At 35.5% G+C, this 72089-nt stretch overlaps 9 protein-coding genes across 9 annotated transcripts; 8 read left to right on the plus strand and 1 right to left on the minus strand.

The window, feature by feature from the left end:
• Positions 1-2455: 2455 nt before the first annotated feature.
• On the plus strand, positions 2456-4105 carry EV154DRAFT_482187 (uncharacterized protein; the record flags this gene model as incomplete). The annotated part of the gene is made up of 7 exons (XM_051598478.1): positions 2456-2580; positions 2839-2907; positions 3125-3209; positions 3536-3671; positions 3693-3769; positions 3946-4041; positions 4091-4105. 7 exons carry the CDS (start codon positions 2456-2458, stop codon positions 4103-4105), a joined length of 603 nt encoding a protein of 200 aa, XP_051456876.1.
• A 5821-nt stretch (positions 4106-9926) lies between these two features.
• On the plus strand, positions 9927-11311 carry EV154DRAFT_482188 (uncharacterized protein; the record flags this gene model as incomplete). The annotated part of the gene is made up of 3 exons (XM_051598479.1): positions 9927-9943; positions 9967-10001; positions 10899-11311. The coding sequence occupies 3 exons, from the start codon at positions 9927-9929 to the stop codon at positions 11309-11311; spliced, it is 465 nt and encodes a 154-aa protein (XP_051456877.1).
• A 7491-nt stretch (positions 11312-18802) lies between these two features.
• EV154DRAFT_564341 (uncharacterized protein) lies at positions 18803-20617 on the plus strand (the record flags this gene model as incomplete). Its single annotated transcript, XM_051605835.1, has 3 exons — positions 18803-18828; positions 18894-20485; positions 20550-20617. 3 exons carry the CDS (start codon positions 18803-18805, stop codon positions 20615-20617), a joined length of 1686 nt encoding a protein of 561 aa, XP_051456878.1.
• A 1419-nt stretch (positions 20618-22036) lies between these two features.
• EV154DRAFT_482190 (uncharacterized protein) lies at positions 22037-22905 on the minus strand (the record flags this gene model as incomplete). The annotated part of the gene is made up of 3 exons (XM_051598480.1): positions 22037-22373; positions 22420-22462; positions 22887-22905. The coding sequence occupies 3 exons, from the start codon at positions 22903-22905 to the stop codon at positions 22037-22039; spliced, it is 399 nt and encodes a 132-aa protein (XP_051456879.1).
• A 5809-nt stretch (positions 22906-28714) lies between these two features.
• EV154DRAFT_482191 (uncharacterized protein) lies at positions 28715-30233 on the plus strand (the record flags this gene model as incomplete). The annotated part of the gene is made up of 6 exons (XM_051598481.1): positions 28715-28885; positions 28973-29176; positions 29499-29587; positions 29658-29692; position 29868; positions 30143-30233. 6 exons carry the CDS (start codon positions 28715-28717, stop codon positions 30231-30233), a joined length of 591 nt encoding a protein of 196 aa, XP_051456880.1.
• A 5035-nt stretch (positions 30234-35268) lies between these two features.
• Positions 35269-35810, plus strand: EV154DRAFT_564344 (uncharacterized protein; the record flags this gene model as incomplete). The annotated part of the gene is made up of 2 exons (XM_051605836.1): positions 35269-35442; positions 35661-35810. 2 exons carry the CDS (start codon positions 35269-35271, stop codon positions 35808-35810), a joined length of 324 nt encoding a protein of 107 aa, XP_051456881.1.
• An 8491-nt stretch (positions 35811-44301) lies between these two features.
• EV154DRAFT_564347 (uncharacterized protein) lies at positions 44302-45167 on the plus strand (the record flags this gene model as incomplete). Its single annotated transcript, XM_051605837.1, has 2 exons — positions 44302-44388; positions 44568-45167. The coding sequence occupies 2 exons, from the start codon at positions 44302-44304 to the stop codon at positions 45165-45167; spliced, it is 687 nt and encodes a 228-aa protein (XP_051456882.1).
• A 7429-nt stretch (positions 45168-52596) lies between these two features.
• EV154DRAFT_590279 (uncharacterized protein) lies at positions 52597-54438 on the plus strand (the record flags this gene model as incomplete). Its single annotated transcript, XM_051606868.1, has 3 exons — positions 52597-52622; positions 52688-54306; positions 54371-54438. 3 exons carry the CDS (start codon positions 52597-52599, stop codon positions 54436-54438), a joined length of 1713 nt encoding a protein of 570 aa, XP_051456883.1.
• A 16368-nt stretch (positions 54439-70806) lies between these two features.
• On the plus strand, positions 70807-71610 carry EV154DRAFT_482199 (uncharacterized protein; the record flags this gene model as incomplete). Its single annotated transcript, XM_051598482.1, has 3 exons — positions 70807-70918; positions 71384-71512; positions 71534-71610. The coding sequence occupies 3 exons, from the start codon at positions 70807-70809 to the stop codon at positions 71608-71610; spliced, it is 318 nt and encodes a 105-aa protein (XP_051456884.1).
• Positions 71611-72089: the final 479 nt, after the last annotated feature.

Below are 72089 nucleotides of genomic sequence, written 5' to 3' on the forward strand. Positions count from 1 at the left end.
ATTCAGGAAAAAACAAGCTTCGACACATAAGTCATTATTCATATAGAGTAATTCCAGCTTAGCCTTGGTATGATGTCACTATTACGAAAGCGAAAGGAATAAAAAAAAAGTTTTTTTTCTTGAGTGCGTACATAACGCCAGCAGTGCAGTGCAAACTTTCATCATCAATAGACATTATTCCAGACATATAAGATTATTCATAAACAGCGATTCCGAATGAGCCATGACTTGATGTCGCCATTAAGAGAGTAAGGCGAATAAAAGAATTTTTTTTCTTCTGCACATAAGAGATAAAAGCTGTCCAGCACATACTTCAGTCCGTAACAGGCAGGCTACGAAACATAAACCGTTTTTCTTAGAGAGTGATTCCAGCATAGCCTTGACCTGATGTCGTCATTAAGAAATGGGATCAAAGAAAAAAATTGGTTTTTTTTCTTAAGAACAAAACAAACACAGCAATGGTATCAGACACTCCAGTCAGGAGCAAGCAAGCTTCTATACCCACGTCGTTATTCATAGAATGATTCCTGCAGAGACTTCGCTTGATACCGTCATTAAGAAGTTGTATTGAATAAAAACAGAGATATATTTTTATTAAGCGTATAGGACCCGCGGCAAGTGCAGTATGTGATCCAGTTAACAGCGCGCAGACGTCAAGAAATAAACCGTTATTAATGAAGAGTGAGTCCCGCCAAACCATGAGTTGATGTCGCCTAGAGTAAACCGAAATGAATATAAAAAAAGGAAGATATTTTTTTTTCGGCGAATAAGAGTAACCACCAGTACTGTTGTTACTCCATTTTGCATAAAGCGGTTTTCCAGACATTAGCCGTTATTTACAAGCAGTACTCTCAACAGAACCTTGACCTAATGTCGCCATTAAAAGCGCACAGTTAAATTAAAACAACGCCCTTTTGATTCCTTAGTATCGCCCGTCATATTGGCTATCGAATCACGGATTCAAAGAAGCGCCTTTTTTTTTGCTTCAAAACGGTAGCTTTGCTATTACATTACCAATTACGATTTAATATAAATATAATGTACATCAAGGTTTCAATCATTTTACCTGTAGGTTTGGATAGATAGCGTGTTACACACCTATGGTGGTAAGTATGAAATAATTTCTTGGAGTATTTTCTTGTTTACGCACTTGACATGCACTATGTACTGGTTATCAAAACAGAGAACGAAAGAGAGCTATATTTTGATATTAACAAAATTAAGTGATGAAACTCTTGCATACTGGCTGATTTTATCTTTACCATCACCATGTGATCTAATACACGTGTTTGAAATCTTCCTATTTCCAACGTTTAAGCTATAACAGTTTTGTGAGTCAAATGAGCAAAACTTCAAAACATTACTAACTTACCAATTTTAGATCATGTTTATAAAAACAACTGGTGACTATCTCTGTACTCTCGAAAGAAAGAATTATCATGAAACGTCTTCCAGCTGAAAATATGTGTTGGCTAAAAACCTTCCCGATATGCTAATTCTGACAACAATATTTACTATGCCGATTCCGTGTCTGTCCAATACACAAAATTAATTAAATGCTCATTTGAATAGCCCACAGCATTCATATATTTGCAAATGGGACTCACTGGTATTCCTGAAATTCTCACCGCTGAACCAACATCTGCTCCTACACCAGCAACTGTTACTTCGTTGGAGCTAGCACTCAGTAATATTACTACAGGTAGAGGGATACTTTTTATACATTAACGATTGGCAAGACTTGAAAGAAATGCGGCTACTGCTACTACTGCTGGCCCGCTGATACAGCATTGAGATCATCAGTTCATTCCGACTTGTATGTCAGTTTTTGACGTAAATATTTATAAACCTATCAAACATAACTGCAATTTTTAGGTATTGATCCGTAAAATCTGTAGAGATTGCATAGCCAGCAAGATTTTGTTGGGGAGTTGTTAGAGTATAGCTCTTTATCCACTGCAAACATCATTTTGTCTGATTACCTTTAGGAGGATGTTTCACTGTACGATAATGTTGCTGCAAACGTGCATAAAGACACGCATTTTACTGTCGCAAAAACGCCATTTATCCTGAAAAAAGGGAGACATCACTATTAACACTCGGAGGATGTAGAGAAGAAGAGGTCTTGTGATATTGAGATACTTCGGGCTGGTTTAGCAGCAAATATACCCTAGATTTGCATTTAAAAGATCAGTAGTGTAATCATGCATAATGTTCGCCAATTTACGTACCCCTTACTAAATAAAAAATTACAAGTTGATAAGCAAAAAGCCTATATCACACTTTATTTACAAGTTCAGCATGCGCCGACTTAACCACATCACATTCCTTTAAAACAATGTTCTGCTCTTCGTCATGTCTCTGTCAAAAATATGTAAAGAGAGATTAGTTATTCGAATTATTTAAAGTTGTTTGATTGAACCTCTACATACTTTTACAGAAGCTTGCAACAAAAATGAGACAGAAATTCAATGGTGGTGAAGATACGAACACCATTATGGAACAAGCGACTTTTCTTCTTTTTTCGTGTGAGATACAAAGATCGTGTATGTTTATCCGACTTCTTGTAGCATCCTGTTGGTAATGTTGGTTTTGGTCAGATATTAGGGTCTTTTAGTCAAACTTTATATTGGATAGAAGTGCCGATGATGATTGTCGTATTGCTGAAGATCTCTTAACTATCAAATCTTTTGTTAGTGTCTTCGAATGAGACCAAAAACAATGTGATACTTTACGGGAGTCTACGCCACAAATCCATATAAAAGTGGAATATATTCGACTGCACGAACAAGCTTTCACAAAATTTACGCTTATAACCCACCATCTTCTTAAATAAAGGTTATCAAAGTCCATTGACAAACGTGGTAATGAGCACGTTCTGTTCCACTTGAACCACCAAACGATAAGGTAGGTTTTAGTGTTCTCCCCAAAGCCAAACTAGCAAAGTTATAGTAAGATGGGTTAAGATTTTACGAATGACTAACTGGTACATGGGTAGACTGAATTTACTTTTTAAATACGCATTCTATAAAATAACACGTTTCTACGCAGCACTTGAAGTCATAAAGAATTATGCGCATCCTTCGTGTAGCTCTTGAATTGTAACTGTTGTACCCTACGCAAGTAACGAAGAAAGAAAAGTTGTTACTAACATTGCCGTCATTGTTATAATTGTGGGATTGTTGAAAATGGCGAAACATTTAGCGAATGTAAAGAAGGTGACCTACCGAGAATATATTTCTTGTTTTGTTATTTCACCATCTATAAGCTATGATGAGGACTTCAAAAAAAAAAGCAAGAAAAATCTCTAATTAATAAACGCCACTTTCAAAATTTTAAACCACGCCAGCTTTTGTTTTTAGATGATGTCTTAACCATCCACAGACAAATATATAACCACATTGGTTCATGTGATGAACTACACTTGTGTTGGAAGCTCGGTTTATTTGTTTTGTAAACGCAAATGAGTGATTTAATAGTCATAGAGAAATGCTTATCTTGTTAGGATAAATTAGATGTGCGAAGCTATTTTTAGATTTTAGGGAACTCTGGTATTACTACTCCAGTAGGTAAGTGTACAATCATAGACGGATGGCTACCCACTACCGGTAAATGGAATGAAGGAGGTATATTTAAGGGTTCAGATTCCAATTTGTATTTCCACAATGTGGGTAAGTATTTCCCACAAATAGATCCTCGTCTTTCTCAGATAGATGCAATGAATCAGGGAATTATAGGTTTTAGATCTGGATTTTTATTATTCAATTGGGTAGGTCTTTCTCCACAGACAAATCCTCTATTGCTGTAGGTGAATGGATGAAGGTAAAGCGTTTATAGTTTTGTGCTAGGAAATAACTCAAAATGATTGGCACCTAAGGTTGTCTACCCTTTTAAGTAAATGACGTTAGTTTTTTTTCGCGGACCTTGTTTATTGATCAAAATTAGATGGATACTCGTACACGGGTATATCTACCCAGATTTGAATGGATAAATACTCCCAAACAACCATTGAACCTTTCGATTGCAACTATTCGGTTTACAGTAAGTAATTTTTTTGTACCCTAGGTCACTATACAAATATAATTTATAGTTCATCTCAATTTGAAAGTGTGCTAATGACTTATAGAGTCTTAACATTAAAAGTGCTTTTGAACCGCTTGCGACGGTAATTTTTTTTCCACTCCGTTATCTTACTGCAAATTAATAGACCCTGTCAATTATTTTGCTTACATAGTCCTACATGAAAAGGTTTATGTGGGATTTATTTTTTACTCAGGAATGAAATGAATCTGATTAAGAAGGAAATAATTTTTTGGGCATGAAAGGAACAAGCAGTATTGCTATTCCTAAGCAATGAAATGATCTGTTTTGCTTTACTTTTTTAGAATTTGACGTAAGGGTTTTTATCAAAATGTTGCTATGGAACAGAAAATTTTTAAAGAAAACCTTAAGTTGATTATCAGGTTTTAGAATCGTGACTTAATTTAAACCAAGAAAATTAATATAGTCGAATCATTATAAAATCATTAGACCTGAACTCTTACATAGCTAACTTGATTGCACAAAGTTATCCTAACTTAGATTCTTTGGAATGCTTTTCAAGGAGTTTATTCAATTATTTGATCGTGGTATGTACTTGGGGTAGTACAAAAATTACTAGTCGTGAGAACAGATATTATCTATAAACATCTCCGAAGCAATAACAGTCCTTTCACCCTTGTCTTCGTTTCTTTATTTACTTCTTTTTTTTTCCTGTTTTAACTTCCACTATCACTATTCTTTTCTTATTCTTTTCCCATTATTTCACCATTCCATCACCATTCCTTCTTATGTCCTTTCCCATTCCTTTTCTTGCCCATCTCCCTTTCTTAACTTTCCTTTTTTTTGCGAATCCTTCCCTTCCCCATTCCCTTATTCACCACCCCTTTTTTTCTTTCCCCCCCTTTTTTTTTCTTCCACATTGTTCCTAGGTAAATTCGCTCACTCGGGAAGTGGGCTGCAGGTTGTTGGCTTTTGTGAGGGTACTTGATCGTCTTGCTTGTTCTGAAATGAAGGATTAAAGTGACCGTTTTTATCTGGTGAAACTGTCTCTTGCGGAATGGGATTGGCGGTGTGAGGACGCACGTACGGTATCAATGGATACTTCTCAGACTTGGTCGACTGCATTGAGTGCTTTCTGAAGAATGCTGATGTCTGGTAAGCTATCTTTATAAAACGTATTTTATGCATTAGAGCCATATGCTGACATCTTATCTTCTTTTAGGGATAACCTGCTTGCTTCCTTGTAGACGAAACCTGTGGTACAATCACTTGTATGGGAGATCATACTGTATGGATACTTGTAGTCTTGTGGTGAAGCGGTCATGTACTGGAACACGTATTGTACGTGTGAGAGTGTTTATAGCTCCTCTCATAAGTAGATGCTGGCTAACTTTAGCCTGAAAGGTAAGATTGGTTGGGGCTGGTTTAACATGAGGATTTGTTTGTGTTTTCCTTTTCTATTAGATACTGCTTGAAGTGCTGGTTTCTCTTGTTCAAGGTATCTTACCGTCTTGTAATCTTCTGGAAACAACACAAGGTCTTGTCTGTCTTCTATCCAAGTTTCGGTCGAGTTCAAGTCTAGCACCACCATAAAAACTAGAAAAGAAAAAAAAACCAAAAAAAAAGGCCTGGTGCCACCCTTCCTTTGCTCCTTCCGCTCCCTCTTTCTTTCCTTTCCGCTTCTTTTTGGCCTGGTGCTATTCAAACTTTGTATATACTCCTTCTTTGTAAATATTTCTGCAAGCCTGGTGCCCAAGTCTTCTGTACATAAAAAATCCGCTGTAAATAGCCCGGGGGGACTGGTGCCCCCTACCTCATACTGTACATATGTCATTTACTGGTTAGGTGCCAAAACTGTAAATACCTGGAGGCCCCGTGCCTCCGCCCCATACTGTACATATTATATTTATCTGTACTTTTTCTCTCTCGGCCTGGTGCTGAGAAAATTTGTGAAATATTGGCGGCCTGGTGCTGTCCTCCGGAACCATTTGTATATACAAACCCCCTCCCACACTGTACATATTTTAAAAAATCTTAAAAAAAAAAAAAAAAAACAGAAAATCAAAAAAAGCACAAAAAAAAAAAAAAAAAAAAAAAAAAAAAGGAAAAAAAAAAAAAAACAAAAAAAAAAAGAAAAAAAAATTAAAAAAAAAAAAAAAAGGTGTTGGGCTTGGACAAGACTGGAACGAAGATGGAAGACTTTCAAGACTTTGTGTTGTTACCATGAAGAATACAAGAGGGCAAGATATCTTGAACAATTGAAACCAAATCTGAAGGCAATATCTGGTAGAAAAGGTTGTAATTCGCAAGCATTTCCGAGTGTTCGATCAGCTCCTTCCGATTTTATCTCTCTTGTTAAAGCGCCGGCATTTGCTTATGGGTTGATGCTATAAATACTCTCTTAAATTATGTGCAAACGTGTTCTTTTACATGTGCTGTGGATCTTCAAGGCTACTTGTTGAAGTACGGTATGGTTGAACATGCAAGTGGATGTATCATGGGGAGTAGTTTACTTGGCAGTAGGTAGGTATGAAAGGATGTTAGCATTTGGATGATTGCACTTGGTGTTAGGAGGCTGGGTCTGGGAGGTGTTCGTTGATATCTTGCGTGTTTCGCACCTTGCAGCGTCAGTTCTTTTCTGGTAAAAGCAGACAGCATTGGGTAATTACGTCGCGCCGTTCTTCCTTAATGGGTGTGAAGATTGGTCGGTATTCAAGCTAGGTTGATAATTCTAAGGTTCGCGGAACGGGTTTGTGGAGGAGCCTGGTAACGTTTTATTCCCCCGGTAAGTATAGCCCTTGAAAACTCCGCCACTATTTGTATTATCGTTGTAAGTATCACCCTTCCACTGACCACACTAATTCCTTTCTCGTCGTAAGTATCGCCCTTCCACTCTTTTCTTCTATGTTTTCGTTTTTGGGTCAGGATGTGCTTCCACCTTCTCGTGGTCTGACCTGTTAAGCCTATATTGGTACTGAGAGAAGCACACAGTTAATATTATTAATAAAAGAAATTTTTCATTAACCTAAAAATCTTGTTTACGCCTCACTTTTTTTAATACTGATTTCATGCAGCTTTGTTTACTTATGTGATTAGTAAAATTAGTTGGTTTGAAAGAGAAAATCCCCTGGGATCTATAAAATAGACTACAATTGGACAAACAAACAAAAATTAGTAAAATTATCAGCATTCTCTAATGCTTTTTATCAAGAATCTAATAAAAGCATATTTGTTCTCATTAGGGTATGTAACGTTAAAAACTGGTTTTCATGACATTGCATATATATGACAAACTTGGTGCTATCTTGTAACTGATACGTATACTTAGCGAACTCTATTTGAGGCATAAAAAAAAGAGCCGCAAAATTAAAATTCGATGTACAACAAGGAACTGTAACATTATATTAGATGTGTCGACAGGGATACGAAAAAATAATTAACTGACGAACTGAAGTAACAGCACCATATGTATGCCCTATTTCCTAACTCTTGATGTATATGAAACTTGCTTTAACTTTTTTAATCTTGGGTAGGACGTTGTTCTCCTATTGCTTTTTCTGTGGTGGATTAGGAAATTAGGTCACATTATTACATATATCTATCATAAATATGGATATGGTGAAACCAGAAAAGAGACATCAATTGGGTCCAGTATCTGTTCCGTAATATCAAAAAATAATATCTACAGATAATATTTTTAATCAGAATGATAATGAGGATTTGTATGCCCTATCATTTAAGACCTTTCTGAAAACTTTCCTGCTATTCGACAAGACAGCGAGCTTTTTTATACAGGGCGTGGTACCATTTTGCAATCTAATCCGTTTATTTCAACGCACGCATACGAGATCAGCCTTTGCAATATTTATAAGGGGAGAGAAAAATACTTATGAATGTAATACGCCGCTGATACCATTTCACCATAACATGCTCCATGATAATAACATTGGAGAATTTGAATACGTCCATAATGCTGGATATCATCTATCATCAGTACCCTAATATTTTAGAACAAACAAATAGAGCAAGTTATTTATCAACAAGCATAAAAAAGTGTGCTACTAAGAGATGCTACTTGATTGACGCAATAACTCACGTTGATCAGACTTCTTGCCCAATTGCTGATTGCTCTAGAGTTATCGGAAAAGCTAAATTTAAGAAATACTACATTCAAATTGTACAATAAATTAGGTGGTAATCATACAATGGAAAGACCAGCATTCCAATTTAAAAAATATCCTAACACATAAAACAAACAATCATTGCAAGAAACAATCTACAGGGATGTATTTGATTCTGAGCTTTATGCCAATTGTGTAGAGAACGGTTTACATAAAAATAAATATTACATTACTTCGAAAATTGACAGTGAAGGCTTCAGTGATACATTCTCCGGCACTTAAATGACGAAGATTCATTGTGTAGTTTTAAACTACAATGTTACCGAAAAGTAGAATGCAGTCGAGATAAATTTAGACATGGTTACATCATCGTATTGGTTTACTGGAAAACATACTTTCCAAGTAATTAGTGTTTTTAGAAAAGTCAATGAAACCTTAAATAGTATTTCGCCGTATCAACAACAAATCATCGAATTAGGGTCCAATCTTCTTTATCAAGCGAAATGAACAGAAAACTGCAACAAGCAGAGTATAAACTATTCATGATTTCGTTGATGGTGTCTACCATAACGAGTTAATGAAATTTGTTAGTCATTGTGCAACATATTTTTGCATATTTTGTTTGGAAAAAAGAAAGCAAGGAGATGATGTAAGAAAAAAAACCAAATAGTTGGCGAGAGGCTCCATGACTGTTGCTTAAAGATTGTAAAAACGTTGTTGAAATCAAAGTATAGTGTAAAAAAAAAGATGAAAGTACATTCAATGTAAGTATGATAGTACTTGCGTCTGTTATCTTCTTATTAATTATTTTATCATATTAGGCAATTAAAAATCATCACATTACGCTGCGACGTGTTTTTTTGGTGATCTTGTCTTTTTTAGGCCCATCGATGTTCACTCGATTCATGACATGCATCTTTATACTAATATTGTTAAAGCTGTCTTTTTATGCTTTTCTAAAGTACAACCATTACTCTAAGCTTTGATGGAACGAAACAAAAGTTGCGTTGGAATAATTTCACTACTCGTTTACTGCTTTCAAAAAGAGGAAAGAGAGATTTCGATAACTAAATTCGGCATCCTGGTTTAAAGGCAGTTGGTTGGCAACGGGGCCTAATATATATTATCTTTTTATTTAAGACCTTGAATTATTAGCTCTAATTTATTGAAAAGCTGATAAGCGAAAATCGTTTACAAAAAAGTATTGACAAAGTCAACATGAAACAACTTAACCACAGCACATTTATTACTTAACAATGTTTTTTTTTATTTTGCCTCTGTCAGATACAGGAAAAGAATTATAAGTTAATTGAATTTATAAAATTTCTAGATTGTACCCTTACAAGTGTTCTTAATCAGTACAGATTAAAACTGAGATCAAGAGTCAATGATGGTAAAAAATCATATAATATCATCAAAAGAACGGCTCTATCTTCTTTGCCGCGAAATACAAAAATGTTGATATTTGATCGAACTCCCCAAATTTGAAATCGACTTCCAGGAAAAGACTGCTAATAATATGAACTTCGGCCAAGTATAGGTTTCTATTTATTTCGAATTTGTATTGATTGGTAATGTAGATAATAATTGTTTTATTGCTGAAGATCGTTTGAGTACAAAAGTTTTTCTCAGTGCTTTTAAATAGAAAAAAGATCAATTTTATGCTTTACCAGACACTATCCATCAAACCTAAAAAATTGTGGCATCGATTCTTCTTGGGGGCAGTCTATGGCATAATTCACACTTACATTCCGCTACCATCTTATGCAAGGGTTACCAAAGTCAATTGAATTTTGTTGTTAAGCATATTTGGCGGGACTAGCATCATCAAGGGAGAAGGTAAGATTTAGCTTTCCTCTCAAGTCAAATTATCATTGTTATTATAAGACAAGGCAAAAATTTCTCTTGTGGGTTTCCGGTACGCGGGTAGACTGTAATTGTTATTGGAATACTCATTTGATAAAATATCCAGTTTCTAAAAAGCACTTGAAGTCAATAAGAAATAATGTGCTGTCCTGCATAAAGCATGAATTTCAACTATTGGACCCTACAGAGATCAGGGAATAAAAAAGATCTAATTAACATTGCAGGCATTGGGGAAAGGTTGAAAATGGTTACTCATTCTGCGAAAGGGACGAAATTAACATACCAATTTTCTAGTTCTCTTTTTATTTTTGTTATGAACTTGCTTTGATGAGGACTCCAAAAAAAACCAGTAAGAGTATCCAAATTTTGCTCTTAATAAATTCACCTGTCAAATGTTTTTAAACCACGCCAGCTGAACGTTTTTTTTTCGATGAGTTCTTAATTTACGCAGACGGATATGGTTCCACTATGGTTTGGGGAAAGGAAAACATTTTGTAAACGATAATCCGTATAATTTGTTTTTTCTAATGCAGATGAGTGGTTTAATAGTCATAGATAAATGCTTATCCGGCTAACATAAACGAGAAGGGTCCGATAATTTTTATGTTTCAGGGTGTTCTTGTTTTTTTAATTAAATCAGTATGTCCAAACTCTTAGCCAGGTGCTTGACTACAGCAGATTAGAGGAAAGGGTATAGATGTATATGTTTTGAGATAAGGTTATATTTTACTCAGAATTTGTAGACAATTTACCCTGTGTAGATAAATACTCATGGGGCATAACTAACAGACAGAAGAGGCCTGCCATTGAATAGATATATCTAATTCCGGTCGTATATTATCTGAACAAAACATATACGAACAAATACAGGAATATTCGACGACGCAAAGCCTATCCAACCTATCCAACCTATCCAACCTGAGGCTTTACGGTGCATAGGTTGTGCCCATCCAACCTATCCAGCCTCATGGTTTTGCGCTGAGCCAATCCAACGTATCCAAAATATCCAAACTATCCAACCTATCCGACCTATCCAACCTAACCAACCTATCCAACCTAACCAACCTATCCAACCTATCCAACCTATCCAACCTATCCAACCTATCCAACCTATCCAACCTATCCAACCTATCCAACCTATCCAACCAACCTCAGGCTTTACGCTGGAAAAGTTGGAGCCTCTTCAGCATATCCAGCCTATCCAATCTCAGGCTTTACGCTGGACAGGTTGGAGCCTATTCAGCATATCCAACGTATCCAACCGGGGGCTTTACGCTGGATAGGTTCGTGCTCATCTAGCCTATCAAACCTGTCCAGCCTATCCAACAACCTCAGGCTTTTCGCTGGATAGGCTCCCACCTATCCAGCCTATCCAACCTCAGGCTTTGCACTGAGTCAATCTAATCTATCCAGCCTACCCAGCCTATCCAGCCTATCCAGCCTATCCAGCCTATCCAATCTCAGTCTTTGAGCTGAGCCAATCCAACCTATCCAACCTATTCAATCTATCCAACCTATCCAATCTATCCAACATATCCGTTACGGAAATAATTCGCTATTTACTTGGAGATACGTCGTACCATGTGGAGAGTACATGCTTTTTTTCTGATAATGCGATAATATATGGTATAAACATAAAGCAGGTCTTGTTTTGTAAACCATGTTGCACATTACGTTGCTTTATTTTAAGGCACACATCTATAATGTTTTGTTTGGTATCGCCTGTGTCCTGTTTTGTTGCATATAGTTTTTTACCAATTACCTGAGCTATATGCCGTATATGGATGTTTCCAATGCTTTGATTCAATTTTCTTGTTAACACAAATTAATCTTTATTATGGGTCATTGAAATTTACAATTGGGTCCTAATAATTTAATCAATTTATGGTATTCATCTTGAAAGCACATTTAAATCAAGCATACTGGACAGATTATCATGAAAAAATGATTTATTTAAAACCAAAAAAAGAGAAACAAATCGGCTGCACATGCTTTGTATTAAGGAAAATATAAAAAGCTCGTTTGTATCACCATGCAACCGCTTGTATGACTGTAATTAATGTGTACCCATTAATTTAAAGTATGCATGCATTGGTCTTGAGTATTCATCCAGTGCTTTTAAGCATACATCCATTGATTTTATGCATACATCCATTGATTTTAAGCATTCATCCATTGATTTTAAACATTCATCCATTGATTTTAAGCATTCATCCATTGATTTTAAGTGTCCACGGATTGGTATGGTTATCCTGATCCTAACTATTTAACATTCAAACATCTTAAGTGAATCCATGATCGTTTCACTCGTTGTGGGAGTTGCTGTCTGAAAGCACTAACTGTTCTCCAACCATCATCAATCTTTCTCGTGGTCCATATGTGTATCAATTCATCCACTTTTAAATCCAAACTTACGAACTGCGTTACTAAAATATCGGTTATCCCTGAGATCTTTAATTCGGTTCATATCGGAATATGATCCTCATAGTCCCACGAAAGATACGTTACCGAATAAATATTTTTTAGGATTCCGGTACGATTGGTTTGGGTTACAATTATGGAATCATTGTCTCGACATTTATGTATCGTGTAGTCTTTCCTAAACAGTTATGGTTAGCAAATAAATAATCGAAAACCAGAAAAGGTTGCAATATTATACCTATTTGAGGCTACATGGGAAAGAGCAAATCGAATTCAGGCAGGTTGAAAAACGATAAAAACCTCTTTGCCTACAAGGTAATTGGGGTAATGTAAAGTGAAGACAGAATCATATGAAATGCACGACATTCTGTGAGTCATGGCTAAAAAGAAGACGCGAGGAGAAAATAGAATTCTGGATTACAATGCATTGAATTAGACTTGATTAGGTGCAAATATAAAAGTCTTACCGAATGCTTTTGCCTAAGAACTAGACGACTTATTTTCAAAATAGCTGGTACGGAATCTCACTCATTCGGATGAAGGGGTGAAAGATCATTAGAAGTGTACATGGCTTGTATAAGCGTGAATATGTTTGCTAGCATTGTCGTTCGACACATTGAACCGAGGAATTGACAATATTCTGAACAATAGACAAAAAAAAAAAAAAAAAAAGGAAATGACGAAGAAGAGCTATAAAAAAAGACAACAAACAAAAAAAAAATCATTCTTTAAAAATGGAAGGTCACGCCACATTTTTACTTTTAAAATTGATCCTCATCACTGAAGATAATACGCTGGTATTTTATATAAAACATAGATTTTGTGCAATTTCATCACTTCCTTTTGAAATTTTGAAGACCAATATATCGAACCCGTTTAATAGCTTTTTCTTTTATTTGGTATTTAAATGATTATAATTTTTCGGAACTTCGAATATTGGCTCCAGAGTAGCAGGCATGCAAAATCGTCAGTTTTAAAACTATCTGGATTATAGTAGTACTATTAGGATGGGATTTTTCATATATATACGGTGGGTATAGATGGTATCGAAAAGTAACATTAACTAACATGTTATCATTTCCATTTACAGGTACAACGAAATCAAAATCAAAATCAAATTATAACCCAGACACAGAGTAACACGCTCAACCATCAAAGGGTGTAAAAACATTAATTCTGAAGCTCTCTTTATGGAAGTAGCACCAACAGAAGAGGATTTTCTTGAAAGGTCTAGGTATGTTTAATCTAAAAATTGCTATTCGATATGCATTAATATTTTCAAGACTATGTCCACATAAACAAAGGCTTTTTGTTTGGCTTGACACACCGAACCCCCAATAAGATTAATTTTTTCCTGGCTTTATTTACCCTTTGTTTGTTTTTTGTTTTTTTTGCCTGACAATTTTTAGCTCATCCGCATAAATTACCTTACCGGTGTCAACAATCAAAAGCACACGGATTCAAAGCATGCAAGACTAACAACCAAAAGGTGATTCACCTTGGCATTGTCCTTGAAGAAGAAAGTACATTACACTCTATAATGTAGCTAATTAGAACAGTCATTTTAACAGCATTTTAAAAATGGCTGGAGGACGAAAAGGCTTTTTGTCTTTTTAGGAAGCTGTAGTTTTAAAAATGGTACAATAACAGACATTGTTCCTGACTCTTGCCAGGACTACAGGAATGTCTCTTTCGTCAAACGTTTAAATGATAGCTTTTGACGATCGCTACAGTTCGAGAGTTAATTTTGTGGCCAAATTTTCTGTATTTCTAGAAATTTAGCGGTTCTACAGTGCATCTATTTTATAATGAACCATTTTTGGCTCCGCTTTCTAAAAAAAAAGAAAAAAAATGCTATCTCTTCGATGAATTTAACATGTGCCACAAATCTGACTCAATTACATTCTTTATGAGAGAATTCTTCATGATCTCATAGAGCCCGATTTTTTTCGTTTCGCACATAATTTTTACAGAGGGCAAAACAAAATTTGCCTTTAACATTGGGGAGACCCAAAGATGTCCGGGTAGTGTTTTACAGTGCAAAAATTCATAAAGATCCTTCGGATTTATCCAGGTTAATCATTTTCCCACAATAAATTAGATTTCTCTTTCAAAAAATATGAAAATCTCCAGTGTAAAAATTCGACTTTTAAGCTCTGAAATTGTTGTTTTAACGACAATTGTTCTTTATAAAATAGATGCACTGTATATGAAATAAAGAGGATAAACAGATTAAACAGATAGCTAGTGTAGATGGGAAGCTTTGTGTATGTAGGAAAAATGATATTGCATAATTGCAACTTGAGGACACATTCAACTGAGGAGGAGTGTAATAATTGATAATTTATGATCAGACCTGCCAATATTTGATTCACTTCGATCTTATTGGATAAAACGAAGTGAAGGGCTAGCGTATAATGTATTCTTAGGTTGACGTGTGTTAATTATTTCAAATTTTAAATGCTACTTGATTTGAAAATCTGAAACGTTGAATTTGCTGCTGTGATGATATCAACAACATAGGATGAACGGTGATTTGTCCAATAATTATACCTGCTATGAAGATGAGCATTTAAATAATAATTGATGTTAATTGATAACAGCAAAGACAGTAAAATTATGTAGGAATGTTTTCCAACTATGACCAAAAATATTCATAAAAAGAGCACCTTCATAAGTGATTACCTTTTCGTTTTATTTTTATATTTTTGAATCCTCAGACATCCCCAGGTAAATTTTCAAGATTTTCCGATCATCAATTTGGTTTTTTAAAAATAACAATCCAAGTTTTTTTTTTTATATTATTATTTTTACCGTGTACCCTTGATTTCGTAAAGTATGTGAATGTATGCGTTATGAAATTTGTATTCATTACTGTATAAACATACATTACTATGGTGTAATATATGTAATTACTTAACCCTAATAGTGAATTATCATGGAGTGACACAGCCGCGGACTCGGTAGCGGAGATCCGCAACATGTTGCGTAATTCCACGACATGTTGCGGAAAGACGCAACATGGTGGATAAAACACGCAACCATCGGCATGTAATTTTTTATTTAAATTTATTTTTATTTTTCATTCCTTTCCTCTTTTTAAATTTTTTTCTGTTACAAGCACTGCCATTAGATCAATTGTCGAAAAGAATTTAATTATAATAAAAGTTGTCTACGCTACATGACATATTGACAACCAAAATACATACCGATAACGAGATCTAACTTTAAATTTTGCTTCTTTTAACTTCGGATTTCTTTTCATGGATTATCACTTAGTTTTGACAGATCAACCAGAATAGCCGTTTCAAGAAATTAAAAACAAGGTAACATCAAATACAAACAGTCCCTACTTTACCTAGGAAAACGAAAAAAAAGTAACACAGCCCACCTATAAACCTGTCATACTTGTAAACGATATAAAACATCCTGCTTAAAAGCGTAGTTTTTAACGAGATAGAAGTGTATTTGACCTTGTGTCTCGCCGCCAGAAGAATTTATTGAGCTCCGGTGATGAAGCACTGCTATTTATTAGAGAATTATCATTACGGTACTATGAAAAGCAGCGAAAAGATGTCAATATGACAGATGCTGAACTTCATGAAAAAATGGCAAAGCTGTAAAAACTATCGATGCAAGGAATACATCTAAAACTAGGTCCACGAATTAGTCAAAGTGACGGAAAGCTTTTTTTCTGTAGTACTTGCAACAGGCGTTTCTAAGCGCTGTAGTATCAACTAGAAAAGCAGCTAAAAATGTTTGCATTGGTAAGGATTGTCTAAGAAACTAAATTTAATCGCGATTTTGATATTTTTTAAAAAGACGATAGGATTATCAAAAAGGCGAGTTTGCCTTATGGAGACGTTAACGCTCATTTAATTTGTATTTTCATAACAACCCACTTGCCCGATTAATTGATGCACTCCAGGTAATGACGATAGTTTTGAAGACTTCACATTATTAAATTAGTATTTCGGAAATTTCATTTAAAGTGATTGCAATTGGGAGTATCAAAAAATCACTCTTAGTCCGGTTGTAAGGAATCAAAACGTTGAGAACATTAATCAAAGAGAGACATGAAAATGCCAAGAATTAGCCGTATGTTACTAGATACAATGACAGGTGTCTGTATACTTACAAGCCAAGGCTAGATACAGGGTGGAACTATATGGTTACTCTAAGACAGACAAGAAAAGGTAGTAAAGCTAATGTTTATATAATAAAAATAATAACAAAGGTATACAGGATATCATACAAAGGTCTGAACTTTTCTAAATAATCTAAGTTCTTGATAATATAAGAAAGATAGTCTTAGGTCTATTTTTTTAAAGTGAAGCGTCTGGAGTTATGTCCTTGTGGAAGGTCTGAGGCGAGTTATTGTGGCAGAATTGTGGGATGAGGGAGATGGCGTATAATGGCTTGGTCTTGAGGCGTGGTCCTATCGAAGTGACTCGGTATTGGTCCCGTGGGGGTGATGGTTTGGTTACATGAGCTGTCAAATATGATCTTCATATTCATGCAGATTAATGAGGTGGGAGAAGTATGCGTTTACTCATTAAGGTACTAACCACGTGGTTCATGAAGTAAAGGGTAGATACGTGTGCAAAAAAGACATGTAATGCACCAAAAAAAATATTTTTATTAATGAGAGTGCTTTTGATAAAAATATAAATCTACTTAAATTCATATTAGCTTGGTAACACCCGCTATTGTTATTAGCCCGTCAGAACGAGCTACAAGCCATACTGTTATAGGCGCAATGTCGACCTGCGGAGTCATAAACATGGAATTTAGGTGCCTATGACTGGAAACAGATTCAATGTTGTCGATGCAGAAATTAAAGGCAACCGTTTTTAAATAAATATCACTGGACGAAATACTGCGGATCATTACAACAATTCCATCAAACCAACTATGAATAAAGTGGATAAGTACCCCCAATTTGAAGGGTTTCTATGATCAAGGATAATTCTATCATGATCTTGTTACGTCTTATACCCCAAATATGCTTTATACGTAACCAGCTTTCAAACTCAATATTTATCATTGATCCGTCAGCTCTTTAAATCCTTTGTCCTGATCCACATAAGCTATGACTAACTTTTGTCATTGCTTATTGTTTTATTTAATTTCTTGTTTTATTTCTCTACAATTATGGTTGATAAATTTCAATTTTCTCAGTTTTCACAACTGTTTTGTTTATATGTAAGTAAAATTATAAGGCAGTATATAAGTAATTTGAGACTGTTGATAAGATTGTCTTTATTATGAAATAAAATGAACAAGTATTTATATAAAAAAGGCTATCTGCCGTACCACTATCTTAAGTGTATCTTTGAAGTTGTTATCATTTCCCCAGTGTGTATCCTATTACCTTTAACTGCTTATTTTTGTAAATATGTTACACTTGGAATTACTGTCATCTTAGACTCATTGTATTTCCATATCTTTAGTAAGCCTTAGTCACTGTGTTCTTGTAACCTTGTGATATCATAGTACTAACTATCTATATTGGGTAATTGATTCGTTAATCATTCTTAATGTATTGATGTCATAGATATTGACTTATCTAATGTAACAAAAATATAGCAGATCACCACAACAATCATCTTCTATTTTCTTTACCTTATTATTTCTTAAGTAAAAAATCTTCTTTTAAAAAATTAATAATAATCTCTCCTGCCTGCCTCAATCCTCTTTGTTCTTGACAATTTTAATACATTCTTTGATAAAACACTGCCCTTTCGATAGGTAATAGCAGACTTAAGGCCGTTCATTCGTTTTTTGTTTCATCGTATACCCACAGCCTTTTTTTTATGCTTGCCCTTTATCAATTTTTAACTTAAACTACAGTCAGGACGTTAAAAATAATAATTTTCCTGTCATCAACAACAATCATACGATTAAGTCTAATTAATTTCTGTTACACATTCGTAATGTCATGTAATTCTAGGTTAAAAGGTGTCTTCGTCTCTGAGGCATGCTTTGTTTATTATTTTGATATACTCACTATATAAAGCCTTATAAGTTGTTTGCAATCACAACAAAACTTGTTTAATTTATATTTTCTCACTAGCTCATTATGCAATTACTACTAGGGCATTCGTCAACTTGAAAAAAGGACGATAACGCCATTCAATTCATAGAGATCAACCAAAAAAAAAAAAAAAAAAGAAACGTTACTTGAATCGATAACTAATTGTATGTATCTTCCGAACTGAGTTACATTTTTTTGTTCAAAAAAATCACGTCATCAATATACCCTGCGCAGCGATCTCGTTTTTTTTTATAACGCGGTCCTCTCTTTTTTTTGGTTTTTTTTTTCTTCTTTTTCTTTAAACAAGTCTAATAAAATGCTCCAAAACGCTTTTATCGACCCGTAAGTATCTAACAGAAAAGGAAGATTTTTATGTTATTCGCAACGCTAATGTTGTTAATGTATAGGTTAAAGTGTGAAATTACACACCGCGTTCGCTTGTTTTTCTCTTTCGTCTGGTACACGGCCAGCTTTAATTTACTTTTCCTTTGGGGAAAAATAGCCTCTTTCTTTGGTTGTGTTGCTGCGTCTTCGTGTTTTCGTCGACGATGCCGTCGAAAACCAACGGTTGTCATTGGTGAGCTCTTTGTCCTTCGTGGTGGTAGGATAACACCCTTGGCCACCGTCCAAAACAACCACCCGGAGCCTTTGGGGTTACCCTCTTCTCCTTCTTCTTCTTTGACGTCCTCGTCTTATTTGGCTCCTTGTTCTTCTGCGGCTCCTTCTTCCTCTGCGGCTCCTTCTTCTTCTGCGGCTCGCTCTTCTTCTGTGGGCTCCTCTTCTCTTGAGGCTAGCTTTTCTTTTGTTGGACCCTCTTCGTCTGCTCGTCTGACTTCTTCTGCTGTTCTGTCTTCTTCTGTTGCTGCCTCTGTCACGTCCATGAAATTGGACATGACATGCTACTCCTTGGACTGTGCCTGTGTTGCTGGTTTGCCTTGTCTTTCTGGTGGTAGGATGCCTTCCTTTCGTCCTCCCCTCCAAAGGTACTCGTCGTCTGTCTCCTTCGGTTTTGGCTGCCAAGCCATTACTCAATGCTATCTTGAGACTGACGTTGGTTCTCTCGGTTTTGGTCGAGACTGTTCGTCTTCCGTCGGCTCGTCCTTGGCCTTTGGTCAAGCTTTTCCTCCTGGTGACTTTGCGGCTTCCAGTGGTAGCTTGCCTGCGGTTGCTTCCGCAATGGAGGTTGATGATGTTTCTGTCCCTGTTTCTGGGGAATCTGGTGTCTTGGGTGTGGCTGTTGCTTCTGCTCCTCTTGCTTCTGGACTTTCTGCTGCTCCTTGTCCAGCCGCTGAAAACCTTTGCCGTGTGTCTGTGTCTCCTCCTGGGGATAAGTTGACGTCTGCTCCTGTGACCTTGGCTGCTGCTGAGATTGGTTCTGTTGTTGGAAGTTGCTCTGCTGGTGCAGCTTCTGCCGTGGTTGAGGCCCCTGCTGTTGCTTTGCCTCGTCCTGTGGCTACGCCTCGTCGTCTTGGTTCTGGTCGTCGTGTTGCTGTTTCGTCGGCTGTTGTAGCTGATGCTGTTGCAGCTACAGCCGCGGATGCTCTCCTTGCTTCTCCTCCTTCTTCGCCTTCTCCTTGTGAGAAAAGACACCGTGGGGATAAGCGAAAGAATGACGCTCCTCCTCCTGCCACAACCGTTCGTCCCTGCTTCGTTCCTCGTTCTGGTGACGTTTCTTCGTCTGTTGCTGTGCCGTCCCTTGTGACTCCTTTGTCGGTCCTTCCGGCGTGTACCGTTGGCTTGGGCTCTTCTGTGGCTTTTGTCACTCCGGTGACTGCTTTGCCTTCTTTGGCTGTTGTCCCTCCTCTGTCTTGTCCTGCTTCTGTCCCGGCCGTCCCTTTTGTCTCTTCTGTCTCTTCTGTCTCTTCTGTCCCTGTCGTCGAGGGATCTTCAATTACTGTCTCTCCCGTACGCCCAATCGCTAAACCAAGGGTAGCTCATTACGAAAAGGCTCGGGAGAGACTAGTATTGAAGGCTCTCTTCGATAGGGCCGAAAAAGAAGGTATGTTGTTAATTGTAGATGTCCTTTGATAACGTTTTACTTATTCATTTTTTATATTCTGTAGAAGAAGAAGAAGACAAAAAAGAAAAAGAAAAGGCGGAGAGACGCTCTTCTTCGTGGAGAAGAAAATAAAATCTTTTTTTTAAAAATATGTTAGTAACTCCAAAGTGTGTGTAGAAATGTTTTGGTTTTATTTTTGAGTTTGTAAGGGGTTATTATGGAAAATATATATTGGTGTTTAGTAGGATAATTACATCTGTAAAGCTATCAAGTTATGTAGTCATTTTGAGCTTTGTTACCGAATGCGACTTTAAAAATAGATGTTCCGCGAAAGTAAATTTTCTCATTTAAGTAACGTCTTGCTCATATAACTTAATCACACCCAAATAATTTTAGGTTAATTCAAAATTACCTTTATTTAATTTTGTTTATACAATTAGCACCTCTAAAGACTCATGCGACCCGAAAGAGACAGAAAGGCTTTCGCTGAGTTTGACGTCCTTTGTATTAATTCATTTAGAACTATACCCCCTCAAGTTTGTACATCACATTGAATCTGAGTTTTCCCTAGACGTTAACGCTGTTAACATTGATTGTCATAACAGTTTGGAATTTATAGCTAGAAGCCTTCATTCTGTACAATGTCAAGATCATGACCTCAAATGAATGCTTTTCGGAAGAAAAACAAAAAAAACCCACGTTTGGGGGTCGAAATTCTCCCTTATTTCATGCATTAATGATTGTCTTTTAAATCTGTGATTTCTAAAAATAGTCCATATTCGAAAAAAATTTACTTTTTAAAGATATCTTTGGAATGTTCGGGTAATACGATTGAATGTATTATTTTGGAGGATCAATCCATATGCCCTGGACCAGATCTATAAGATGTTCTTCTTACCACTCAATCATGGTTGCTATGGCATCTTACTTGACAGTTCAACAGTTTCACATACTGTCATACCTGTATGCAGGGTTGTATTTTAAATTCATCTGAGATCTTTTCGCATACAAAATGGGTGTTATATTTCAAAATAAATAGGGGAAAAGTTATGATTACCTATTATAAACGCTTTTAGAAAGACATTTCACATTCTCCTTTGAGTCCTATTACGGAATTCGATTGCGTCAAAATATCGAAGTCTACATAAGGTGTTCTTCAAACTGGGGGGTAACGTTTATCAAAATGGAGCTTAAAAGAATGACACATTGCTGATATTATTCACAGAATGCTGACAGGTCTAAGGTTCTTGTATACTATAAACTAATTCCTTTGTAGAGGCTGGGATATCACATGAAAATTGTTTATGTTCACTCAGTAAATATGTGCTGTTCTGACGAGCCTGTATCTACCAGTAAATAAACATGCTTGAGTTTTTTATTTGTTTTTATTTTATTATTGTCTACGTCTCTTACAGCCTCCAGTGATGGTGTATTAAAATATTAATGTTTAATTTATAGAAGTAGGGTTTACTAGTAGGCCGACTATAAAAAGATTGCAGTAACGACGGCGTTTGGATAAGTCTCACGTTTGTCTAAAGCTATCTTTGACATCTAATTGAACCTGTCTTCGAGTGTTTCAAATAAGCGAAGCATCATTCTATTCGAGATTAAAAACGCGAGATATTTGTCTGAAATGTTTGGCTGCATTAATTGTATTCGCTGAGCGTACAAAAAAATCTTCATTGTCTGGCATAAGGTATATGTTTGTAACGAGTTTAAAGCAACGGTCCTTCCGGAAGATGTCGCTTCTGAAGATTTTCGTACCTGATATGCTTTCCTTAATAATCCAGATTGGTTAATAACATTTACCAGTTGGATACATGATACTTCTTCAAGAAACGTGGTGCCAGTAATGATTCCGTGATCTAGTAAGCAGTAAATAACCTTTCTCCATAAAATGGAAGTACCTGGCGGAAGAAAAATATTCAACTTACGCTACAACTGTCTCACATTTGCCATCTCTACTGTACAATGACCCTAAGGTAAGTAATACCCATTTATGTAAATATTATGGGATAGATTTCCTTCACTACAAGAATAACGTTATGATAAAATCAAACAGTTATTAGGAAAGAATTTATAACTTGTCCTCGGAGTCATGGATGCTTGGCTGCAAACCATTGGTATACCATATATAGATCTGTATGTATATACAAATAGTATTTTGCACCTCGTGTGACCAAACCAACATATACAGTTGGGAGACTGCCCTCGAATCAAGACTATTGGACGGCGCCATCAGACCATATCAATGGGCCTTCACACTTACCTCATGTTAGCGCCACAATAAGTCACCTCAATTTCTTGCCCCAAGTTCGACACTTACAACTCTTTGTTTTATAAGGAGCGTCCACTCGTTCGTTAGTATGGAAACTAGATCAAAACTTAATTCTTTACTTACCGACATAACAGGATGACATTATATATTTTTTAACTTTATTTTTTAGTATCAGAAAACATTATTTTCTTACCGCCCTGTTTGATTTTTTTTTTTTTTGGCATGGTAAGTTATTATATTTAAGGATAACTTTTTGGCCAGAGCGATATATTTTTTTGTTCATACGAAAACACATATGATGTCAGGAACGAGGAGGAACGAGATGGGCAGGACAGAAAAGAGAATAAATAGCGTCTTGTAAGCAGGTTATTTATTTAGGAATATAAAGGTAAAAAAAATTCAAGATGTTTATGAAATATATGTTATAAAGAAAACTGGGAAAAGCCAAATTTATCAGCGATATTTATAAAGAAAGGAAACAAGAAATAAAAGAAAAGAATAAGCAATGACAAAAGTTAGTCATAGCTTATGTGGATCATGACAAAGGATTGAAAGAGCTGACAGATCAATGACAAAAATTGAGTATGAAATCCGGTTACTCGTAAAGCATATTTGGGGTTTAAGATGTAACAGGATCATGACATATGCACTTGTATCTGACTCATGATGACAGTATATTTAAGTTATAAATGCTCGTTTTACAATTAGTTCAATTCCTCATTTGCTTTGCTAGTTCATTACGTAATAATATTATTAGGTCTGCCTTAGGATTACTGTGTGATCAAACTTTGTAAATAGTCTTTCCTCAAGACGTTTTGTTGGATAGCACTTGCTTTTGATATTTGAAATCAAAATGCAATAATTATATTTGATTAAGTAGGACGAGGGTACGATATTATTTATCAAAATAATCATTTATTTCACACCAAAAATAATACGGAAACTGATCTGGCCTGACACTAAGAACAAGCTTAAAAAATGAGGGTAAAATGATATCGCTTAAACTAATCGTAAGCCCAAACAATAAGCGTAAAATGGTCCATATTGACATTTCTGACGATCTTAAAAATTAAGCGTAAAGAGATCAAGACTGATGCTTATGCGCGTACTTTGTGTTTCTCGTCAGTTTTCGCTGTATGGCTATAAGATTCGGAGTTCGTTGGAACATTTAAGTTGTATTTATCAGTGTTACTGGACGGAAAACGAGGAGGATGAGTATTAAAAAAAACGTTGGTTCTAATCTAATCCCCCATTCTTTAAATACCTAAAATTGTCATTGAAGATAAAGCATATCATACTGGAGGTTCTTTGTTACATTTCCAAGGAGACACATACGTTCTTGGATACTATTAAACGTCTCCAATGATTTAAAATAGTTTGCCAAATCACAGATATAAATTATACATATAATAAATTGCTATGTCAGCATCACTGATAAATCATAGCTAAATCATGAACGGTAATAAAAAAGGAAATCCGCTAAATACGGTCTTTATTTTAAAGTGTCACGGTATCATAACATCAATATTCAAACTTAAGACAAGTTATGATTATTATTTCTGTATCAACTATTCGTAGCACTAATTGTCCAATATAGATATTGTTATTAATAGCATACTCATTTTGTTAAGATAGTATCCTCAGGTCGTCCATTTCATGTATTATAAATACTCTTATTTTTTCTCCTCTAAAATTTTTCCTTAACTTTAACATCAATACATCTGACAAGAATTCTAATTGATCCTTTTGATTTTTATAATCTTCTTTTCAGCAAAACTATGCACTTGTAAGACTATGGCGGACATAACAGCAACTGTGAATTAAATGGAAGCTTTCCTGCCATTTTGTTTATTTGCTCGATATTCTCAGCCAATAAGATTTGAGTAAATAAAAGCTACAAATGATCATAATATCACAAAAAAGCAAAAATGCTCCGAAAACATTTCTGGATTCGTCATTCTGTGGTTTAGAAGTTATAAAAACTATCTCAAAGTTTAAATTATATTGCTATTTGCCAAAAATGTGATGCAATCTCGATCCGAAATTGATGCGTTACCGTATAAAAAATAATTTTTTGTGCCTGTGAAGCAAATGGTATTTTTTTATTTATTTTAAAAACCAGATTTTTTCTGAAGTTCTTTTTTCAGTTCTGTGATTCTTTTATTATTATTTTGCTCCAAGAAAATATGACCTTATTTCATTCGACATGTGATCCGAAAAAAAAAGAAATGTAATGAAACGAATGGCGATTACAAAAACTTATAAAATGAAAAGGATTCTTTTATTTGTTTGAAGATTATCGTTGAATACATAGTAGGGGGCAATGACGTAGAACTGGTTTCCATTGGGAGGAAACTCGATTAACCCAACTTGATGTTCAATGTCTGCCACATTGATGACCGGGAATGTTGCTTGCGTTTAGCATGAACGATCCTTGACAATTCGAACAAACTTGTCGTGTCAGGCCACGTCGCGGTGTTTTATGATATCGACTAGCCCAAAAAATGATGTGATATTATTGAAGTCAACATGCTTTAAAAAGAACTGAATAGCACCGACAAGCCAACAGCGAATAAACACGTGGAAATGGCTAAGGTAAAAAGGGAAATAGTAAAAAGTAAAAGGAGTGAGAAGCTAACTCAATGAAAACAGGAGTTGACTTACTTTTTATAGCTGGTGGTAAGGATAACGTCATGGTTTCCCCGACTTATCTCGTTTCCTCGTCTTTGGTACATGCTGGAGGAGTAAACATTGTTATTTATCCAAGCACGAGAAGCAATGGCAATTTCAGAATTACGGAAAGAAGTAGCAGCATTAAGACCACTAGATTTTCGGTAAAAGCTATATAAGGCATCCTTTACTCGGCCACATCTGATATCTTCTATCACCTAACCATCCAGAGAGGCGTTACCACCAAGCAACGACGAAAGCTGCAAATCATCCAGGATATTCGGAAGATCCATGAAATCCTTGTCACCTGGTCCGGCTGGTATGATCAAATCAATTTCTCTCGTAATATCGATAATGCTGTTGATGAATTTACGAACTGCAAATCTTTCGAATAGCATACTTGCATTTCTACCGCTCACTTTTCTTGATTTAATTATCTTGGAGTATACACCAGTCACTCTCTCCATAGATTTTGCTGAGTAATACCTGAAGGGACCTTGCTGCTTGACGAAGTATGTAATGTAAATAAAGTACTGTTGGATAGGACGAAACAAGCTCCGAGAGAGGTGCTCTTCAAATTGACATGCTACAAAAGATAGGTGTGCCAAGTCGCAAAGAACCTGTCAAAGGAATATATTTCAGTTAAAAAACTGAATTCTCCATACTTTAGTATACCGAATTACCCCTCTATTTAACTGATCAGATCTGGCGTAAAATCCCATGTAATGCAAGAGCACAACCTTTGACCAAGCCCAGTACGTTGTTTTTGAGCAGACCTCTTAGGCAGGTAAGATACAACCAATGTAAAAACAATGTACAAAATGAACTCCAACCAATCCACCGCAATTGTACCATCAGTCTTTATAAAAACTATGTCGAAGCCACCCTGGAAATAAACAGGGACACGCTTTCTCGATGAAGTGATACAATCCCCAATAACATCCGAATTGTTTCTTGACATGTGGAAAGGATATTTGGCGATTGAGCCGGTTTTATCTCGCTTTGTATAGTAGTACTTTTGATCTTTAGAAATTTCTACTGTGATCGGATCATATACATGTTTGGGGGTACCTCTGGCTATAAGATGGAGCTCATCCAACGCAAAAAATGAGGAGCAGGAAAATGTCGATAGCTCACTACAAGCACTAGATTGCTAAATGGTTTTTATCTATAGTAGGTACACTTTATTAGTCTCGAGAAAACAAAAGATAAAGTCATTATACTTATAGGATTTCCAGTCATGTAGTGAAGCAGTGGTCTCGATGAAGCAAAACAATCGCCGAAATACAATCCATGAGACTTATTTTCTGGACTTCTCCCTTTCGATTCACAAAAATGACAACCGTATGTACTGCTCTGGGAACCGATGTTAGCCATATCCGCCACAGTTGGAATATACGCAGAAGCCAGCAACAAACATACCTTTGAGCGACAAATTTTGATATTACCACGTTTAACAACAAACAAATGGGTTTCCAAATCCTTTAACTCGTGGATGATGGGTCGCAAGAAAGAATCCAGATCAGTAGATGTTTTAGGACCAGGTACAATTGCTAGCTGTAACATATGCCCGTTTTTGAATCTAATGTCTCGTGTTTAGGACTTTGTACCTTTTAAGACCAGTATAAGTGGTTACCTGATGGAACAATCAACATTGAATATCACATTGTGCATAATTGTAAAGGAGTTTTTGCGCTTCTTTTGGTTTACAAAGCTATCGCTATAAAGACCATTGGCGATATCGTCAGGATTGGAGAACAATCCCCTTCTTACCAGAACCTTGTAAATTTGCCCATCGAAAATATCACCCATTTGCATGTTACTTGGTTGCCTGTTGGCTCTATAATTTAGAAGTTCTCTATTGTGCGGATCAACTATCATATTGGAAAGAAGATCACTGATAGACATCAATTTTATACTGGCGTTGGGGACCTTCATCAATTCAGTGCTAGCCTTATAACGTTTTTTGTCACGGTCGATATATTCGTCTTCTACATCATCCAATTTATACAGTCAACAGCTGTTCAGACAGACATCATATTCGCGGCCATGAACACCGGATTCAGCTTTGACTAAATCATCAACAGCCCCACCATAGCTAATTTTGGCTCCGGGTTTTGAATGAAACACCAATGTAATGTTAAGAAATTTAATGCATCAAGGCCATACGCTCATTTCTATTACCTATCATTATCTCATCCTGGTCCCGAATAACCGTATTAAAAAATCTTACAATGTCCCTGTTAGCAGCTATGGCTATTTTGTGTTACAGCATCAATTGGGAAAGAAGAATGCTCATTATTTCATCTTTTGTGAATTTGTTGAAGCCAATTTTACTAGCGTGATAAACGTGAGCCCTGCCATCATTTTCTTCAAAGTTGCATCCGCAATTATAATTGATGTGGTCATCAACATCCATGCCAACGGTGGTAGAGACTCAAATTACTTTTTAAGTTATTTTTAAACTAAGGAGATAAGGTAGTTATTTGTACCGCAATCACTGACATCTACATCATCGGCAGAATCATAATTGCTTTCTTGTATAACGGTATTTTCTGATGTTGTTATTCGAATATGAACTCTCTTATAGTTTTGGAGTTGACGGTAAATATTAATTATCATCGAACAGTCGGCACATTCAAAAGCTTCATAAGGAAGTCTATCTCTTTGTCTGTTGGCATATGACGAAGAAGAGGGAGGGAATGACATTTGAAAATTTAGTAATTTGTGGAAGTGTAATTTATATTTGGAAAATTTAACCGGTGTAAGTAATTTCTATACGTAAGGTGCTTTTTATATACTCAATTACTTAAGTTTAAAATCGCCTTTTTAATTTTTTTTTCTTTCATAGTGACAGACGTCAAAGATAAAAGTTTCCTGGAAGCTGAAGACAGCCACGACATATTATTAGCTATAGTCCCTGACCTTACGTAATAATTTCGCCGAAATTTATCCGTCGACTTGACAATATGCCTTCAAAAAAGAACCGAAAAAAAAAGAACAAAAACAAAACAAAAACAAAACAAAACAAAAACAAAACAAAACAAAACAAAAACAAAACAAAACAAAACAAAACAAAAACAAAACAAAAACAAAAGAAAACAAAAAGAAAAGAAAAGAAAACAAAACAAAACCAAAATGACATAATTTACATAAGCAGACAGTCCAGCTCCAACTAACTAAAAGTGGGATAAAATATATTATATGTACTGGCATATCTACTTTTAACTTTTTACCTTTATATTCTGTAAAATAATTTATTTAAAATTTTTTTTTTTCAAATGTCGGATAGTAGTATTGTACTCACCAATTATGTTCGTAGAATCGAACTTGACGTTACTGAGAACAAACAAAGGCTAGATGCGCTGTCTAATCAGTTCAAAAATAAATTTGCACCCAACGTCACCGATGAAGATGTAACTATGATACAGAAAGCATCGTCCAACAAAGTGGTACTGCCTATCCTTCCCTGATTCTGATAATCGTGATTGAATCGGTTATTTTGTATTATTTTTTTAGCTCTTGATCGAATCACCGAGTCGGTAAAAAGATGCCAAATAATTGAATATCCTGATCAGCTTGGTCAACGAACGATTGCCACAAATTTTGAAGAACTTGAAGGAAAGAAGGTCTCCAATAGACTTAATGTAACACTGAAACTTTACACACAAACGACTAGCAGTTATTACGCAAGGATATTCCCAATGAGTAGCAAAAGCCACCTCTATGCCAAATTTCAGAACGTGATTTGGAAATCATACGAGCTCAGTTAAATTAACTGGCACGTTTGCTGAAGCATAACTTGTTTGACCTGGACCACCCTGACGTGTTGAAAAACCGGAACGATATCCCCGCAAATGATAGGTATTTTGACATGCTGAGCCTGGAAAAGCTTGCGAAGGACAAAGGATTCAAAAGGCACCAGTGTAAGAGAATTTGGTTTGCCAAAAGCTTTTCATAGGAGAGACTTAATGGTTACAACCAAACACTCAGAAGAAGGGTAACAATACACAATTCTTTAGCGGTTTATTCCATCCATATCGTTAACAAGATACAATAATGTAGAATCTACAAGATCCCAATAGATCAGACTCTTTCAATGAGGCTTTCGAAGGCACGGGTCGCGATCAGTCCCCTATCATAGCAGACGTGCTGTAAGTTATATTTATTATTTTTCATGCATGATATATGTTTAGTCATATGCCATAAATATTTTTTATACAGTTCTCCTCAAGTAGAGGTAGCGAGTAAACCTTCAAGTAAAAAATCCAGAAGAATATAATAGTCGTGTCTGGTCGACACGATTTGTCTATTCTGGTTTTTAGCTTCTTTAATAGTGTGTATTTTAGCGTTCTTTTAGCTTACAATGTTTTCTCTGTTTCTTTACTTTTATTTATCTTTTAAAATAAATACCCTTCAAATAATGATGATAAGGGTATATGTCCCAAAATAACGAAAATTGTGAACAAATATATTGGAATCGGGTATGTTTGCAGTAACATGTATTCTGTATGCTAAACTAAAGAGTTTTTTTTTAGATGAACATTTAGCCTATTTTTGTTATTTTGATCAAACTAAAATACGTCTGTATAATATAACCATTTTCCAATGATAATGGTCCCCATCAATAGACCGTTCTATCTTTAAGGGTATATAGCATTAAAAAAGTTATGTTTTATTCTCATTGATATCATACTGCTTATATATAGACTATTTATTCCGTGTACCTTTCACTCAAACGACGACATTTTTAGGAACACTGCCGGTCAAATAGTTATTGATATCGGTTCTTACGGCTGATGATAAAATGCAGAATTAATTACAATATTATTATTTTCTAACAATACCTTTATAGAGTGTTAAGATAGTCAAAGGTAAGCTAAAGTAATATCAAAGCATCATAAAGGAATATCTTATTGCCATGTATACAATCATAAACCTAAATAAGAAGTTTAAAGTTATATCAAACCCTCCTATAGGCTACTGAAATATAAATTAACAATCCAATAAAACGTGCTTTACTGCCAATAATAACAATGAATAAGAAATTGTGAGCCTGCCAAATATAAAATAATGGGTCTAAAAAATAGTTAAGGGTTTGTCCGTTTAAAAAAAATGGCTACTGCGAACGGTTTCTTATAATACAAAATCATAACTGCCACTTTTACAAGCCAGGAAAATGGAAGGTGTCACTAATTTGTCTTCAAAAAACTAAAAAAGATGCCATTTTTTAAAACCAAAAACTGCAGCTGTGAACCTCTTGGCTTCATTCAACTTTTAAAGGTGCTATTTTTGCCAGCCAAAAATATTCCTGCTGTGTCACTTTTTTTATTATAGAATATCATATCTGCCACTTTTGCAGGTCAAAAAATGGAAGTTTCGTGAAGTAAATGGCAAATAGTTGCCATTATTTCCGCCAAATTGTAAGCCTACTTTTGCTACAAAAGTAAAAATAGAAAAGGAAAGTAACAGAATTGAAATTAAGAGAAAACAGAAAAGTGGGAAGAATTGAGACGAAGAAACAGAGTCATTTGATTAATTTTACATTTGCATGTGTACAATGCCAGCTGGGCGTGTATTGTAACGAAATCATACTCGGTTGTGTTTTCACAGAGATGTGATTCCAGATATAGATGTAGCCATATTCTTTGTTTATTTTTCATAAATCTCTTTATTTTATAATTCGACAAATTCAAGAAAAACTGAAATTAAAGCAAGGGAAAATTATCTGCTTAAATACCCAAATTTAAAGTTAGAGATTGTGGGGTGTTTGTAGGAGTTGAAATTTGCCTTGGAAAAGTGTTATGATTAGGGTCGGATCTCATCCATTTTTTGAGATATCACGTTATATTAGCGTCGGAGCTCAGTTTTTTTTATCACATATCCCGTATTGTTACCGTCGGACCTCATCTTATTTTTGGAAAAACGGATGAGGTCCGACGCTATTAAAACAGGTAGAATACGGTCACTGGCTTATAAAAATTCCAGTCACAAAAATGTGAGGGATTAAATTGCTTAGGACGGTGCGGGGGGTTTTATCACGAAGGCGGTGAGGGATTTTGTTGAAGTGGAACCCTCATTACAGAATTGAACTGGAAAAAAAACCTTTAATGCAAACATGTTCTACCAATTAAGAACGACATATTGGCAATCTAAAACTGATTAATCACGAAATGAATCTTTATTTCAGTATATAGTTGAAACTTATCCTACATATATAGTCAAAAATAATACATTGATATGAAGTTCATTACGCGTGTTTACCATATACTGGTCAATGAAGGTCCTAAAAAATAGTCAATATATAGGAATTGCGTTCTTCATCATGAGAGCTTATTCGCTGGTATTCCATCATTTTAAGCATCAAAGCTTTGTATAATTTTTGCAGAAATTGTTATTTTTGATCTCTCTCAAAGGCACGTTATTAGCACTTTTCATATTTGATAGTTATTTAATAATAAAGGTAATATATATATAACGTTTTTATTTAATAAAAATTCATCCAATTTTCAATACTAACTCTATCGAAGCTGTACATTTAAATTAAATATCTGCTTGCAAAATACTTGCTGTTCAATAAGGATACTTATCATGACTTTTTGTATTTTGGCCGTGATAATGATGTTTAATGTACTTCAATATCAATTCAGAATATCGTTTTAATCCTATATCGGTAATATTATACATTTCTGGGTTTACCTTGGAGTTCAATAATAGACGCCATCTAAAACCATGAGCGCAGAACTTCAAACCACATATATTAACGATTGCAACTTGCATAAAACAGCCCGTGAATCTCCCGAGTAAGAGTACTCAACTGTCTTACCAGCATAATTGATATGTTTTTCTGTTAGATATAGCTCGGCATGTATAGGACTCCTAAAAAACTAGTTAAACTTGAAAATTATCATTGATATACTTGCATTAATGCTGTACCTTTTAGGATCTTGCTATGGAAACCTCAGTATAATTGAAGTATCGCATCCAATAATTATGTTACTTGACGTAGAATCTTATAAAGCTTATATAATGACTATAAGTTTAGTGAATAATTTCCTTGTTCTATACCAGTAGATTTACCCTTCTTCGGAGACTTGTAAAAATAAAGATCCACAAGGCTTCACTTTTTCAATGGACACGTCAGGGCAGTCCAAAGCATCAAGTACAGAACTAACCAGTATACTCAGAAAAGTATAAAGCGCCAGCGTACGTCACTACAATTCAATAAGTCCTCAAACCTCACAGCCGAGTCCATACACCGAGACCTTGTACAATAATAACATTCGTCCTCAATCATAATCTCAAAAAACATCAAGTCTAAAAGCCTAATAAAGTAATAAATCAAATCAACAAACATCTAAATACCAACAGCAATCACCATTACCTTTTCTTGGTTGCAGCTGGAATCCCGGGAACCAAACCTTCCTACAGAACACTCTCAAAAACAAGATCCCCTATTCTTAAACATGCTTCCGCTATTATCTTTGACGCAGCTGGAATACAAACGTAGTCTGGTATTCTTATATAGTTGTAGCAGGCCTTGTGACACACAGTAGAGATCCTACACTAATTAGATTCGAGACATGAACAGGAAATTAGATCATACGGGGAGTTAACCATTACCCCTTCTCTTTCTTACTATATAAGTTTTCAAGTTTGTTTCCAGCATACAGTTGCGAATTTTATTCTTCTTCAGTACATCACCCTACCACCCAGTATCCCTAAAGTAAAAAAATACAAGGCATAAGTATATAATTTAAAAAAGCTAAATTAGTTGGTACATCTTGTTTTTTCTTAAAGATGTTCTTGAAAGTAAGTGCTTTATATAGGTACCAGGAAATGCCGTGTATTTATCTTCGTAAAAGATCTTCTGAAGCAAGATGCAATCATACTAAATTTGTATATGTGAAATCAGCAAAAGGCTATAAACTACGATACGGATCATTGCCTGTTCTGCTTTTAGAAAAATATACCTTGTTTACTTCCCAAACAACGGCACCAGCTTTTCATCATCCAATTCCATGGTACCTATTACAAAACAGCTTCATTACCTAATTAATATCAACATACCCGGACCATTAGAATTTAGAAACATCATGTTAGCATATCATGAAGAATAATACCAGCAGATCGTTAACATAATATCGCCAAGAGCAAAAGCGAATGTACAACGAAAAAGTAAATTTTTTTTTCTTGAGTGCATGATAGACACTGGCGCAGAACAAACTCCATTCAGGAAGAAACAAGCTTCGACACATAATCCATTATTCATATAGAGCGATTCCAGCATTGCCTTGGCATGATGTCACTATTACGAAAGCGGAACGAATAAAAAAATAATTTTTTTTTCTTGAGTGCGTACATAACGACAGCAGTGCAGTACAAACTTCAATCATCAATAGACATTATTCCAGACATATGAGATTATTCATAAAGAGCGATTCCGAATGAGCCATGACTTGATGTCGCCATTAAGAGAGTAAGGCGAATAAAAAAAGTTTTTTTTCTTCTGCACATAAGAGATAAAAGCTGTCCAGCACATACGTCAGTCCGTAACAGGCAGGCTACGAAACATAAACCGTTTTTCTTAGAGAGTGATTCTAGCATAGCCTTGACCTGATGTCGTCATTAAGAAGTGGGACCAAAGAAAAAAATTGGTTTTTTTTCTTAAGAACACAACAAACACAGCAACGGTATCAGACACTCCAGTCAGGATCAAGCAAGATTCTATACCGACGTCGTTATTCATAGAACAATTCCTGCAGAGACTTCGCTTGATACCGTCATTAAGAAGTTGTAATGAATAAAAACAGAGATACATTTTTATTGAGCGCATAGGACCCGCGGGCAGTGCAGTATATGATCCAGTTAACAGCGCGCAGACTTCAAGAAATAAACGGTTATGATTGAAGAGTGAGTCCCGCCAAACCATGAGTTGATGTCGCCTAGATTAAACCGAAATGAATATAAAAAAAGGAAGAAATTTTTTTTTCGGCGAATAAGAGTCACCACCAGTTATGTGCTTATTCCAGGCCGCATAAAGCGGTTTTCCAGAAATTAGCCGTAATGTACATGCGGTGCTTCGAACAGAACCATGAACTAATGTCGCCATTTAAAAAGCAAAGCTAATAAAAAACAAGGCCAGTTTGATTCCTTGGTATCGCCTGTCATGTTGGCCATCAAATCACAGATTTTAAGAAGGGCCCTATTTTTTCTTATAAAACGGTAACTTTGCTATTACACTACTAATCACAATTTAATATAAATATAATATACATCAAGGTTTCAACCGTTTTACCCGCAGGTTTGGATAAATAGCGTGTTACACACCTACAATATGGTGGTAGGTATGAAATAATTTCTGGGAGTATTTCCTGGGTTAGGCACTTGACATTCATTATGTACTGGTTACTAAAACAGAGAACGAAAGATAGCAATATTTTGATATTAACAAAAGTAAGTGATAAAACTCTTGCATACTCGCTAATTTCTTTTTTACCGTCACCATGTGAGCTTCTACACGTGTTTAAAATCTTCCTATGTCCAACATTTAAACTATAGCGGTTTTGTGAGTCAAATGAGTAAAACTTCAAAAAATTACTAACTTACCAATTTTAGATCGTGTTTATAAAGAAAAACTGGTGAGTATCTCTTCACCCTCGGAAGAAAGAATGATCCTCAAATTTCTTCCCGCTGAAAATTTTTCTTGGCTAAAAAACCTTCCCGATAAGTTAATTCTAACAACAATATTTACTATGCCGATTCCGTGTCTGTCAAATACACAAAATTAATTAAATGTTCATTTCAATAACCCACCACATTCATTTATTCCCAAATGAGACTCACTGGTATTCTTGAAATTCTCACCGCTGAACCAACATCTGCTCCTACACCAGAAATTGTTACTTCGTTTGAGCCAGCACTCAATAATGTTACTGCAGGTAGAGCGACACTTTTTGTACATCAACGATTGGCAAGACTTGAAAGAAATACTGCTGGTGCTACTACTGTTTTCCCGCTGCTACTGAACTGAGAGCTTCAGTTGATTCCGGACTGTCTGTACGTTTTTGACCTAAATATTTATAAACCTATCAAACATAACTGCAATTTTCAGGTATTGATCCGTAAAAACTGTAAGGATTACATATCCAACAAGATTTTGCTGGGGAGTTGTTAGAGTATAGCTCTTTATCCACTGCAAACATCCTTTTTGGTGATTACCTTTAGGAGGAGGTTACACTGTACGATAATGTTGCTGCTAACGTACATAAAGACACGCATTTTCCTGTCGCAAAAAACGCCATTTATCCTGAAAAAAGGAAGGCATCACTATTAACACTCGGAGGATGTAGAGAAGAAGAGGTCTTGAGATATTGAGATACTTCGGGCTGCTTTAGCAGTATATAGAGACTACATTTGCATTCAAAAGATCAGTCATGTAATTATGCATAATGTTTGCCAATTTACGTACCCTTTACTAAATAAAACATTACATGTTGAAAAGCGAAAAGCCTATATCCCACTGTATTTACAAGTTCCACAAGCGCCGATTTAACCACATCACATTTCCTTTAAACCAATGTTCTGTTTTTTGTTGTGTCTCTGTCAACAGAAATTACTTATTCACAATATTTAAGGATTTTTGATAGAACCTGTACATACTTTTACAGAAGCTTATAACAAAAATGAGACCGAAAGTCAATGGTGGTGAGAATACCAACACCATTATGGAACAAGCGACTTTTCTTCTTTTTCATGCGAGATACAAAGATGGTGTATTTTTATCCGATTTTGTGGAGCAGCCTGTTGGTAATGTGAATTTCGGTCAGCTATTAGGATCTTTTAATCAAACTTTATATTGCATAGAAGTGCCGATGATGATTGTCGTATTGCTGAAGATCTCTTAACTATCAAATGTTTTGTTAGTGCCTTCGAATAATACCAAAACAATGTGATACTTTACGGGAGTCTACTCATCAAATCCATATCAAATTGGAATATATTCCACAGCACGAACAAGCTTTCACAAAATTCACGCTTATATTCCACCATTTTCTTTAAATAAAGGTTATCAAAGTCCATTACCAAATGTGGTAATAAACACGTTCTGTTCCACTTATACCACCAAACGATAAGATAGGTTTTAGCGTTCTCCCCAAAGCCAATCTAGCAAAGTTTTAATAAGATGAGCCAAGATTTAGGAATGACTAGCTGGTACATGGGTAGACTGAATTTACTTTTTGAATACGCATTCGATAAAATAACACGTTTCTACGCAGCACTTCAAGTCATAAAGAATTATACGGCTGCTTCGTGTAGCTCTTGAATTCTAACCGTTGTACCCTACGCAAGTAACGAAGAAAAAAAAGTTGTTACTAACATTGCCGTCATCGTCATAATTGTGGGATTGTTTAAAATGGCGAAACATTTAGCGAATGTAAGAAGGTGACATACCGAGAATATATTTCTTGTTTTGTTATTTCACCATCTATAAGCTATGATGAGGACTTGAAAAAAAAAGCAAGAAAAATTTCTAACCTTTTGCTAATTAATAAATGCCACTTTCAAAATTTTAAACCACGCCAGCTTTTGTTTTTAGATGATGTCTTAACCATCCACAGAGAAGTATATAACCACATTGATTCATGTGATGAACTACACTTGTGTTGGAAGCTCGGTTTATTTGTTTTGTAAACGCAAATGAGTGATTTAATAGTCATAGAGAAATGCTTATCTTGTTAGGATAAATTAGATGTGATAAGCTATTTTTAGATTTTAGGGAACTCTGGTATTACTACTCCAGTAGGTAAGTGTACAATCATAGACGGATGGCTACCCACTACCGGTAAATGGAATGAAGGAGGAATATTTAAGGGTTCAGATTCCAATTTTTATTCCCACAATGTGGGTAAGTATTTCCCATAAATAGATCCTCATATTTCTCAGATAGATGCAATGAATCAGGGAATTATAGGTTTTAGATCTGAATTTTTATTACTCAATTGAGTAGGTCTTTCTGCACAGACAGATCCTCTATTGCTGTAGGTGAATGAATGAAAGTAAAGCGTTTATAGTTTTGTGCTAGGAATTAACTCAAAATGATTGGCATCTTAGTTGTTTACCCTTTTAAGTAAATGAAGTTAGTTTTTTTACGCACCTTGTTTATTGATCAAAATTAGATGGATACTCGTACACGGGCATATCTACCCAGATTTGAATGGATAAATACTCCCAAACAACCATTGAACGTTTCGTTTGCAAATATTCGGTTTACGGTAAGTAAATTTTTGGTAATGTAGGTCACTATTCAAATAAAATTTATAGTTCATCTCAATTTGAAAGTGTGCTAATGACTTATAGAGTCTTAACATTAAAAAGTGCTTTTGAAACGCGTGCAACTGTAATTGTTTTTCTACTCAGTTATCTTACTGCAAATTAATAGACCCTGTCAACTATTTTGCTTTCATAATCCTACATGACAAGGTGTTTTTGGGATTTTCTTTTTCTCAGGAATGAAATGAATCTCATTAAAAAGAGAATAATTTTTCGGCATGAAAGGAACAAGTAATATTGCTATTCCTAGGCAATGTAATGATCTGTTGTGCTTTACTTTTTTAGAATTGGCTTAAGAGATTTTTCAATTTTTTATGAAAAGGTTGCCATGGAAAAGAAACATTTTAAAGAAAACTTAAGTGGATTCTCGGGTTTTTGGAATTGTGATTTAAGTTAAAGCACGAAACTTAATATACTCGAAGCATTATAAAATCATTAGACATGAACTCTTACATACCTAATTTGATTGCACGAATTAATCCTAACTTAGCTTCTTTGGAATTCTTTTCAAGGTTATTATTCAATTATTTGATCGTGGTATGTGCTTGGGTAGTACAAAAATTACTAGTCGTGAGAACAGATATTATTTATTAACATCTCCGAAGCAATAACAGTCTTTTCACCCTTGTCTTCTTTTCTTTGTTTATTTCTTTTTTTCCTGTTTTAACTTCCACTATCACTATTCTTTTCTTATTCTTTTTCCATTACTTCCACATTCCATCACCATTCCTTCACGTGTCCTTTCCCATTCCTTTTCATGTCCATCTCCCTTTCTTAACACTCCTTTTTTTTGCGAATCCTTCCCTTCCCCATTCCCTTATTCACCACCCCTTTTTTTTCTTTTCCCCCCTTTTTTTTTCTTCCACATTGTTCCTAGGTAAATTCGCTCACTCGGGAAGTGGGCTGCGGGTTGTTGGCTTTTGTGAGCGTACTTGATCGTCTTGCTTGTTCTGAAATGAAGGATTAAAGTGACCGTTCTTATCTGGTGAAACTGTCTCTTGCGGAATGGGATTGGCGGTGTGAGGGCGCACGTACGGTATCAATGGATACTTCTCGGACTTGGTCGACTGCATTGAGTGCTTTCTGAAGAATGCTGATGTTTGGTAAACCATCTTTATAAAACGTATTTTTTTGCATTAGAGCCATATGCTGACATCTTATCTTCTTTTAGGGATTACCTGCTTGCTTCCTTGTAGACGAAACCTGTGGTATATTCACTTGTATAGGAGATCATACTGTATGGATACTTGTAGTCTTGTGGTGAAGCGGTCATGTACTGGAACACGTATTGTACGTGTGAGAGTGTTTATAGCTCTTCTCATAAGTAGATGCTGGCTAACTTTAGCCTGAAAGGTAAGATTGGTTGGGGCTGGTTTAACATGAGGATTGTTTGTGTTTTCCTTTTCTATTAGATACTGCCTGAAGTGCTGGTTTCTCTTGGTCAAGGTATCTTACCGTCTTGTAATCTTCTGGAAACAACACAAGGTCTTGTCTGTCTTCTATCCAAGTTTCGGTCGAGTTCAAGTCTAGCACCACCAAAAAAACTAGAAAACAAAAAAAAACAAAAAAAAGGCCTGGTGCCACCCTTCCTTTGCTCCTTCCGCTCCCTTCTCGTTTCCTTTCCGCTTCTTTTTGGCCTGGTGCTATTCAAACTTTGTATATACTCCTTCTTTGTAAATATTTCTGCAAGCCTGGTGCCCAAGTCTTCTGTACATACAAAATCCGCTGTAAATAGCCTGGGGGGACTGGTGCCCCCTACCTCATACTGTATATATGTCATTTACTGGTTAGGTGCCAAAACTGTAAATACCTGGAGGCCCCGTGCCTCCGCCCCATACTGTATATATTTTATTTATTTGTACTTTTTCTCTCTCGGCCTGGTGCTGAGAAAACTTGTGAAATATTGGCGGCCTGGTGCTGTCTTCCGGAACCATTTGTACATACAAAACCCCTCCCACACTGTACATATTTACAAAAAATCTAAAAAAAAAAAAAAAAAAACAACGGAAAAAAAAAAGCACCAAAAAAAAAAAAAAAAAAAAAAAAGACAAAAAAATTAAAAAAAATTAAAAAAGAAAAAAAAATTAAAAAAAAAAAAAAGGTGTTGGGCTTGGACAAGACTGGAACGAAGATGGAAGACTTTCAAGACTTTGTGTTGTTACCATGAAGAATACAAGAGGGCAAGATATCTTGAACAATTGAAACCAAATCTGAAGGCAATATCTGATAGAAAAGGTTGTAATTCGCAAGCATTTCCGAGTGTTCGATCAGCTCCTTCCGATTTTATCTCTCTTGTTAAAGCGCCGGCATTTGCTTATGGGTTGATGCTATAAATACTCTCTTAAATTATGTGCAAACGTGTTCTTTTACATGTGCTGTGGATCTTCAAGGCTACTTGTTGAAGTACGGTATGGTTGAACATGCAAGTGGATGTATCATGGGGAGTAGTTTACTTGGCAGTAGGTAGGTATGAAAGGATGTTAGCATTTGGATGATTGCACTTGGTGTTAGGAGGCTGGGTCTGGGAGGTGTTCGTTGATATCTTGCGTGTTTCGCACCTTGCAGCGTCAGTTCTTTTCTGGTAAAAGCAGACAGCATTGGGTAATTACGTCGCGCCGTTCTTCCTTAATGGGTGTGAAGATTGGTCGGTATTCAAGCTAGGTTGATAATTCTAAGGTTCGCGGAACGGGTTTGTGGAGGAGCCTGGTAACGTTTTATTCCCCCGGTAAGTATAGCCCTTGAAAACTCCGCCACTATTTGTATTATCGTTGTAAGTATCACCCCTCCACTGACCACACTAATTCCTTTCTCGTCGTAAGTATCGCCCGTCCACTCTTTTCTTCTATGTTTTCGTTTTTGGGTCAGGATGTGCTTCCACCTTCTCGTGGTCTGACCTGTTAGGCCTATATTGGTACTGAGAGAAGCACACTGTTAATATTCTTAATAAAAATATTTTTTTTCATTAACATAAAAATCTTGTTTACGCCTCACTTTTTTTAATACTGATTTCATGCAGCTTTGTTTACTTATGTGATTAGTGAAATTAGTAGGTTTGAAAGGGAAAATCCCCTGGGCTCTATAACATAGACTACAGTAAGACAAACAAAAAAAATTAGTAAAATTATCAGCATTCTCTAATGCTTTTTATCAAAAAAATAATAAAAGCATATTTGTTCTCATAAGGGTATGTAACGTTAAAAACTGGTTTTCATGACATTGCATATATATGACAAACTCGGTGCTATCTTGTAGCTGATACGTTTACTTAGCGAACTCTATTTGGGGCAAAAAAAAAGAGTCGCAAGATTAAACTTCGATGTACAACAAAGAACTGTAACATTATATTAGCTGTGTCGCCAGGGATACCAAAAAATTATTAAATGAGGAACTGAAGTAACAGCACCATATGTTTGCCCTATTTCCTAACTCTTGATGTATATAAAACTTGGGTTGCCTTTTAATCTTGGGTATGACATTATTCTCCTATTGCATTTTCTGAGGTGGATTAGAAAAATAGGTCACATTATTACATATATCTATCATAAATATGGATATGGTGAAACCAGAAAAGAGACATCAATTGGGTCCACTATCTGTTCCGTAATATCAGAAATTAATATCTACTGATAATATTTTTAATCAGTATGATAATGAGGATTTGCATGCCCTATCATTTAAGACCTTTCCGAAAACTTTTCTCCTATTCGACAATACACCGAGCTTTTTTATACAGTGCGTGGTCCAATTTTTCTATCTAATCCGTTTATTTCAACGCACGCATACGAAATTAGCCTTTGCAATATTTAGAAGGGGAGAGAAAAATAGTTGTGAATGTAATAAGCAGCCGAAACTGTTTCACCATAGCATGCTGAATGATAATAAAATTGGAGAATTGGAATGCGCCCATAATGCTGGATATCATCTATCATCAGTACACTAATTGTTTATCACAAACAAATAGAGCACGTTATTTATCAACAAGCATAAAAACGTGTGCTACCAAGAGATGCTACTTTGTTGACGCAATAACTCACCTTGATCAGACTATTTGCCCCATTGCTGATTGCTCTAGAGTTATCAGAAAAGCTGAATTCTAGAAATACTACATTTAAATTGTCCGATAAATTAGGTTGTAATCATACAATGGAAAGACCGGCATTCCAATTTAAAAAATATCATAACACATAAAACAAACAATCATTGCAAGAAACAATCTACAGGGAAGTATTTGATTCTGAGCTCTATGCAAATTATGTAAAGAACGGGTTTTATAAAATAACTATGACATTACTTCGAAAATTGACATTGAAGGCTTCAATAGTAAATTTCCAGCACTTAAATGAAGAACATTCATTGTGTAATTTAAACTACAATGTTACCGAAAAGTAGAATGCACTCAAGATAAATTTAGACATGGTTACGTGATCGTATTGATTTACTCGAAAACATACTTTCCAAGTAATTAGTGTTTTTAGAAAAGTCAAGGAAACCTTAAATAGTATTTCGCCGTATCAACAACAAATTATCAAATTAGGGTCCCATCTTCTTTTGATCAGGCTAAATGAACAGAAAACTACAACTACTAGAGTATAAACTATTCATGATTTCGTTGATGGTGTCTACCGTACCGAGTTAATGAAATTTGTTAGTCATTCTGCAACATATTTTTGCATATTTTGTTTGGAAAAAAAAAGCATGGAGATGATGTAAGAAAACAAAAATCAAATAGTTGGCGATAGGCCCCATGACAGTTGCTTAAAGATTGTAAAGGCGTTGTTGATATCAAAGTATAGTTTGAAAAAAAGAGAGGAGAGTACATTCAATGTAAGTATAATAGTACTTTCGTCTGTTATCCTCTTATTGATTATTTTATCATATTAGGCAATTAAAAATCATCACATTACGCTGCGACGTGTTTTTTTTTGGTGATCTTGTCTTTTTTAGGCCCATTGATGTTCACTCGATTCATGGCATGCATCTTTATACTAATATTGCTAAAGCTGTCTTTTTATGTTTTCTCTAAAGTACAACCATTATTCTAAGCTTTGATTGAACGAAACAAACATTGCGTTGGAATAATTTCACTACTCGTTTACTGCTTTCAAAAAGAGGAAAGAGGGATTTCGATAGCTAAAATCAGCATCCTAGTTTAAAGGCAGTTAGTGGGCAATGGGGCCTAATATATATCGTTTTTTTATTTAAGACCTTGAATTATTGGCTCTAATTTATTGAAAAGCTGATAAGCGAAAATCGTCTACAAAATAGTATTGACAAAGTCAACATGATACAACCTAACTACAGCACGTATATTACTTAACAATGTTCTATTTTTTGTTTTGTCTCTGTCAGATACAGGAAAAGAATTATAGGTTAATTGAATTAATAAAACTTCTAGATTATACCCTTACAAGTGTTTTCGATCAGTACAGATAAAACTGAGATCAAGAGCCAATGATGGTAAAAAATCATATAATATCATCAAAAGAACGGCTCTATCTTCTTTGCCGCGAAATACAAAAATGTTGAGATTTGATCGAACTCCCCAAATTTGAAATCACCTTCGAGGAAAAGACTGCTAATAATATGAACTTCGGCCAAGTATAGGTTTCTATTTATTTCGAATTTGTATTGATTGGTAATGTAGATAATAATTGTTTTATTGCTGAAGATCGTTTAAGTACAAATGTGTTTCTCAGTGCTTTTAAATAGAAAAAAGATCAATTTTATGCTTTACCAGACACTATCCATCAAACCTAAAAAATTGTGGCATCGATTGTTCTTGGGGGCACGCTATGCCATGATTCACACTTATATTCCGCTACCATCCTATGCAAGGGTTACCAAAGTCAATTGAAAAATTGTTGTTAAGCATATTTGGCTGGACTAGCATCATCAAGCGAGAAGGTAAGATTTAGCTTTCCTCTCAAGTCAAATTATCATTGTTATTATAACACAAGGCAGAAATTTCTCATGTGGGTTTCCTGTACGCGGGTAGACTGTAATTGTTATTGGAATACGCGTTTGATGCAATATCCAGTTTCTAAAAAGCACTTGAAGTCAATAAGAAACAATTTTCTGTCCTGCATAACGCATGAATTTCAACTACTGGATCCTACAAAAATAAGGGCATAAAAAAGTTGTTATTAAAATTGCAGACGTTGGGGAAAGGTTGAAAATGGTTACTGATTCTGCGAATGGGACGAAATTCATATTCCCCGTTTCTAGTTCTCCATTTGTCGTGTTTGTTATCAACTTGCTTTGATGAGGACTCCAAAAAAAAGCAGTAAAAGTATCCAACTTTTGCTCTTAATGAATTCACCTGCCAAATGTTTTTAAACCACGCCAGATAAACGTTTTTTTATATGAGTTCTTAATTTTACACAGACGGATATGGTTCTACTATGGTTTGGGGAACGTGAAACATTTTGTAAACGATAATCCGTATAATTTGTTTTTCTAATGCAGATGAGTGGTTTAATATTCATAGATAAATGCTTATCCGGCTAACATAAATGAGAAGGGTCAGATAATTTTTATGTTTCAGGGTGTTCTTCTTTTTGAATTAAATCAGTACGTCCAAACTCGTAGCCAGATGCGGGACTACCGCAGATTAGAGGAAAGAGTATAGATGTATATATTTTAAGATAAGGTTATATTTTACTCAAAATTTATAGACCGTTTACCCTGTGTAGATAAATACTCATGGGGCATAACTAACTGACGGAAGAGGCCTGCAATTGAATAGATATATCTAATTCTGGTCGTATATTATCTGAACAAGAAATAAACGCTAAAATACAGGAAAATTTGACAACGCTAAGCCAATCCAACCTATCCAACCTATCCAATTTATCCAACCTATCCAATTTATCCAACCTATCCAACCTATCCAACCTATCAAACCTATCCAACCTATCCAACCTATCCGTCCTATCTAATCAACCTCTGGCTTTGCCCTGGATAGGTTGGAGCCTATCCAGCCAACCCCGCCTATCCAGCCTATCCAGCCCATCCAACTTGAGTCATTACGCTGCGCTTATCCAGCCTATCCAGCCTATCCAATCTGAAGCTTTACGCTGGATAGGTTGTTGCCCATCTAGCGTATCAAACCTGTCCAGCCTATCCAACCTATCCAGCCTATCCAACCTATCCAGCCTATCCAGCCTATCCAACCTATCCAGCCTATCCAGCCTATCCAACCTATCCAACCTATCCAACCTATCCAACCTATCCAGCCTATCCAGCCTATCCAACCTATCTAACCAACCCCAGGCTTTGTACAGAATAGATTTGTGCCTATCCAGCCTATCCAGTCTATCCAACCTATCCAGCCTATCCAGTCTATCCAACCTATCCAACCTGTCCAGCCTATCCAAGAACCTCAGGCTTTTCGCTGGATAGGCTCCCACCTATCCAGCCTATCCAACCTCCGGCTTTGCACTGAGCGAATCTAATCTATCCAGCCTATCCAGCCTATCCAACCAACCTCAGGCTTTTGCTGAGCCTATCCAGCCTATCCAATCGCAGGTTTTGAGCTGAGCCAATCCAACCTATCCAATCTATCGAATCTATCCAACCTATCCGGTACGGAAATAATTCGTTATATACTTGGAGATACGTCGTACCATGTGGAGAGTACATGCTTTTTTTCTGATAATGCGATAATATATGGTATAAACATAAATCAGGTCTTGTTTTGTAAACCATGATGCACATTACGTTGCTTTATTTTAAGGCACACGTCTATAATTTTTTGTCTGGTATCGCCTGTGTCCTATTTTGTTGCATATGGTTTGTCACCCATTACCTGAGCTATATGCCGTATATGCATATGTCCAATGCTTTGATTCAATTTTCTTGTGAATAGAAATTAATATTTATTATGGGTCATTGAAATTAACAATTGGGTCCTAATAATTCAATCAATTTATGGTATTCATCTTGAAAGCACGTTTAAATCAGGCATACTGGACAGATTATCATGAAAAAATGATTTATTTAAAACCAAAAAAAGAGAAACAAATCCGCTGCACATGCTTTGTATTAAGGAAAATATAAAAAGCTCGTTTGTATCACCATGCAACCGTTTGTATGACTGTAATTAGTGTGTACCCATTAATGTAAAGTATGCATGCATTGGTCTTGAGTATTCATCCAGTGCCTTTAAGCATACATCCATTGATTTCATGCATACATCCATTGATTTTAAGCATTCATCCATTGATTTTAAGCATTCATCCATTGATTTTAAGCATTCATCCATTGATTTTAAGTGTCCACGGATTAGTATAGTTGTCCTGATCCTAACTATTTCACATTCAAACATCTTAAGTGAATCCATGATCGTTTCACTCGTTGTGGGAGTTGCTGTCTGAAAGCACTAACTGTTCTCCAAACATCATCAATCTTTCTCGTGGTCCAAATGTGTATCGATTCATCCACTTTTAAATCCAAACTTACGAACTGCGTTACTAAAATATCGGCTAGCCCTGGGATCTTTAATTTGGTTCATGTCGGAATATGATCCTCATAGTCCCACCAAAGATATGTTACCGAATAAATATTTTTTAGGATTCCGGTACGATTGGTTTGGGTTACAATTATGGAATCATTGTCTCGAAATTTATGTATCGTGTAGTCTTTCCTAAACAGTTAATGTTAGCAAATAAATAATCGAAAACCAGAAAAGGTTGCAATATTATACCTATTCGAGGCTACATGGGAAAGAGCAAATCGAATTCAGGCGGGTCGAAAAACGATAAAAACCTCTTTGCCTATAAGGTAATTGGGGTAATGTAAAGTGAAGACAGAATCATGTGAAATGCACGAGATTCTGTGGGTCATGGCTAAAAAGAAGACGCGAGGGGAAAATAGAAATTTAGATTACAATTAATTGAATTAGACTTGATTAGGTGCAAATATAAAAGTCTTACCGAATGCTTTTTCCAAAGAACTAGACGACTTATCTTCAAAATAGCTGGTATGGAATCTTACTCATTCGGATGAAGGGGTGAAAGATCATTAGAAGTGTACATGGCTTGTATATGCGTGAGTATGTTTGCTAGTATTGTCGTTCGACACATTGAACCGAGGAATTGACAATATTCTGAACAATAGACAAAAAAAAAAAAAAAAAAAAAAAAAAAAAAAAAAAAAAAAGGAAATGACGAAGAAGAGCTATAAAAAAAGACAACAAACAAAAAAAAATCATTCTTTAAAAATGGAAGGTCACGCCAAATTTTTGCTTTTAAAATTGATTATCATCCCTGGAGATAATACACTAATATTTTATATAAAACATAGATTTTGGGCAATACTTTCATCGCTTCCTTTTGAAATCTTGAAGACCAATATATCCAGCCCTTTTAATAGCTTTTTCTCTTATTTTTTTTTACATGATTAACATTTTTTGGAACTTCGAATTATGGCTCCAGAGTAGCAGGCATGCAAAATCGTCAGTTTTAAAACTATCGGGATTATAGTAGTACTATCAGGATGGGACTTTTCATATATATACGGTGGGTATGGAAGGTATCGAAAAGTAACATTAACTAACATCTTATCATTTCCATTTACAGGTACAACGAAATCAAAATCAAATTATAACCCAGACAAAGAGTAACACGCTCAACGATCAAAAGCATGTAAAAACATTAATTCTGAAGCTCTCTTCATGGAAGTAGGATCAACAGAAGAGGATTTTCTTGAAAGATCTAGGTATGTTTAATCCAAAAACATTGGTATTCGATATGCATTAATATTTTCAAGACTATGACCACTTAAACAAAGGCTTTTTGTTTGGCTTGACACACCAAACCCCCGATAAGATTACTTTTTTCCTGGCTTTATTTACGCTTTTTTTGTTTTTTGTTTTTTTTTTTGCATGACTATTTTTAGTTCATCCTCATAAAATACCTTACCGGTGTCAACAATCAAAAGCACACAGATTTGAAGGATGCAAGACTAACAACCAAAAAGTTGTTTCACCTTGGCATTGTCTTTGAAGAAGCAAGTACATTAAACTCTATAATGAAGCTCATTAGAACAGTCATTTTAACAGCATTTTAAAAATGGTTGGAAGACGAAAATGCTTTTTGTCTTTTTAGGAAGCTGTAGTTTTAAAAATGGTACGATAACAGACATTGTACCAGACTCTTTACACGACTACAGGAATATATTTTTCGTTAAACCTTTAGATGAAAAGCCTTTGACGATCGCTACAGTTCGAGAGTTAATTTTGTGGCCATACTTTCTGTATTTCTAGAAATTTAGCGGTTCTACAGTGCATCTATATTATAATGAACCATTTTTGGCTACGCTTTCCAAAAAAAAAGAAAAAAAATGCTATCTCTTCGATGAATTTAGCATGTGCCACAAATCTAACCCAAGTACATTCTTTATGAGAGAGTTCTTCATGATCTAATAGAGCCCGATTTTTTTCGTTTCGCACATAATTTTTACAGATGGTAATACAAATTTTGCCATTAACAGTTGAGAGAACCAAAGATGTCCGGGAGGTGTTTTACAGTGCAAAAAATTCATAAAAATCTATCGGATTTATCCAGGTTAATCATCTTCCCACAATAAATTAGATTTCTCTGTCAAAAAATATGAAAACACCAGTGTAAAAATCCGACTTTTAAGCTCTGAAATTAATGTTTTAACGACAATGATTGTTTATAAAATAGATGCACAGTATATAAAATAAAGAGGATAAACAGATTAAACGGATAGCTAGTGTAGATGGGAAGCTTTGTGTATGTAGGAAAAATGATATAGCATGATTGAAACTTGAGAACACATTCAACTGAGGAGGAGTGTAATAATTGATGGTTTATGATCAGACCTGCCAATATTTGATTCACTTCAATCTTATTGCATCAAACGAAGTGAAGGGCTAGCGTATAATGTATTCTTAAGTTGACGAGTGTTAATTATTTCAAATTTTAAATGCTACTTTATTTGAAAGTCTGGTACGATAAATTAGCTGCTGTAATGGTATCAACGACATAGGATGAACCGTCATTTGTCCAATAGTTATACCTGTTATGAAGATGAGCATTTAAATAATAATTGATGTTAATTAATAACAGCAAGGACAGTAAAAATATGCAGGAATTTTTTCCAACTATGACCAAAAATATTCATAAAAAGAGCAACCTCATAGGTGATTACCTTTTCGTTTTATTTTTAGATTTTTGAATCCTCAGACAACCCCAGGTAAGTTTTTAAGATTTTTCAATCATCGATTTGGTTTTTTAAAAATAACAATCCAAGTTTTTTTTTTATATTATTATTCATACCGTGTATCCTTGATTTCGTAAAGTATGTGAATGTATGCGTTATGACATTTGTATTTTTTACTGTATAAACATACATTACTATGGTGTAATAAATGTATTTACTAAAGCCTAATAGTGAATTATCATGGAGTGACACAGCCGCGGACTCGGTAGCGGAAATCCGCAAGATGTTGCGTAATTCCACGACATGTTGCGGAAAGACGCAACATGGTAGATAAAACACGCAACCATCGGCATACAATTTTTTATTTAAATTTATTTTTATTTTTCATTCCTTTCCTCTTTTTAAATTTTTCTCTGTCACAAGCAATGCCATTAGATCAATTGTTAAAAATAATTTAATTATAATAAAAGTTCTCTACGCCATATGACATATTGACACCCAAAATACATACCGATAACGAGATCTAACTTTAAATTTTGCTTCTTTTAGCTTCGGATTTCTTTTCATGGATTATCACTTCGTTTTGACAGATCAACCAGAATAACCGTTTCAAGAAAGTTAAAACGAAGGTAACATCAAATACAAACAGTCTCTACTTTAACTACGAAAACGAAAAAAAAAGTAACACAGCCCACCTATACACCTGTCATAGTTGTAAACGATATAAAACATCCTGCTCAAAAGCGTAGTTTTTAACGAGATAGCAGTGTATTTGACCTTGTGTCTCACCACCAGCAGAATTTATTGATCTACGGTGATGAAGCACTGCTATTCATTAAAGAATTATCATTACGGTATTCTGAAAAGCAGCGAAAAGATGTCAATATGACAGATCCTGAATTCATAAAAAAATGGCAAAGCTGGAAAAACTATCGATGCAAGCAATACATCTAAAACTAGGTCCACGAATTAGTCAAAGTGACCGAAAGCTTTTTTTCTGTAGTACTTGAAACAGGCGTTCCTAAGCGCTGTAGTATCAACTAGAAAAGCGGCTAAAAATGTTTGCATTGGTAAGGATTGTCTAAGAAACTAAATTTGATCGCGATTTTGACATTTTTAAGAAGACTACAGGACTTTCAGAAAGGCCAGTCAGCCTTAGGTAGACGGTAACGCTCATTTAATTCAGTCTTTTTGTTACAACCCGCATGCCCGATTAATTGATGCACTCCAGGTAAGGACCAAAGTTTTGAAGACTTCACATTATTAAATTAGTGTTTCGGAAATTAATTTTAACTGAATGCAATAAGAGTAACAAAACATAACTATTAGTCCGGTTGGAAGGAATCAAAACTTTGAGAACATTGATCAAAGAGAGACCTGAAAATGTCAGAAATTAACCGAATATTACTAGATACAATGACAGGTCTCTGTCTATCTACAAGCCAAGGCTATACACAGGGTAGAACTATATGGTTGCGCGAAGACAGACAAGAAAAAGTAATAAAGCTAAAGGGTTATATAATAATAATAATAATAATAAAGGTATACAAGATATCAAATAAAGGTCTGAAGTTTTCTAAATATTCTAAGGTATTGATAATATAAGTAAGATAGTCTTAGGTCTATTTTTTTAAAGTGAAAAATCTTGAGTTAAGTCCTTGTGGAAGGTATTGTGGCGGATTCATGGGATGAGGGAGATGGCGTATATTGATTTGGTCTTGAGGCGTGGTCCCATCGAAGTGACTCGTGATTGGTCCCGTGGGGGGTGATGGTTTGGTTACATGAGCTGTCAAATATGATCTTCATATTTATGCAGATCAATGAGGTGAGAGAAGTATGCGTGTACTCATTAAGGTATTAACCACGTGGTTCATGAAGTAAAGGGTAGAAACGTGAGCAAAAAATACATGTAATGCACCAAAAAAAATAATTTTATTAATGAGAGAGGTTTTGATAAAAATATAAATCAACTTAAATTCATATTAGCTTGGGAACACCAGCTATTGTATTTAACCCGTCAGAACGAGCTACAAGCCATACTGTTATAGGCGCAATGTCGACCTGCGGAGTCATAAACATGGAATTTAGGTGCCTAAGACTGGAAACAGATTCAAAGTTGTGGATGCAGAAATTAAAGGCAAACATTTTTAAATAAATACCACTGGAGGAAATACTGCGGATCATTACAACAATTCCATCAAACCAACTATGAATAAAGTGGATAAGTACCCCCAATTTGAAGGGCTTCTTATGATCAAGGATAATGTTATCATGATCTTGTTACATCTTATACCCCAAATATGCTTTATAATAACCAGCTTTCAAACTCAATATTTATCATTGATCCGTCAGCTCTTTAAATCCTTTGTCCTGATCCACATAAGCTATGACTAACTTTTGTCAATGCTTATTGTTTTATTTAATTTCTTGTTTTATTTCTCTACAACTATGGCTGATAAATTTCAATTTTATCAGTTTTCACAACTGTTGTGTTTATAGGTAAGTAAAATTATAAGGCAGTATATAAGTAATTTGAGACTGTTGATAAGATTGTCTTTATTATGAAATAAAATGAACAAGTATTTATATAAAAAAGACTATCTGCTGTACCACTATCTTAAGTGTATCTTTGAAGTTGTTATCATTTCCCCAGTTTGTATCCTGTTACCTTTAACTGCTTATTTTTGTAAATATGTTACACTTGGAATTACTGTCATCTTAGACAAATTGTACTTCCATATCTTTAGTAAGTCTTAGTCACTGTGTTCTTGTAACCTTGTGATATCATAGTACTAACTATCTATATTGGGTAATTGATTTGTTAATCATTCTTAATGTATTGATGTCATAGATATGGATTTATAGAATGTAGCAACAATATAGCAGATCACCACAACAACCATCTTCTATTTTCTTTACCTTATTATTTCTTAATTAAAGAATCTTCTTTTAAAAATTTAATAATAACCTCTCCTGCCTGCCTCAATCCTCTTTGTTCTTGACAATTTTAATTCCTTCTTTGATAAAACACTGGCCTTTTGAAAGGTAATAACAGACTTAAGGCCGTTCATTCGGTTTTTGTTTCTTCGTATACCCACAGCCTTTTTTTTATGCTTGCCCTTTATCAATTTTTAACTTAAACTACAGTAAGGACGTTCGAAATAATAATTTTCCTGTCATCAACCACAATCATACGATTAAGTCTAATTAATTTCTGTTACACATTCGTAATGTCATGTAATTCTAAGTTAAAAGGTGTCTTCGTCTATGAGGCATGCTTTGTTTATTATTTTGATATACTCACTATATAAAGCCTTATAAGGTGTTTGCAATCACCACAAAACTTGTTTAATTTATATTTTCTCACTAGCTCATTACGCAATTACTACTAGGGCATTCGTCAACTTGAAAAAAGGACGATAACGCCATTCAATTCATAGAGATCTACCAAAAAAAAAAAAAAAAGCAACGTTACTTGAATCGATAACTAATTGTATGTATCTTCCGAACTGAGTTACATTTTTTTGTTCAAAAAAATCACGTCATCAATATACCCTGCGCAGCGATCTCGTTTTTTTTTATAACGCGGTCCTCTCTTTTTTTTGGTTTTTTTTCTTCTTTTTCTTTAAACAAGTCTAAGAAAATGCTCCAAAACGCTTTTATCGACCCGTAAGTATCTAACAGAAAAGGAAGATTTTTATGTTATTCGCAACGCTAATGTTGTTAATGTATAGGTTAAAGTGTGAAATTACACACCGCGTTCGCTTGTTTTTCTCTTTCGTCTGGTACACGGCCAGCTTTGGTTTACTTTTTCTTTGGGGAAAAATAGCCTCTTTCTTTGGTTGTGTTGCTGCGTCTTCGTGTTTTCGTCGACGATGCCGTCGAAAACCAACGGTTGTGATTGGTGAGCTCTTTGTCCTTCGTGGTGGTAGAATAACACCCTTGGCCACCGTCCAAAACAGCCACCTGGAGCCTTTGGGGTTACCCTCTTCTCCTTCTTCTTCCTTGACGTCCTCGTCTTATTTGGCTTGTTGTTCTTCTGCGGCTCCTTCTTCCTCTGCGGCTCCTTCTTCTTCTGCGGCTCCATCTTCTTCTGCGGCTCCATCTTCTTCTGCGGCTCCATCTTCTTCTGCGGCTCGGTCTTCTTCTGTGGGCTCCTCTTCGCTTGAGGCTAGCTTTTCTTTTGTTGGACCCTCTTCGTCTGCTAGTCTGACTTCTTCTGCTGTTCTGTCTTCTTCTGTTGCTGCCTCTGTCACGTCCATAAAATTGAACATGACATGCTACTCCTTGGATTGTGCCTGTGTTGCTGGTTTGCCTTGTCTTTCTGGTGGTAGGATGCCTTCCTTCCGTCCTCCCCTCCAAAGGTACTCGTCGTCTGTCTCCTTCGGTTTTGGCTGCGAAGCCATTACTCAAGGCTATCTTGAGACTGACGTTGGTTCTCTCGGTTTTGGTCGAGACTGTTCGTCTTCCGTCGGCTCGTCCTTGGCCTTTGGTCAAGCTTTTCCTCCTGGTGACTTTGCGGTATTCAGTGATAGTTTGCCTGCGGTTGCTTCACCAATGGAGGTTGATGATGTTTCTGTCCCTGTTTCTGGGGAATCTGGTGACTTGGGTGTGGCTGTGGCTTCTGCTCCTCTTGCCTCTGGACTTTCTGCTGCTTCTTCTCCAGCCGCTGAAGAACTTTGCCGTGTGTCTGTGTCTCCTCCTGGGGATAAGTTGCTGTCTGCTGCTGTGTTCTTGGCTGGTGCTGAGATTGGTTCGGTTGTTGGAACTGGCTCTGCTGGTGTAGCTTCTGACGTGGTTGAGGCTCCTGCTGTTGCTTTGCCTCGACCTGTGGTTACTCCTCGTCGTCTTGGGTCCGGTCGTCGTGTTGCTGTTTCGTCGGCTGTTTTAGCTGATGCTGTTGCAGCTACAGCCGTGGTTACCCCCCTTGCTTCTCCTCCTTTTTCGCCTTCTCCTTGCGAGAAAAGACAGCGTGGGGATAAGCGAAAGAATGACGCTCCTCCTCCTGCCACAACCGTTCGTTCTTGTTTCGTTCCTCGTTCTGGTGACGTTTCTTCGTCTATTGCTGTGCCGTCTGTTGTGACTCCTTTGTCGGTCCTTCCGGCGTGTACCGTTGGCTTGGGCTCTTCTGTGTCTTGTCCTGCTTCTGTCTCGGCCGTCCCTTCTGTCCCTTCTGTCTCTTCTGTCTCTTCTCTCTCTTCTGTCTCTTCTGTCTCTTCTGTCCCTGTCGTGGAGGGATCTTCAATTACTGTCTCTCCCGTACGCCCAATCGCTAAACCACGGGTAGCGCATTACGAAAAGGCTCGGGAGAGACTAGCATTGAAGGCTCTCTTCGATAGGGCCGAAAAAGAAGGTATGTTTTTAATTGTAGATGTCCTTTGATAAAGTTTTACTTATTCATTATTTATATTCTGTAGAAGAAGAAGAAGACAAAAAAGAAAAAGAAAAGGCAGACGGACGATCTTCTTCGTGGAGAAGAAAATAAAATCTTTTTTTTTAAAAAATATGTTAGTAACTCCAAAGTGTGTGTAGAAATGTTTTGGTTATATTTTTGAGTTTGTAAGGGGTTATTCTGGAAAATATATATTGGTGTTTAGTAGGATAATTAAATCTGTAAAGCTCTCAAGTTATGTAGTCATTTTGAACTTTGTAACCGAATGGGACTTTAAAAAATAGATGTTCCGCGAAAGTAAATATTCTCATTTAAGTAACGTCTTGCTCATAAAACTTAATCACACCCAAATAATGTTAGGTTAATTCAAAATTACCTTAATCTAATCTTGTTTATACAATTAGCACCTTTAAAGACTCATGCGACCCGAAAGAGACGGAAAGGCTTTCGTTGAGTTTGAATTCCTTTGTATTATTTCATTTAGAACTATACCCCTTCAAATTTGTACACCACAATGAATCTGAGTTTTCCCAAGACTTTAACGTTGTTAACATGGACTGTCATGACCGTTCGAAATTTATAGTTAGAAGCCTTTATTATGTCCAATGTCAAGATCATGACCTCAAGTCAATGCTTGTCGGAAGAAAAACAAAAAAACCCACGTTTGGGCGTCGAAATTCTCCCTTATTTCATGCATTAATCATTGTCTTTTAAATCTGTGATTTCTATAAATAGTCCATATTCGAAAAAAATTCTACTTTTTAAGGTTATTTTTGGAATGTTCGGGTATTACGATTGAATGTCTTATTTTGGAGGATCAATCCATATGTCCTGGACCAGATCTATAAGATGTTCTTCTTACCACTCAATCATGGTTGCTATGGCATCTTACTTGACAGTTCAACAGTTTCACATACAGTCATATCTGTATGCAGGGTTTTATTTTAAATTCATCTGAGATTATTTCGCATACAAAATGGGTGTTATATTTCAAAATAAATAGGGGAAAAGTTATGGTTACCTATTATAAACGCTTTTAGAAAACCATTTCACATTCTCCTTTGAGTCCTATTACGGAATTCAATTGCGTCAAAATACCGTAGTCGACATAAGGTGTTTTTGAAACTGGGGGTGAAGTTTGTCAAAATCGTGCTTAAAAGGATGACACATTGCTGATATCGTTCACAGAATGCTGACAGGTCTAAGGTTCTTGTATACTATATACTAATTCCTTTCGAGATGCTGGCATATCACATGAAAATTGTTTATGATCACTCGCTAAATTATGTGATATTCTGACGAGCCTGAATTTACCAGTAAATAAACATGCTTAAATGTTTTATTGGTTTAAATTTTCTTATTGTCTACGTCTCTTACAGCCTCCAAAGCTGGTGTATTAAAATATTAATGTTTGATTTATAGAAGTAGGGTTTTCTAGTAGGCCGACTATAAAACGATTGCATTAACGACGGCGTTTGGATACGTCTCATGTTTTTCTGAAGCTATCTTTAAGATCTAATTGAACCTGTCTTCGAGTGTTTAAAATAAGCGAAACCTCATGATATTCGAGATTAAAAGCGCGAGATAATGTCTGAAATGATTGGCCGCAATAATTGTATATGCTGACCGTCGAAAAAAATCTTCATTGTCTGGCATAAGGTATACGTTTTTAACGAGTTTAAAGCCACGGTCCATCCAGAAGATGTCGCTTCTAAAGATTTTGGTATCTGATATGCTTTCCTTAGTATTCCAGGTTTGTTAATAACATTTACCAGTTGGATACATGATACTTCTTCAAGAAACGTGCTGGTAGTAATGATTCCTTGGTCCAGTAGGCAGTAAATAACCTTCCTCCACAAAACTAGAAGTAAGTGGCTGATGAAAAATATTCAGCTGCGCTACGACTGTCACACGTTTGCTATCTCTACTGTCTAATGACCCTAAGGTAAATAATACCTATTTATGTCAATATCATGGAATAGATTTTATTCACCACAAGAATAACGTTATGATAAAATTAAACTGTTTTTGGGAAAGAATGTATAACTTGTCCTCGAAGTCATGGAAAAGCGGCTGGAAATCATTGGTATACCATATACAAATCTGCATGATTAATTAAATAGTCTTTCACAGCTCGTGTGACCGAGCCAACATACGCCATTGTGAGACTGCCCTGGATTCAAGACCATTAGGACGGCATCATTAGAACATATCAATGGGCCTTCACACTCACCTCATGTCAGAGCCACAATAACTTGCCTCAATTCCTGGCCCCAAGTTCTACACTAACGACCTTCGCTTTTATAAGGAGAGTCCACTCGTTCTTTAGTATGGAAACTCGATTACAACTGAATTCGTTACTTACCTACATAACAGGATGACAAGACACATTTTTTAATTTTATTTTTTTGTGCCAAAAAACATTATATTCTTACCGCCCTGTTAGATATTTTTTTTTCTGGCAAGGTACGTTCGTATATGTAAGGAAAGCTTTTTTGGCCTGAGCTATAAAAGTTTTTAATCATACAAAAACACATATGTTATCAGGAACGAGGATGAACGAGGAGGAACGAGACAGGCATGACAGAAAAGAGAATGAAATACTTCTTGTAAACAAGTTATTTATTTAAGAATATACAGCTAAAAAAAAAAGAGAGAATATGTCTATGAAATATATGTGATAAAGAAAACTAGGAGAAGTCAAATTTATCAGCGATATTTATAGAGAAAAAAAACGAGAAATGAAATAAAAGAATAAGCAATGACAAAAGTTTGTCATAGCGTATGTGGATCATGACAAAAGATTTAAAGACCTGACTGATCAATGATAAAGATTGAGTCTGAAATCTGGTTACTCGTAAAGCATATTTGGGTCATAAGATGTAACAGAATCATGATATATGCACTTGTACCTGAATGATGATGACAGTATATTTCAGTTACCAATGCTAGTTTTACAATTAGTTCAATTCGTCATTTGCTTTGGTAGTTCATTACGTAATAATATTATTATGTCTGCGTCAGGATCACTGTATGATCTAACTTTGTAAATAGTCTTTTCTCAAGACGTTTTGTTGGATAGCACTTGCTTTTGAGATTTGAAATCAAAATGCAATAATTATATCTGTTTAAGAACGACGAGGGTAGAATATTAATTATGGAAATAACCATTCATTTCACGCCAAAAGGGATACAAAAACTGATCTGCCTGACACTAATAACAAGCTTAAAAAATGAGGGTGAAATGATATCACTGAACACTAATTATAAGTCCAAAAAGTAAGCGTAAAATGGTCCATTTCGACATTTCTGACGAACTTAAAAATTAAGCATAAAGAGATCCAGGCTGATGCTTATGCGCGTACTTTATACTTCCCGTCATTTTTCGTTGTATGGCTACAAGATTCGGAATTCATTGGAACATTTTAGTTGTACTTATTGGTGTATCTGGACGGGAATCGAGGAAGATGAGTATTGTATACAACATAAAGTTCATAAACGAAGCGTATACGCTTGTATTAAAAAAAGCGCTGGTTTAGGCATAGTCCCCCATTCTTTAAATACCCTAAAATTGTCGTTGAAGATAAAGCATATCATACTGGAGGCTCTCTCTTACATTTTCAAGGAGACACATTCGTTCTTCGATACTATTAAACGGCTTCAATAAATTAAAACAGTGTAATACATCACGCATATATATTGTACATATAATAAATGCATATGCTAGCATCACTGATTAATCATAGCCAAATCATGATCGGTCATAAAAAAAGAAAATTGCCAAGTAAGGTCATTACTTCAAAGTGTCATGGTATCGTAACATCAATGTCCAAACTTAAGAGAAGTTATTGTTATTAATTCTGTATTGACTATGAGTAGCACTAATTATCCAATGTAGATATCGTTATTGATAGCATACTCATTTAGTTATGATTGTATCCTCAGTGTTGTCCGTTTTATGTATTATAAATACTCTTTATTTTTCCTCTTCTAAAATCTTTAGTTAACTTTAACATCAATACATCTGACAGCAATTCTAATTGATCCTATTGTTATAAAATCTTTTTTTCTGCAAAACTATGAACTTGTAACACTATGGCGGATATAACAGCTGCTGTGAATTAATTGAAAACATACCTGCCATTTTGTTTATTTGCTCGATATTCCCAGCCAATAAGAGTTGAGTAAAATATTGCTACAAATGATGAAAATATCATAAAAAAACAAAAATGCTTCAAAATCATTTCTGGAACCGTCATTTTAGAGTTTAGATGTTATAAAAACTATCTCGAAGTTTAAATTAGATTGCTATATACCAAAAATTTGAAGCAATCTTGATCCGAATTTGATGGGTTACCGTGTAAAAAATAATTTTTTGCGCCTGTGCAGCAAATGGTAACGAATTGCCATTTTTTTATTTATTTTAAAAACCAGATTTTTTCTGAAGTTCTTTTTTTCAGTTCTGTGATTCTTTTATTATCATTTTGCACCAAGAAAATATGACCTTATTATATTCGACATGTAATCGGAAAAAAAAAATGTAATCAAACGAATGGCAATTATGAAAACTTACAAAATGGAAAGCATTCCTTTAATTGCTTGAAAATTTTCCTTGAATACAATGTCGGGGGCCTTGACTTAAAACTAGTTTCCATTAGGAAGAAACTCAATTAACCCAACTTGATGTTCAATGTCTGCCAAATTGATAACCACGAATGTTGCTTGCGCTTAGCATGAACGATCCTTCACATTTCGAACAGACTTGGCGTGTCGGGCCACGTCGTGGTGTCTCATCATTTCGACTAGCCCAAAATTTTGTTGGATATTATTCAAGTGAACATGCTTAAAAAAAGAACTGAACAGCACCTACAAGCCAAAAGCTAAGGGAAACGTGGAAATGGCTAAGGTAAAAATGGAAACTGTAAAAAGTAAAAGGAGTAAGAAGCTAACTCAATGAAAACAGGAATTGACTTACTTTTTATAGCTGGTGGTAAACATAACGCCATGGCTTTCCCGACTTATCTCGTTCCGTCGTATTTGGTACATGCTGGAGGAGTAAACAATGTTGTTTATCGAAGCACGAGAAGCAATATCAATTTCAGAATTACCGAAAGAAGTAGCAGCATTACGACCACTAGATCTTCCGTAAAAGCTAGATAAGGCATCCTTTACTCGGCCACATCTGATATCTTCTATCATCTTACCAGCCAGAGAGGTGTTACCACCAAGCGACGCGCAAAGCTGCACATCATCCAGGTTATTAGGAAGATCCGTTGTCACGTGGTCCGGCTGGTATGATCAGATAAATTTCCCTCGTAATATCGATAATGCTGTTGATGAATTTAAGAATTGCAAATCTTTCGAATAGCATACTTGCATTCCTACCGCCCATTCTTCTTGATTTCATTATGTTGGAATATACATTAATCACTCTCTCGATAGATTTTGCAGAGTAATACCTCAGGGGACCATGCTGCTTGATGAAGTATTGAACGAGAATCAATTAATGTTGGACAGAACGAAACACGGTCCGAGAGGTGTTTTTCAAAATGACATGCTCCAGAAGGTAGGTGTTCCAAATCGCAAAGAACCTTTCAAAGGTAATATATTTCTGTTAAATAACTGAATTCCCCATACGTTAGTATACCGACTTACCACTCTATTTCACTGATCAGATCTGGCGTGATATTCCATGCAATGCAAGAGCACAGCCTTTGACCAAGCCCAGCACGTTGTTTTTGGCAGACATGTTAGGCAGGTAGGGTACAAAAAATGTGGGAGCAATGTACAAAAGGAAGTCAAACCAATTTACCGCACGTGTCCAATCAATCTTTTCAAAAACGGTGTCGAAGCTAACCTGGAAAGAAACGGGGACATGCTTTTTCTATGAGGTGATACAATCCTCAATAACATCCAAATTGTTTGTTGAGATGTAGAAAGGGTAGTTGGCGATTTAGACGATTTTATCTTGCTTGGTATTGTAGTACTTTTGATTTGTTGGGAATTTTTACTGTGATCAGATCGTATAAACGTTTGCCGATTCCTCTGGCTATAAGATGGAGCTCATTCAAGGCATAAAATGAGAAACCGGAAAATGTCGATACCTTACTAAAAACACTAGGTTCGTAAATGTTTCGTATCTATAGTAGGTGCATCTACTAGTCTCGAGAAATCAAAAGCTCAAGTCAATACACTTACAGGATTTCCAGTCATGTAGTTTAGCAGTGGTCTCAATGAAGCAAAACAATCGTCGAAATACATTCCATGAGATTTATTATCTGGGCTTCTCCCTTTAGATTCACAAAAATGACAACGGTATGAACGGCTATGAGTAACGATGTTAGCCATATCCCCCACAGTTGAAATATCCCCAGAAGCCAGCAACAAATATACCATTGAGCGACAAATTTCGATATCACCACGTTTAACAACAAGTACATGGGTTTCCAAATCCTTTAACTCGTCGATGATGGGTCGCAAGAATAAATCTAGATCAGTAGGTTTTTTAGGACCGGGTAAATTTGCTAGCTCTAACATATGCTCGTTTTTTTGAATCTGATGTCTAGTGTTTAGGAAATTGTAACTTTTAAGACCAGTATAAGTTGTTACCTGATGGAAGAATCAAGATTGAATATCACAACGTGGATAATTGTAAAAGAGGTTTTGCGCTTCTTTTGGTTTACAAACCTATCCGTGTAAAGACCAATGGCAATATCGTCAAGATTGGAGAACAATCCCTTTCTTACCAGATCCTTGTGAATTCGCCCATCGAAAATAGCACTCATTTGCATGTAACTTGATTCCCTGTTTGCTCTATCATTTAGAAGGTCTCTAGTGTGACGATCAGACAACATACTGAAAAGAAGATCACCGATAGACATCAGTTTCATACTGGCGTTGGGGACCTTGATCAATTCAGTGCTGGTTTTATAACGTTTTTTCGTCACGGTTGATACATTCGTCTTCTTCATCATCCAATCCATACAGTCAACAGCTGTTTGGACAGACATCATATTCGCGGCCATGAACACTGGCTTCAGTTTTGACCAAAACATTAATAGCCCCACCATCGCTAAATTAGGCTCGGTGTTTTGAATGAAATACCTATGTAATGTTAAGAAATTTAATGCATCAAGGCCATACGCTCATTTCTATTAGCTATCATTATCTCATCGTGGTCCCGAAAAACCGTATTAACAAATCTTACAATGTCTCTGTTAGCAGCTATGGCTATTTTGTGTTGCAGCATCAATTGGGAAAGAAGAATGCTCATTATTTCATCTTTTGTGAATTTGTTGGAGCCAATTCTACTAGCTTGATACACATGGGCCCTGCCATCATTTTCGTCAAAGCTGCATCCGCAACTCTAATTGATGTGGTCATCAACATCCATGCCAACGGGGGTAGAGACTCAAATTACTTTTTAAGTTATTTTTAAACTAAGGAGACAAGGTAGTTATTTGTACCGCAATCACTGACTTCTCCATTATCAGCAGACTCATAATTGTATTCCTGTGTAACGGTATTTTCAGATGTTGCTATCCGAATATGAACTCTCTTATAGTTTTGGAGTTGACGGTAACTTTCAAATATCATCGAACAGCCGCCACATTCAAAAGCTTTATAAGGAAATCTATCTCTTTGTCTGTTGGCATATGACGAAAAAGAGGGAGGGAATGACATTTAAAAATTTTGTAATTTGTGGAAGTGTGATTTATATTTGGAAAATGTAACCGGTGTAAGTAATTTCTATACGTAAGGTGCTTTTTATATACTCAATTACTTAACTTTAAAATCGCCTTTTCAATTTTGTTTCTTTCATAGTGAGAGACGTCAAAGATGAAAGTTTCCTGGAAGGTGAAGACAGCCACGACATATTATTAGCTATAGTCCTTGACCTTACGTAACAATTTCGCCGATATTTTTCCGTCGACATGACGATATGCCTTCAAAAAAGAACCGAAAAAAAAGAACAAAAACAAAACAAAAAGAAAACAAAACAAAAACAAAAGAAAACAAAACAAAACAAAAATTACATAATTTAGATAAGCAGACGGTCCAGCTCCAACTAACTAAAAGTGTGATAAAATATATTACATGTACTAGCATATCTTCTTTTAACTTTTTAACTTTATATTCTGTAAAATAATTTATTTAAAAAATGTTTTTTTCAAAGTCTGATAGTAATATTGTACTCACCAATTATGTTCGTAGAATTGAACTTGACGTTACTGAAATCAAACAAAGGCTAGATGCGCTGTCTAATCAGTTCAAAAATCAATTTGCACCAAACATCACCGATGAAGATGTAAATATGATACAAAAAGCATCGTCGAACAAAGTGGTACTGCCTATCCTTCCCAGATTCTGATAATCGGGACTGAATCGGTTATTTTGTATTTTTTTTTTTTAGCTCTTGATCGAATCATCGAGTCGGTAAAAAGATGCGAAGTAATTGAATATCCTGATCAGCCTGGTAAACGAACGATTGCCACAAATTTTGAAGAACTTGAAGGAAAGAAGGTCTCCGATAGACTTAATGTAATACTGAAACTTTACACACAAAAGACTGGCAGTTATTACGCAAGGATATTCCCAATGACCAACAAAAGCCACCTCTAGGCCAAATTTCAGAACGTGATTTGGAAATCATACGAGCTCAGTTAAAATAACTGGCACGTTTGCTGAAGCATAACTTGATTGACCTGGACCACCCTGACGTGTTAAAAAACCGGAACGATATCCCGGCAAATTATAGGTATTTTGACATGCTGCGCCTGGAAAAGCTTGCGAAGGACAAAGGATTCAAAAGGTACCAGTGTAAGAGAATGTGTTGTGCCAAAAGCTTTTCATAGGAGAGAATAAATGGTCACAACCAAACACTCAGAAGAAGGGTAACAGTTGAAAAATCCAAAGACAAAAAAGAAAATAGGACAGAGTATTAACCAGATTGCAAAAAGGAGCTGAACTTTATTAAACATAAAAATGTGGATTTCTTTTATACACAACGAACACAACTATTTACAGCAAACGGGAAGATGACTACCGTAAGTAGATTATATTGACATATTGTCTAAACTGTCAATATCCCGCAAGGTACATCAAGGATAATAAAATAACAGTCCGTAACTGAAGTAAATATATTAGTGTTACGTGAATTATGAAATATCATCTGACATATGCCAAAAGGTGAAAGATGATAAAATACTTCAATCGTCGGAGTGCAAGTATGTTACCGCAAATGTGGTGCATATACTGCTCGAATACAACAACAGTACACAATTCTTTAGCGGTTTATTTCATCCATATCGTTAACAAGATAAAATAACGTAGAATCTACAAGATCCCAATAGATCAGACTCTTTCAATGAGGCTTTCGAAGACACGGGTCGCGATCAGTCCCCTATCATAGCGGACGTGCTGTAAGTTTTTTTTTATTGTTTTTCATGTATGATATATGTTTAGTCATATGCCATAAATATTTTTTATACAGTTCTCCTCAAGTAGAGGTAGCGAGTAAACCTTCAAGTAAAAGATCCAGAAGAATATAATAGTCGTGTCTGGTCGACATGATTTGTCTATTCTGGTTTTTAGCTTCTTTAATAGTGTGTATTTTAGCGTTCTTTTAGCGTACAATGTTTTCTCTCTTTCTTTACTTTTATTTATCTTTTAAAATAAATACCCTTCAAATAACGATGATAAGGGTATATGTCCCAAAATAACAAAAATCGTGAACAAATTTATTGGAATCGGGTATGTTTGCAATGACATGTATTCTGTGTGCTAAACTAAAGAGTTTTTTTTTAGATAAACATTTAGCTTATTTTTGTTATTTTGATCAAACTAAAGTACGTCTGTATAATATAACCATTTTCCAATGATAATGGTCCTCATCAATAGACCGTTCTATCTTTAAGGGTATATAGCATTTAAAAAGTTATGTTTTATTCTCATTGATATCATACTGCTTACATATAGACTATTTATTCTGTGTACCTTTCACTCAAACGACGACATTTTTAGGAACACTGCCGGTCAAATAGTTATTGATATCAGTTCTTACGGCTGGTAATAAAATGCAGAATTAATTACAATATTATTATTTTCTAACAATACCTTTATAGAGTGTTAAGATAGTCAAAGGTAAGCTAAATTAACATCAAAGCATCATAGAGGAATATCTTATTGCCATGTACGTATACAATCATAAACCTAAATAAAAAGTTTAAAGTTACATCAAACCCTCCTATAGGCTACTGAAATATAAATTAACAATCCAATAATAACAATGAATAAGAAATTGTGAGCCTGCCAAATATAAAATAATGGGTCTAAAAAAATAGTTAACGGTTTGTCCGTTTAAACAAAATGGCAACTGCAAACGGTTCCTTATAATACAAAATCATAACTGCCACTTTTACAAGCCAGGAAAATGGAAGGTGTCAATAATTTGTCTTCAAAAAACTAAAATAGATGCCATTTTTTAAAACCAAAAACAGCAGCTGTGAACGTCTTGGCTTCATTCAACTGTTAAAGGTGCTATTTTTGCCAGCCAAACATATTCCAGCTGTGTCACTTTTTTTATTATAGAATTTCATATCTGCCACTTTTGCACGTCAAAAAATGGAAGTTTTGTGAAGTAAATGGCAAATAGTTGCCATTATTTCCGCCAAATTGTAAGCCTACTTTTGTTACAAAAGTAAAAATAGAAAAGGAAAGAAACAGAACAGAAATTGAGAGAAAACAAAAAAGTCGGAAGAATAGAGACGAAGAAACAGAGTCATTTGATTAATTTTACATTTGCTTGTGTACAATGCCAGCTGGGCGTGTATTGTAACGAAATCATACTCGGCTTTGTTTCCACAGAGATGTGATTCCAGATATAGATGTAGCCATATTCTTTGTTTATTTTTCATAAAACTCTTTATTTTATAATTCGGCAAATTGAAGAAAAACTGAAATTAAAGCAAGGGAAAATCATCTGCTTAAATACCCAAATTTAAAGTTAGAGATTGTGGGGTGTTTGTAGGAACTGTATTTTGCCTTGGAAAAGCGTTATGGTTAGGGTCGGATCTCATCCATTTTTTCAGATATCACGTTTTATTAGCGTCGGAACTCAGTTTTTTTTGTCACATATCCCGTATTGTTACCGTCGGAACTCATCTTATTTTTGGAAAAACGGATGAGGTCCGACGCTATTAAAACAGGTAGAATACGGTTACTGGCTGATAAAAATTCCAGTCACAAAAATGTGAGGGATTAAATTGCTTAGGACGGTGCGGGAGGTTTTATCACGAAGGCGGTGAGGGATTTTGTTGAAGTGGAACCCTCATTACAGAATTGAACTGGAAAAAAAAACCTATAATGCAAATATGTTCTAACAATTAAGAACGACATATTGGCAATCTAAAATTGATTAATCACGAAATGAATCTGTATTCCAGTATATAATTGAAAATTATCCTACATATATAGTCGAAAATAATACATTGATATGGAGTTCATTACGCGTGTTTACCATATACTGGTCAATTAAGGTCCTAAAAAATAGTCAATATATAGGAATTGTGTTCTTCATCATGAGAGCTTATTCGCTGGTATTCCATCATTTTAAGCGTCAAAGCTTTAATCATTGTTGCAGAAATTGTTATTTTTGACCTCTCTCAAAGGCACGTTATTAGCACTTTTTCATATTTGATAGTTATTTAATAAAAAAGGTAATATATATATAGCGTTTTTATTTAATAAAAATTTATCCAATTTTCAATACTAACTCTATCGAAGTTGTACATTTAAATTAATTATCTGCTTGCAAAATACTTGCTGTTCAATAAGGATACTTATCATGACTTTTTGTATTTTGGCCGTGATAATGATTTTTAATGTACTTCAATATCAATTCAGAATATCGTTTTAATCCTATATCGGTAATATTATACATTTCTGGGTTTACCTTGGAGTTCAATAATACACGCCATCTGAAACCATGAGCGCAGAACTTCAAACCACATATATTAACGATTGCAACTTGCATAAAACAGCCCGTGAATCTCCCGAGTAAGAGTACTCAACTGTCTTACCAGCATAATTGATATGTTTTTCTGTTAGATATAGCTCGGCATGTATAGGACTCCTAAAAAACTAGTTAAACTTGAAAATTATCATTGATATACTTGCATTAATGCTGTACCTTTTAGGATCTTGCTATGGAAACCTCAGTATAATTGAAGTATCGCATCCAATAATTATGTTACTTGACGTAGAATCTTATAAAGCTTATATAATGACTATAAGTTTAGTGAATAATTTCCTTGTTCTATACCAGTAGATTTACCCTTCTTCGGAGACTTGTAAAAATAAAGCTCCACAAGGCTTCACTTTTTCAATGGACACATCAGGGCAGTCCAAAGCATCAATTACAGAACTAACCAGTATACTCAGAAAAGTATAAAGCGCCAGCGTACGTCACTACAATTCAATAAGTCCTCAAACCTCACAGCCGAGTCTATACACCGAGACCTTGTACAATAATAACATTCGTCCTCAATCATAATCTCAAAAAACATCAAGTCTAAAAGCCTAATAAAGTAATAAATCAAATCAACAAACATCTAAATACCAACAGCAATCACCATTACCTATTCTTGGTTGCAGCTGGAATCCCGGGCACCAAACCTTCCTACAGAACACTCTCAAAAACAAGATCCCCTATTCTTAAACATGCTTCCGCTATTATCTTTGACGCTGCTGGAATACAAACGTAGTCTGGTATTCTTATATAGTTGTAGCAGGCCTTGTGACACACAGTAGAGATCCTACACTAATTAGATACGAGACATGAACAGGAAATTAGATCATACGGGGAGTTAACCATTACCCCTTCTTTTTCTTACTATATAAGTTTTCAAGTTTGTTTCCAGCATACAGTTGCGAATTTTATTCTTCTTCAGTACATCACCCTACCACCCAGTATCCCTAAAGTAAAAAAATAAAAGGCATAAGTATATAATTTAAATAAGCTAAATTAGTTGTTACATCTTATTGTTTCTTAAAGATGTTCTTGAAAGTAAGTGCTTTATATAGGTAACAGGAAATGCCGTGTATTCATCTTCGTAAAAGATCTTCTGAAGCAAGATGCAATCATACTAAATTTGTATATGTGAAATCAGCAAAAGGCTATAAACTACGACCCAGATCATTGCCTGTTCTGCTTTTAGAAAAATATACCTTGTTTACTTCCCAAACAACGGCACCAGCTTTTCATCATCCAATTCCATGGTACCTATTACAAAACAGCTTCACTACCTAATTAATATCAACATACCCGAACCATTAGAATTTAGAAACATCATGTTAGCATATCATGAAAAATAATACCAGCAGATCGTAAACATAATATCGCGAAGAGCAAAAGCGAATGTATAACGAAAAAGTAAATATTTTTTTCTTGAGTGCATGACAGACACCGGCGCAGAACAAACTCCATTCAGGAAGAAACAAGCTTCGACACATAATCCATTATTCATATAGAGCGATTCCAGCATTGCCTTGGCATGATGTCACTATTACGAAAGCGGAACGAGTAAAAAAAAAATTTTTTTTCTTGAGTGCGTACATAACGCCAGCAGTGCAGTGCAAACTTTCATCATCAATAGACATTATTCCAGACATATGAGATTATTCATAAACAGCGATTCCGAATGAGCCATGACTTGATGTCGCCATTAAGAGAGTAAGGCGAATAAAAGATTTTTTTTTCTTCTGCACATAAGAGATAAAAGCTGTCCAGCACATACTTCAGTCCGTAACAGGCAGGCTACGAAACATAAACCGTTTTTCTTAGAGAGTGATTCCAGCATAGCCTTGACCTGATGTCGTCATTAAGAAATGGGATCAAAGAAAAAAATTGGTTTTTTTTCTTAAGAATAAAACAAACACAGCAATAGTATCAGACACTCCAGTCAAGAGCAAGCAAGCTTCTATACCCACGTCGTTATTCATAGAATGATTCCTGCAGAGACTTCGCTTGATACCGTCATTAAGAAGTTGTAGTGAATAAAAACAGAGATATATTTTTATTGAGCGCATAGGACCCGCGGCCAGTGCAATATATGATACAGTTAACAGCGCGCAGACTTCAAGAAATAAACCGTTATAATTGAAGAGTGAGTCCCGCTAAACCATGAGTTGATGTCGCCTAGAGTAAACCGAAATGAATATAAAAAAAGGAAGATATTTTTTTTTCGGCGAATAAGAGTCACCACCAGTTCTGTGCTTATTCCAGGCCGCATAAAGCGGTTTTCCAGACATTAGCCGTTATTTACAAGCAGTACTCTCAACAGAATCTTGACCTAATGTCGCCATTAAAAGCGCACAGTTAAATTAAAACAACGCCCTTTTGATTCCTTAGTATCGCCCGTCATATTGGCCATCGAATCACGGATTCAAAGAAGCGCCCTATTTTTTGCTTCAAAACGGTAGCTTTGCTATTACGTTACCAATTCCGATTTAATATAAATATAATGTAGATCAAGGTTTCAACCGTTTTACCTGTAGATTTGGATAGATAGCGTGTTACACACCTATGGTGGTAGGTATGAAATAGTTTCTCGGAGTATTTTCTGGGTTACGCACTTGACATTCACTATGTACTGGCTACCAAAACAGAGAACGAAAGAGAGCTATATTTGGATATTAACAAAATTAAGTGATAAAACTCTTGCATACTGGCTAATTTCTTTTTTACCATCACCATATGATCTGCTACACGTGTTTAAAATCGTCCTATTTCCAACGTTTAAACTATAATGGTTTTGTGAGTCAAATGAGCAAAACTTCAAAACATTACTAACTTACCAATTTTAGATCGTGTTTATAAAAAAACTGGTGACTATCTCTGTACCCTCGAAAGAAAGAATTATCATGAAACGTCTTCCAGCTGAAAATGTGTCTTGGCTAACAACCTTCCCGATATGCTAATTCTGACAACAATATTTACTATGCCGATTCCGTGTTTGTCAAATACACAAAATTAATTAAATGCTTATTTCAAAAGCCCCCCGCATTCGTATATTCTCAAATAAGACTCACTGGTATTTCTGATGTTCTCACCGCTGAACCAACATCTGCTCCTACACCAGAAATTGTTACTTCGTTTGAGCTAGCACTCAATAATGTTACTGCAGGTAGAGCGACATTTTTTGTACATCAACGATTGGCAAGACTTGAAAGAAATATTGCTGGTGCCACTACTGATTTTCCGCTGTGACTGAACTGAGAGCTTCAGTTGATTCTGAACTGTCTGTACGTTTTTGACCTAAATATTTATAAACCTATCAAAGATAACTGCAATTTACAGGTATTGATCCGTAAAAACTATAAGGATTACATAGCCAGCAAGATTTTGCTGGGGATTTGTTACAGTGTAGCTCTTTATCCACTGCAAACATTCTTTTTTGGTGATTACCTTTAGGAGGAGGTTACACTGTACGATAATGTTGCTGCTAACGTGCATAAAGACACGCATTTTACTGTCTCAAAAAAGCCATGTATCCTTAAAAAAGGGAGACATCACTATTAACACTTGGAGGATGTAGAGAAGAAGAGGTCTTGTGATATTGAGATACTTCGGGCTGGTTTAACAGCAAATATACCCTATAGTTGCATTCAAAAGATCAGTAGTGTAATCATGCATAATGTTCGCCAATTTACGTACCCTTTACTAAATAAAAAATTACAAGTTGATAAGCGAAAAGCCTACATCCCACTTTATTTACAAGTTCAGCATGCGCCGACTTAACCACATCACATTCCTTTAAAACAATGTTTTGCTCTTCGTCATGTCTCTGTCAAATATATGTAAAGAGAGATTAGTTATTCGAATTATTTAAAGATGTTTGATTGAACCTCTACATACTTTTACAAAGGATTACAACCAAAATGAGACCGAAATTCAATGGTGGTGAAAATACCAACACCATTATGGAACAAGCGACTTTTCTTCTTTTTTCATGTGAGATACAAAGATGGTGTATGTTTATCCGACTTCGTGTAGCATCCTGTTAGTAATGTCGGTTTTGGTCAGACATTAGGGCCTTTTGATCAAACTTTATCTTGGATAGAAGTGCCGATGATGATTGTAGTATTGCTGAAGATCTCTTAACTATCAAATCTTTTGTTAGTGTCTTCGAATAATACCAAAAAGAATGTGATACTTTACGGGAGTCTACTCATCAAATCCATATAAAAGTGGATTATATTCCAAAGCACGAACAAGCTTTCACAAAATTCACGGTTATAATCCACCATTTTCTTTAGATAAAGGTTATCAAAGTCCATTGCCAAACGTGGTAATGAGCACGTTCTGTTCCACTTGAACCACCAGACGATAAGGTAGGTTTTAGCGTTTTCCCCAAAGCCAAACTAGCAAAGTTATAATAAGATGGGGCCCAGATTTTACAAATGACTAACTGGTACATGGGTAGACTAAATTTACTTTTTGAATACGCATTCGATGAAATAACACGTTTCTACGCAGCACTTGAAGTCATAAAGGCTTATTCGGCTGCTTCGTGTTGGTCTTAAATCCTAACTGTTGTACCCTACGCAAGTAACGAAGAAAGAAAAGTTGTTACTAACATTGCCGACATTGTCATAATGGTGGGATTGTTAAAAATGGTGAAACATTTAGTGAATGTAAAGAATGTGACATACCGAGAATATAGTTCTTGTTTTGTTATTTCACCATCTATAAGCTATGATGAGGACTTGAAAAAAAAAGCAAGAAAAATTTCTAACCTTTTGCTAATTAATAAATGCCACTTTCAAAATTTTAAACCACGCCAGCTTTTGTTTTTGGATGATGTCTTAACCATCCACAGACAAGTATATAACCACATTGGTTCATGTGATGACCTACACTTATGTTGGGAGCTCGGTTTATTTGTTTTGTTAACGCAAATGAGTGATTTAATAGTCATAGAGAAATGCTTATCTTGTTAGGATAAATTAGATGTGCGAAACTATTTTTAGATTTTAGGGAATTCTGGTATTATTACTCCAGTAGGAAAGTGTACAATCATAGACGGATGGCTACCCGCTACCGGTAAATGGAATGAAGGAGGTATATTTAAGGGTTCAGATTCCAATTTTTATTTCCACAATGTCGGTAAGTATTTCCCACAAATAGATCCTCATCTTTCGCAGATAGACGCAACGAATCAGGGAATTATAGGTTTTAGATCTGAATTTTTATTACTCAATTGAGTAGATCTTTCTGCACAAAAAGATCCTCTATTGCTGTAGGTGAATGGATGAAAGTAAGGCGTTTGTAGCTTTGTGCTAGGAATTAACTCAAAATGATTGGAAACTAAGGTTGTGTACCCTTTTAAGTAAATGAAGTTAGTTTTTTTGCGCACCTTGTTTATTGATCAAAATTAGATTGATACTCGTGCACGGGTATATCTACCCAGATTTAAATGGATAACTACTCCCAAACGACCATTTAACCTTTCATTTGCAAATATTCGTTTTAAGTATTTTGTTTTTTACCCTAGGTCACGGCCACACCATGTCAGCTGAATGCTATTATATATACTTTCCAATAAAAACATTCTTTTGTTTAACTATTATATAATTTATAAAATGAAGCAACTGTTAAATAAATCCTATTTAATTTCGTAGGTTAGGTTATTATAAAAATAAAACTCATGGTTCATCTCAATTGGAAAGTTTGCTAATGATTT

This window comes from Mucor mucedo (assembly GCF_025094135.1).
Source record: "Mucor mucedo strain NRRL 3635 chromosome Unknown EV154scaffold_55, whole genome shotgun sequence".
Lineage (NCBI taxonomy): Eukaryota > Fungi > Mucoromycota > Mucoromycetes > Mucorales > Mucoraceae > Mucor > Mucor mucedo.